The sequence below is a fragment of the Magnolia sinica genome, chromosome 15 (genome assembly GCF_029962835.1).
Source record: "Magnolia sinica isolate HGM2019 chromosome 15, MsV1, whole genome shotgun sequence".
NCBI classification, from domain to species: Eukaryota; Viridiplantae; Streptophyta; class Magnoliopsida; order Magnoliales; family Magnoliaceae; genus Magnolia; species Magnolia sinica.
This window is the reverse complement of record NC_080587.1, coordinates 77,189,431-77,253,747: the sequence shown is the minus strand read 5'-3', so window position 1 is coordinate 77,253,747 and position 64,317 is coordinate 77,189,431. Positions and strand designations below refer to the sequence as shown.

The window sequence follows — 64,317 nt, the reverse complement described above, 5'->3', positions numbered from 1 at the left end:
TATGAATCACTATATTTTCAATCTTATTTATCTAGTATTAATTCATTAAGAAACCTAATTTGCTATCATTGCTGAAAGAAGTTTTTTTAGCATAGGATGTAATGTTTCTAATTTTCGTTATTTTTTATTTTCAAAAACTCTTGAAATTGTTTTATATAACTAGCTTACGTTGTCACTTACTGATCCTTAACGCTTAAGGTGAGTATATACACGGGTGATACAAGTAAAGAACTACACAAATCTAATTAATTAACCATAGGAAGCTAACGAATCTACCCAATCACTTAAATCTTGAATCAAACATCATGATTTATTCGTCTAAGAACCAAATCTATCCGACTTATCATTAACTAATCAAGACAACTGCAACTAAATAAAGACATATACCAAAAGCCAATACAAATAAAGGTCGAATTTTAATTAACAAACCAAACTGACCCAATTACTTATTTAACTTAAGAATCAACAATTTAAGATAAATAAGCTATTTGTCTAAATTGAAGAACAACACTTCCAATCATCAATTTCCTCACCATTAGTTGAAAGGCTAAGATTACTCACTAGCACAACTTTTTCAACATATGCCCTGTCCATAATTGACCCCAAGATTATATAGTCCGGATGGCAATACATGAGTGGCCTATGTGTGAAGATAAGTCACAACCATTTTCAGGATGGTGGTAAATAGTAAATTGACTAAAATGACCCTACTCACTTGGGGTCAAAAGAAAAATCACGTGGATAGGCTAATTTGATGGGTGTCGTGGAATGAAAGCTGTTTCCCACTCGGAAGACTCAGAAGCGACCAACTCAAAGAAAGAGAAACGCATTTACCTAACTAGCCATTAAAATTAATAAAGAAAAGATGGTCACATATGGGACAAAATGGAAATTCACATTCTGAAATTATTGAATGAACGTGGATGGCCCCAAAAACAACAGACCAAAACATGATAGGAATACTAGGCCAAAAAAAAAAAAAAAAGAGAGAGAGAGAAAGAAAAGAAAAGAAAAAAAGAGGTAAGGAGTGTTGGAAGAGATGATGAACTACTAATAAGGAAAATCAAAGGGCAGTAGTCAGCAATCATGCATGTGCTTGTGTGTGCAAGCGAGAGACCATTCACACTCTTGGAATCTTTAATGATTTGGGATGGAAAGTTCTCATGGGGCCACATGCAGAGATGGTGGGTGATCAGAGCCGTCCATCTTCTCATGGATGAGCCATATTTCTATGCTCGACTGAATTGGATGATTTCCACCACCAATTTGACATTAGAATATGAGCCTTGGAAAGGAAATTTTCAGCAATTCAGGGCTGACTCCACAGTGTCGATGATCATCCTTTCAGCATCATTCATGAAGTTTGGGCCCATCTTGCCCAAAGATAGGTGGCTTCCATGGTTGGATTATCTATGTGCGTGGCCCCATCAAAACAAACTCACTTATAACTAATTAAATTTAATGTACTGATTTGATTTAGTAAGTATATTACATTAGAATTGAGAAATTCTATAGCTCGAATCTTTTGCATTCTCTTATTTATCATCCATATTTATTATTTCGGCCCTCACGTCTTCACTACCACTGCCAATTTCCTGTTCTTAGAAAAACAAGAACTTAGTAACAAGTTACATGAGAGGTACTAATTCCATGTGAGGTCCACAAAGGCTTAAGAAACTTTTAATGAGAATTCATACCAAACAAGCAAGCTATTGCAACTTAAGGGGCTGTCAACATCAGCACCATTGAAACCTTGGGGCCCATATCATGAAGATCACCTGAGACAAAAAATAAAACCATTTTCACAGCTGTAATCAGTGGACAGCCCATAGTATGACTGGACTATATATATATATATATATATATATATATATATATATATATAAGAGCATGCCCAACCTAGTGATAGGCCCAGCCTAATTTTCTGTAAGGGGCCTAATTTTCAGTAAGGGTGATTTTCATTGTCGGGCCTACCATTTTCTTGGTTTTGAACCATTACTTTGATTCTCCTTAGAACCATCATAATATGGGGTATTGATTGGTGGGTTTTATCAATTAATCACAAGGATTTTGAGGCATACCAGATTGATGCATGGCTAGGAAGATCAAATCAATGGTCTGGGATTTGGGTCATTACATGGCCCCACATAATCGAAAATTGGGAGGTCAGTAGACGGATGCAAGGGCATATTTAATATTACATGCTCCCCACAAAGATTATCAGATTTAAATATTTGAACTGAAGGATCAAAGTCAAGTTAAAAGCATGGCGGAGTATATTTTACATTAGAAAAAGCTTAGATACTCTTGCCAGGGTGATGGATGATACACAGGCACTTAGAAATTTCATTCGTCACGTACAAGTAATCCAAATTATAGACCCTAGTTTGGATGTATCATGAGCCACAAAAATTATGATTTTTATTTTATTTTATCTGATTATCAGATCGGTGGATGTTTATTGAACGGTTGAAATTAAGAAAACTCCAACAGTCCTATTTCTAACGAGCAAGTACTCACATATCAGAGGTTAAGATTGATCAATCAATCCAATTTTTGGGATTGTCGAATCAACGATGTGAGATGTGATTCGAGAGATGGTGTAAGCCACATGTACAAGTCTTGAAGGCCTGCGTATCAAGCTTAATACACTGCCAGAGTATCAAAAGCTCCCTATTTTTAGTGGGGCAGGTAAGGTCTTGCCTTGGATATTACTCTCGGAAGTCAAAACCATTTAGAATACATCGCTCACCGACAACCGTCGAAGACTACTGGTCAAAGATAGAGTGAGTAAATTGACATGGACGAAAATGTCCTTAGATCTTTCTCAAACGAAGGGTATTTATGTCAAACTAAAATTCTTTTGAGAAGGAACGCGTTTACGGGATCCGGATCTGCGTTCGTAACCAAATCCGCGAACGGCGATGAGTTTTTTCGTTTCTATGGAAGACTACTTCCTCCACATCATTTACCGTACATGTGTCTATGTGGACCATATCAAAACACTATACTCAGCAGGTGGGCCAGAAAAAAAAATAAAAATCCTTACCGTTCATTCTATTTAAATTGTTATCTATGCTACGATGGAACATAAATCAAAATATTGTACTGATTTGATCATTTAAAAAACAGTCGAGGATGGCCGGACATTTAAGGATGTTTCAATAATAATAATAATAATAATAATCTTATAGTATGAATTAACCAAACATCTGACTTGGTAAGGATTGCTCAGATAATATGATTTTATAGTGATGATCCATTTGCCCATCTTTTTTCATTTTGGATGGTTAAACTAGCTAGTATGAGTTTTATTAGGTGAACCATTGCGATCAATGGTTACTTTGGATGATCTGATTATTCGATATTTAGATTGTGCAGACCAGTGGTCTATTATAGTTGTTATTGATTCATTTATGTAGCCCCGCTAATATTTCTTCGACTGTGCTATGTATCTGCAGTATTTTAGATGGTTAAATAGGTACTACATATCATATATACAAGTTTTAAATATATGATTATTAAGTTTTATATGCTACCAAAGTATTAAATCATTCCCTTTTATAATAGTAAGGTTCTCAGCTGCGCCCTCCTATGTCTTATGACCATCTATTATTGCAAATACATTAAACGTACATGACCCAAGGTGAGAACAGTTGGTCCCACCATGCAGATGCTTTTGTCCATAGTTGGATAAGGTCATTGGTTTCTTTTGATACACATGTAATCCACCCAACTCACCAGAACAGCCTTAGTTTTGGAGCATCAGGGATGCTAGCTCCTTGGTTATCTCCTTGGATGGCACAGGTATCAGCTATGCATGTGGGATGTATATGGTTTGCGCGCAAGATTGGTAGGTGCAAGTCCTATGAGATTTAGTGTACTGATTTGTGCACCTTGTTTGTCAATCACAAGAATCGTTATGTTAAGGAGTCGGTTAAACTATTGGAAGATGAAGACCAAAGATACAAATGAACATGAGTATCAATGAGCAAATTAAGAACAAGTATATGATGTACCTTGGTGACTCTAACCCTTGACCCAAGACAACATAGCCTTTAGATATCCATGACTTAATATGTAAACTTTATTTGATCATCCATTAGCCTTATGAGCCTAATTGAAACATAATGAGATAGGCTACAAGAGTTCCGAACCTACTGAAAAATAGACTGCTCAAACTATCAGACTCAAGGGTGTGCTCGAGTGAAGCTCGATCGATCGAGTTGATTGAATGAACAAGGCAAAAAAGCCCATCAAGCATATAACTTAAAATCGATTTAGTTCAAGTACTCGAGGCACAAGTTCGATTGATCGAATGATCTTCGATTCCTTTCGAGCAATCGAGCTCAATCAATCGAACATAATCAAAATAGTCTGGCGGGGACTATTTTCGGCTTAGCAGCTTGATTGATCAAGAGTCATGTTCGATCGCTCGAGCTTAGCCGTTTGAGATCCATTTGAACCTTTTGTTATGAATATTATATTCGGATCTTTGAGCATTTTATTTTATTAATTTTTTTTTTTTTGCAATAGAAGCTTGAAAAATTTCCCACTCATATCACACATTCTAAGCCTCTATAACCAAGATATTTAAATCATTTTTCTTATAATTCATCACTTGAAAGAGGATTTCAACTTCGATGAATAAGATGAACTTAGTCTCCACTTTATTATAGAGATTAAACTTGGACCAATAGTCAAATCCTTATGTAAACCCTTTAGAACACCCATATATGTGAATCCCCTAGGAAATTACAACATTTTTATTAATATAGGAGATTCACAATGGAGTATTGGATACAATGTGTTTGATCTTAGATTTAAAGCCTTGGCAAAGCATCAGCATCAATGATCAGAGAAGCAAAATGAGAGTTGATTAAAGCACAGGAGAACATCAATCAAGCAAATCGAGACAACACATTAAAGTGACTCAATTCGATAAGTAAGTATCGTGTATGAGTTTATGCTCTTTTTTCATGTGTAGGATTGAGGGTAAGAGTCAAGCTCTTGTGTATGACTGAATTTATGAGATACGAGTGTATATGTGTTAGTTTCCATTAGAGCCTCCGGCGAGAGTAAACGTAGGTCCTTGGACTAGGACCGATGTTGTTGGTCAGCCGATTGAAAACCAATGAAAGCCTTTTATGGGAGCATCTAGTGGGAGTGTATGTTATGAAGGTGCTTGTGTAGGGCTGTAAATTAAAGTTAGAGGTGAATCTGATTTAAAATCTTCCATAATGAAATCCGGTACGCCACGGGTTGAGTGCGTCCCTCAGGAGTGGAGTAGAGAAATTGAACCACTATATATGCTTGTGTTTGAAATTATCATTTAAGAACTTATTTAATTATGCTTATATGATTGATTAGTGAATTAATATGATTAGATGAATGCTAGAAGTTAATAGTTAACACATCTCACCCACATATGTACACTATATTTTATAAACTAGTTACTTAGCATGTTGCATCTATTGTAATCTATGTAATTGGATCCATTATTGGCTTGGAAGTGTTAGAAAATTACTTTACTATTGATAAAAATACTAGGTTCAATAGAAATCAAGTTAAAAAGTTCAATTTAAAGTCTAAGTGTGCACTTTAGCATTCAATGATGATAACTTTGTGATTGATTATCTATTTAACGTGTATACTGTATATGTCGTTGGGACTATCGATGAACTCCATATCTTAGCTAATGCTAAAGGTCATTAATCTCAAACAAGTTCACAATTTCAAATTTTTATGAGTTGAACATGAGTTGCAAGTCAGAGTTTACAATTGTTTTTATAAGTAAGGTACAAAATTTGTCATTTCTTCGGTGTCTTAGGGTTGAAGAAGCTTAGCAACGCTTAAGATTCCTGTTGGAATCATATAAAAGAATTTGAGTAAGTTTAAAAGTCTTTTGCTATTTTATTAAAAGTTAATGATTATAAAAGTAATATCAATTGTTTTGTAAAAAGACTTCATTTACTTCATACATTCGGAGTTCCTCGTAAACTAGAGGTGTATCTTAGAGGAGGAAGGCCGTGATTTCTCCAGACACCTTCAATCCTCCATGCCATGAGCCCACTACCTTGTATATATGCTATCCAACCCATCCACCAGGGTGGGCCACATGGTCCGCACCCAAGCAAAAACATCCAAATTTACATAGTAGGCCCTGATGGTTGGATCGATCATTCTAATTTCAACCAACAACCCTCCCAATCTGATTTTTTATTTGCCACTTAGAAACGGTGTTCCACAATTGGTCGGCTTAATGTTGTTAATGTCACATCTGCATATTTTCTTAGTGCCCGTGTATCAAGCGGCAGAAGCTGCCCGAGTAGCCTCTGGTTCCTTCCCAGCAACTTCCCGATCCGGTGGCCTTAAACAGCGGCATTTCCGTCCTTGCAAGAAATCTGACACCACGTCATCACGCGCTTTCCCGCCCCTATGTATACTTCCCTTCCCCAACTCTCTCACTCACAGCTTAAGAGTATTAGTATTAGATCGTCTCACACACAACCAAACAGACCCCAAAACGCAATGCCTTTATCCATCCCTTTCCTTCTCTTTCTCTCCCTCCTCTCCCTCTTAACGCCTCCGTCAGTCTCCGTCATCTCTCCGTCTCCGTCACCTCCCGTCTCCCCCTCCATCGCATGCAAGTCCACTCTCTACCCTAAGCTCTGCCGTTCAATTCTCTCCGCCATTCGCTCTCCACCGTCCGATCCTTACACGTATGGCCGGTTCTCCGTCAAGCAATCCCTCAAGCAAGCGCGCAAATCGACGAGCCTCCTCGAGCATTTCCTCGCACACGGCCCAACGCGCCACATGGAGGCAGGTGCGCTCTCCGATTGCCGCCAGCTGTCCGACCTCAACCTCGACTTCCTAGCCACAATCTCAGCCGAGCTCAGCTCGACCGGGCCGCTGACTGACGAGGTCGTGGACCGGGTTCGGACGCTGCTGAGCGCGATCGTTACCAACCAGCAAACATGCTTCGATGGGCTGGAAGCTTCTAGAAGCAGCCTACTGAAGGGCGTGCTGCAAGCACCCTTCTCTAATGCGACCGAGCTCTACAGCGTCTCGCTTGGGCTGGTGAACCACGAGCTGGGGTCGAGGAAGCGCAAAGGGCGGTCCTTGGAGGAGAACCGGTCGGGCGGTTTTTCTCCCTTTGCTGACTCCGGTCGAGGTAAATGTCCTTCACTATTAGAAACTCCTCCCGCAACCTAAATGGACACTGAATCTAACCGTTGAAATAGTGGACCCCACGTAACAAGGTAGATTCTATGGTTTTACTCCAATTAGTAAAAGGGTCGCTATTTTTCATTTTTCACCACCCAATCGATGGCCACCAGATGGACGGTTGAGATCACCAGATGGCCACCAGATCGCCCACGTAACGGCATGCTTACGTTGCACAGTATATAATGAATGGTCCTGATCTCTTGACACGTGTGCCGTCCTACTTGTAACGAGGCCCCGCACGAGAGCTGCCATGCTGGCCCCACCGCAGCCTATCACTAAAAAGCCATTACCTCACGAGATTTTGAAGATATTATCGTGAAAATTTCATTAAACACTAAAGTTGCAAAGTTATCGGGAGTTTTAAAGTTTTCGAGATTTTTTATTACGAAATTATTGCAATTTAATGGAAAAACTATTTGCAAGTTAAAATAAATCAGTTTATACTCTTATTTAGATTGAGATTTCCCAATAATATCGCGAAAAAAAAACGTAAAAATATCTCCCGAGAAATTACGAGAAAGAGAGTCGTTACTATGCTCCGTACTGTAGAAAGTGCATGCTGAGTCGTTGCATGACGGATTGGATGTCCGGACACGAGAAAAAGACATGACGACTCGCATGGTTCTCAGAGGGCTAGTTTCGTCCTTTTATCCCCCCTTTCCAGCTGGGAACGGGCAGCAGCTTTGAGCGGCAACCTTTATGTATGGGTCTTATCCACACGGTCCATCCATTTTTTTGTATAATTTTAAAAAAAAGAGGCAGATCCAAGGCTCAAGTGGACCACACCACAGGAAGCAGCGGTAATAATGATTCTTACCGTTGAAAATTTTCTAGCGCCCACCATGATTTTTATTTGCCATCCAACCTATTCATAAAGTTATATAGACCTGGATGAAGAGAAAAGATAAATATCAGCTCCTTCCAAAACTTCTGCGGCCCCCAAAAGTTTTCAACGGTAAGAGTTTAATCGCCATTGTGTAGTCCACTTGAGACCTGGATCTACCTCATTTTTGTTTTTATGCCGTAAAATGATAGGAGAAAATGGATGGACGGTGTGGATAAGAACTATACATCATGGTTGCCACTCAAAGCAGCTGCCCGTTCCCAGCTGGAGACGGGCGGGGGTAGGACGCGATCCTCGTCCTATCCTGATTGCCTGTCCGTTGCTGGCGTTTTGCTATTTCGTGCACGTCAGGGCTATTTATTATTATTATTATTATTATTATTATTATTATTTACTTTTACTGTGGGGCCTATCATGTTGTGCAAGTGAAATCCACTCCGTTCATCAGGTCAGGTGACAACCCCTGTGCTCCGTTGGCATTCAAAAAGATCAGCTCGATTAAAAAAGAAAAAACTCAATTGGGCCACACTGATGAGAACAATACAAATTTGCACGTAAAAACCTCAGTTTATGCAGTGTGGTCCGCTCGAATGGGCTACACCCATGAGTCACACCTGATGAACGGTTTTGATAAAAGATTAACGAGATGTTGGTCGTCCCACAAACAAACCTATGGTTGGCGTCAGTTCTCCATCATTCCCTTTTGGTGTCGTCCAGATGCGCCAATTTAGCTGATTTCGGTCGATAATCAAGCATACTACCAGATGGACGGAGTGGATGTCACGTAGACAACTTGGTGGGCCCTCGGGGCTGGGGTTTTTCATTGTACTCGCTGAGTCAATTTGCTTAGGACAGTACGTAGGCAAGGCACGCCGAAAGCGAACTTGTCTGACCGCTGCATGGGACAAAAATGTATTAGATTACCCGGTGCGCCGTCACGTTTTCACTGTATGATTCACGTGGTGTGGTCACATGAGTTCTAGAATTTATTGATTTTTGGAAAATCTATTTATCCTGATGCGTTACGTCATATGAGTGGATTAGATTGTAATACACGCACAACAGTCGACCCCACATGAAATTTGGACGATTTTAACGGCGGAAGTTCCATCTCAACTTTTTCAAGCCCACCAACGTATTGTATAAACACGTGGCGATGCACCTGATGGACGGTGTGGATCTCATGGACACAAACTCGTTCTATCCGCATCAGCGAAAGTCAAGCCCTCGTACAAAACTCATGCAACGCTTTCCATTTAATTATGGTTAACGTATACGACGTGACCATCGGTAAGTGCCCGACCACAATCGTCTACGACCGTAGGTCCATCATTTGTACATGTAAAATCTAATCCGTCCATCAGGTGAGAGACCGAGCACCATTAAAAGATCAGCCCATTGGAGAACTCAGGTGGACCACCAGGTTGGTTTTGGACTTGTTGCCATCCCTATCATCTATCTGGACCACCCATTAGCTCCATCCATTCTTCTTCTACTATATATGTGCAAAAATCATTACGAACGGATGATGCAGACCATCCATTTTGTGCATGCGTGGCCCACTTAGACCAACAGATGGATGAAGAATATTCACTGAGGGGACCAGCGGCTTCGACTACAACTGTCCATGCTGAGCAGCATGGGCCTTATTGTATCCGCTGAAATGGGCCTACTGGGCCAGACCCAAACCCGGCCCACTTACACAACAAAGACAAATTCACCCAATGCATTCATATGGGTCAATTTCATGAAAATATATATAGCATGGCAAAGGGTTGGTTTGGTTGCACCAAATATCATGAAATTTCATTATATTGGGTGCAACCAAACGCATTAAAAACGACCATTAACCTTATTTGTTTTCCTTGTTACAGAGCGACGGAATCTTATCGAAGGGGTCGGCAATAAGATTTTGGTGAGAGATTCTGTGATGGTCGCCAAGGATGGGAGTGGGAACTTCACATCAATCGGAGATGCAGTCGCCTTTGCGCCAAACAACACAATAGCCGAACAGGGATATTTCGTCATTTTTGTTGGGGAAGGAGTTTATGAAGAGTATGTTTTGGTGGCGAAGAACAAGAAGAATTTGATGTTAATAGGAGATGGAATCAACAAAACGGTGATTACCGGGAATCGAAGTGTGAACGACAATTGGACAACCTATAACTCGGCAACATTTGGTGAGATTCTAGTTTCTTTATAACATTTAACAATTTCCATTATGTTGGCATAATTTCATAAGAAAGGCTCACCGCCGACTGTCGGGTCCACCTCTTGCTATGGTAGTGACCATACCTTAGACTGATCTAAATAATAAGTTTTGGCTGGCGTATAACTTTTGATCCTTTGGGTTGTAGGAAAGGGCTTAGAAAAGTTAAGAGTGGTTAGGCTAAATTGGACACTTACCATTTTTGGCAGAAAACCATCGAGTCTAGTAGGAATGGTAACTTTATAGTAAGTCACGTTTTTAATGAATTTGAGTCTAAAACTTCTTCTTAGGTTTGAGCTTATTATTTAAAGGATTGTAATATCATTTTTATTAATCAATTAATTTATTTTGAATTTATTAGAAATCATTTTAATTTTATACCCCGTAAAAAATTTGAGGAAGCTCTCTGAGGAGTTTAGAGAGCTCTATAAAGTCGGAGTAGTTATCCCCTAAGGAAGGTGGTGATGGACCTCATCAGGTTATTCCTGTGGAAAATTCAGTGAGTCAGGCTTATGGTATTTCTTAGCTATTTCAGGAACTAATGTCTATGTACATGTTTTCCTTAATGTAGCTGTTGTGGGGGAGAGATTCGTAGCCATAAACATAACCTTCAAGAACACTGCTGGCCCAGAGAAACACCAGGCGGTGGCTGTAAGGAACAACGCCGATCTCTCCACCTTCTACCATTGTAGCTTCGAAGGTTATCAAGATACTCTATATGTTCACTCCCTTAGACAGTTTTACAGAGAATGTGACATTTACGGAACCGTCGATTTCATCTTTGGAAACGCCGCTTCCATCTTCCAAAACTGTAATCTCTTTGCCAGAAAGCCCATGCCTGGCCAGAAGATTGCCATCACTGCCCAAGGCCGCACAGACCCAAATCAGAACACGGGCATCTCCATCCATAACTGCACGGTGCGAGCCACGCCGGACTTGGCAGAGGACCTGAGCTTCAGTAGAAGTTATTTGGGTCGACCATGGAAGGAGTATTCTCGGACTGTATACATGCAATCGTTCATTGATAACTTGATTGATCCAGTTGGATGGTTGGAATGGAATGGGACCGTTGGATTGAGTACCCTTTACTATGGAGAGTTTGAAAATTACGGACCTGGTGCGAACACCAGTGGGAGAGTGCAATGGCCTGGTTATAGCTTGATGAATTCTTCACAGGCCATGAACTTCACTGTTTATAATTTTACAATGGGTGATACATGGTTGCCTTCTACTATCATACCCTTTTCTAGTGGATTATTGTAACCTGTTAGTTGATTTTTTCTAAAGAAATTGTAAGTTAGAAAATTCTTTTCTATTGAGAAATTAATGCAAATGTATTATCATTTGCCATACATGTATATAGGGTGAGGAGTACATGTACCCGCATACATAGATACAAATATTCAAATATGATTTGCACCCACGTACAAGCCCGTGTGGGGAATGTTCACATGTGTGAACGGATGGCATGTATGAGTTGAGCTGGGTATCAAGTCAAGTCGGACTGAGTTAGCGCTAACCCGACTTGATCTGATTTTGAAATAGACCTGACCCGAACTCGACCTGACATGGTACTGAGTCCAGCATGCTTGACCCGATCCAAGTCTATGTCTGGCCTGGACTAATCTGGACCAACTCCAACCTAGTTACAAGTACCGAGTTGGGTCGAGTTGGCACCAAGTTGGGTCGGGTGCAATGGGTATCCACGGGCTGAAATCACAACCCAAAACCTAGATGCAACTGCTGGAATTGTAGTCTCTCCATAAGCTACACGGCATCTTATATTTGAAACATCAAATCTGGGTTTTTTTTTTTTTTTTCTTATGTATGAGTCAGGCTTCGGATCGAGTCAAGTCAGTGCCGAGTTGGATGGGTCGAGTCGAGTTGAATTACTGCGTGACTCGAACTCAACTCGGTTTGAGTTCAGATTGGACAAAGTCTACTCCGTTCGGATCAACTCACTCACCCGATTCAAATTGAGTTGGGTCTGAACGAGTCGGATGAGTTGAAATGTCCTGTGCCCGGCTCTGTGTATGAGTTGATCAGCGCGGATTTTGGAATATAGGCCTAACATTGGGGGTACATCTAAAGGATGGGCTGGACTCACATACAACAGTGGCCCCACATAGCTCGTATGGTAATTAGCATGCCCTGGAACGTCTGTGATAATTTTCCCTGCATGTATCTTGTGCATGTGAGAAATGGCACTAAGAGCCATGAACCTAATGCTAGTTGGGGGTTGCAACCATTAGCTTAGGGTGCAACCCTGGTGCCACCTGCATGACAAGCACTCTTGAATTCTAATCCTTGGCTAACTAATTATTTATAAGAGAAATGGTTGCATTCCATTCCATGTTGTATGGTACAACTGGGGATTTCCCTCCTGAATTCAGACAAGATTTTGAAAGATTATTTTTGAATTAATTCAGAGTATTTTCCGTGAATTTCAAATGCATACACAACAATATGGTATGTGATCCAAGTTTTTACGACTCAGTGATTCAGACTGACTCTTTTGATCCTGAGTCGAGTCATGACTCAGTCCAGTCAGGGGCTATCTCAGCCGACTATCTTTTCAGTTAACCGTTCCTTGACTTGGAACATCCCTGAATGATCATCTACAACCGTTTGTGGGTTAGCTTAATCTGCAACCCATCACAAATGCCAACATGTCAAGCGTGCAAGGCATCCAAGCCATATATGATTTGACCTTCTTTTCAGAGCCATCCATTTTCTAATCCATGATGGGATGGTCACAGTGCCCTAACAAAAGTGATTCTTTAGAATCACAAGCAATCCATGACAGGTCCTAACAAATAGATACATCAACCTATTTTATTGTAAATTATTTTTACCGTTTATATTAAAGACCATTTCATATTTTTTCAGATCAGTATGATATTTAAATGATAGCTCATGAAATGTGTGATGAACCTAATGAGATCAATGGATTGGATTGTCCAAGTGTCCCAATGCTAAAATAGGAACTATAACTTATAATGCTGTGATTGCACTGGAACTTAATGGCCCTTAAAAGGTCCAAACTCCAAATAGGATTTGTTAGAGATAAACAAGGTTAATTAAGACATGATCTCCATTAGTTTTACGCTAATTCCAACCCCAGCTCCCCCTCAAAGTAGGGAGAGCCACACAGGTGGAATGGGTTGTTTGAACGGAAAATTACCATTTTGCCCCTAGACATTGTGGGGAATACCACTTCGACCCCATGTAGTTAGATTTAGTTATAATGACTGTAAAGCCCTTGGAATTTTCACAAATGATGGTGTGGAACATGGTAGATCAAACACCTGCACATATCCAACGTACATGTCGGATGAATGCAGGACAGATCCTAATGTCCAAATTGTGCTGCCCTACATGGATTGGACACAACCCAAAATACTTTTGATAAGATGATCTTAGCCCTGACTGTTAAAAGACAAAATTGTGAGCGGTCTAAATTCAATGAACAAAAGATCAACTGATCCGATGGATGTGATCGTCCACTCTTTAAACTGTATGTTGCTTGTGCAACCACGCATCCCAACCTGCCACACGTGTAGGACATCCAAGTAGCGGGTATCAGGTGGACCCACAATAGATCTAATATGGTTAAAAATTCAGGCTATTCAACTACCAGCTAGGTCAAACCTCTAAGAAAAATAACCAACGGCCTAAACAAATTGCAATTTTATAGATAGTTCACTATTCTATACGTGTGTGGCCCACCTGACCGTAGGGCTAAATTATCTACGTGATTAATCCCATCTGATATACAGCTCGGATGTACCACGTACATGCTAGGTTGGCACCCAAATGAATGAAAAATGGAAGCAATTGATGTCCAATCTAGATTTTTTTTTTTTTTTTTGTGTGGATATTATCCATCCATGGTGGTTCCCATTGAATCAATGGTCTGGATCATCAAAATGTGGGTCCTACCTGTACAAACACATATTATTCACAATTGCGATGCATTAGGACCATACAAGTCAGGTGATGCTATTACGAAGAAATGGATTTTGTAAAGAGAATAAGGGGTAATATAGTAATTTTAAACATAACGAGAACGGGAAAGTTTTCGCGGGAAATGAGGAAGCGACGGTTGCAATATCAATCACCCGTTTCCCGCAAAAACCTTAACGAACTTTCAAATACAAGACCACAAGGAGCCCTTCAGAAACATCCATTCCAGAAAAGAGAGAAAAGGGAGAAGAACACAGCCTCTTTCTCTCTCTCTCTCTCTTCTCTGTCTGCCTTGGCTGGATTACAAGGCAGGGATTCAGAGAGACCTCAATCTAAGCCATCCAAACATGTCGGCCTTCGATTTCGGCCACCTATCGGAGCGCCGAAGAGCCGAAAGGGAGGCAAAGAAGAGAAAGAGGATCGCCATTGGCCTTGGTATAACGTTAACCATCCTCATTCTACTTGCCTCCGGCGCTTTTGCTGTTGCCCAGCATTCAAAACATGCCACCCAACCGCGTAAAACCACCACATCCAAGGCCAATGGAGCTAATGCAGGGACTAAAGAAATTGCCACATCATCAAAGGTAATCAAGCTGTTGTGTAATTCGACAGATTATAAGACAGATTGCGAATCTACGTTGAAAAATGCTACTGGGTCTGACCCCAAAGATCTTATCAAGGCCTCAATCAAGGCGGTTGCCGGCGAAGTGAAGAAGGGCTTTGCTAAAGCATCTCAGCTCAAAACAGATGATCCTAAGGTGAAAGGAGCTATTGCAGACTGCAATGAGCTCCTTGATCATGCTAAGGATGAGCTGGAAAGCACAATTGCCAACATCGACGGTGAAAAGATGTCGTCGAAGTCTAATGATCTCAAGAACTGGATGAGTGCCGTGATGTCGTATCAGCAGACGTGTATTGATGGGTTCCCAGAAGGGGATCTCAAGTCCAAGATGGAGGATGGAATGAAGAGCGCCAAGAAGATGACGAGCAATGCGCTGGCGATCATCAATGAGGCGGCGTCGATTCTATCAACACTTGAGATACCGGGATTCACCCACCCCCGCCTACTGCAGGAGGAATCGAGCAATGGTGGCCTGCCTGATTGGATGTCCACCGAGGATCGTAGGTTATTGAAGGAGAAAGCTAAGCCCCCGCCGAATGTCGTGGTGGCGAAAGATGGAAAATTCACCACCATTAACGCTGCACTGAAAGCCATGCCCAAGAAATACACAGGAAGGTATGTACTTATGCAGTTACACAAATCTAATCCTTCTGATGGAAATGGGCTAGTTTTGGATGGGCTTGGCCCATAGGGCACTTAGGATGATGGTTGGCCCAAAGTCTATTTTCTTGTTTTTTAATGGTAGGCCCACTTGATCGACGGATGGATTAGGAACATTCAAGTCAAAGACAGGTACTTGGTTGAAATTTTTGGTTAGTTTGGGTCGTGCCCAGATCCATTAAATTTTTTATATACTGGGCTTGGATCTGCTTTTAGGCCCATATTTGGTGAAATCAAATCTAGGCCCTTTAATGGCTGTAAAATGTCCAAACTTGGGTGGGCCGTGCATCAACTGACTCTAAAACTGGCTGACAAACAATCGTAAATGGAGCTACTTATCTTTTAAAATAAGTTAAGAGTCTAAATTATCTCAATTAAACAACTTGCTACATCTTATTACGTGGATGTAATGGCAATTTTTCTGACTTTGTTTTTTGTTTTTTTTTATAAATTTTTTTTTTTTTTAAAGGTACGTGATTTACGTGAAAGAGGGCATTTACGAGGAGCAAGTGATTATTACGAAGGACATGGTGAACGTGACCATATACGGCGACGGATCAAGGAAGACCATTGTCACCAGCAGCAAGAATTTCGTTGATGGTACCAGGACTTTCCAAACTGCTACTTTCGGTGAGTTAGAGGAGCATGCAGAACCTCGTTTTATTTTTCAATTTCCTTTAAATACAATTTTATAGTATATTTATATTTTATTTTATATAAACCAGCACAACCTGTGGCTGTAGTTTAGTGGTAAGAATTCTACGTTGTGGCCGTAGAGACCTGGGCTCGAATCCCAGCAGCCACATTCTTTTTTTCTTTTTATTTATTTATTTATTTTTCTACATGTGTGGTCCACCAAGTGAGTGTATGATCTTGATTTGTGATCTTGGGTTATAATGAATGAACTTGAACAGCATCCTGATTACATACTCCATACTTGTGAGGTCCATCATATCTACGGTCTGGATCACCAAATGTAGAAATGGTACATATCTTATATAAATTTTTTTGTTTTTTTGTTTTTTTTTTAAATTTTCAGCGGCTATAGGAGATGGATTCATGGCCCAAGATATTGGATTCAGAAACAGTGCTGGTGCAATCAAACATCAGGCCGTGGCCCTCAGAGTCCAATCCGACCGTTCAGTCTTCTTGAACTGCCGGATGGAGGGCTACCAAGATACATTGTATGTACAAACACATCGACAGTTCTACCGTAGCTGTGTTATCGCTGGTACCATTGATTTCATCTTCGGCGATGCGGCTGCTGTTTTCCAAAACTGCCAGATGGTCGTAAGGAAGCCGTTGGATAATCAACAGAACATCGTGACCGCACAAGGCAGGGTAGATAGGCACCAGTCTACTGGAATCGTAATCCAGAAATGCAAGATCCAACCAGATAAGAAACTAATCCCAGTCATGAAAAAGATCAAGAGCTACCTTGGACGACCTTGGAAGGAGTATTCAAGGACCATTGTCATGGAAACGACGATCGGTGATCTGATCCATCCCGACGGTTGGTTACCATGGGAAGGGGATTTTGCCTTGAAGACACTAGAGTATGGAGAATATAACAACGATGGGCCCGGCGCAGCTGTCAGTGCTAGAGTAAAGTGGCCTGGCTATAAGGTGATTAACAAGCAACAGGCCTTGACATTTACAGTGGAGAAATTCATTCAAGGTAGAGAATGGATTAAGGCCATAAATAGTGGAACTCCTGTTCGTTTGACGTTGTTTAATTGAGGTGGGCCTTATGCATGGGGTGGGACTAAAAAAAAAAAACACAAGGGTTGGGATTGGAAGATAGAGGGTAATGGGACATGGGTTTCTCTCAAATCGTTAGGTTTTGATTGGATTTGCATGTTTGAGTGAATCATGTAGGCTCATGTGCTCTTCTTTGTTCCCTTAAAAGAAAGAGAGTAAAAAAAGAAAAAAAGAAAAAAAAACACCACGTGAATATTTTTGGTCATAGATCTGTAGATCTATGTTAATGGTATTGTCCTTGTAATTGTAGCAAATCTCGAAATGTCAATTTTTTCTGTAAAAGCTGCCTAAGACTAATTATATCTTTTTATATAAATTCTATTTAAATAATGCAATAATGCAATTACGAATTAAACAATTATTTGCAATTTATCATAGATGTGGCACACTTGATGATCGGATTGGACGGCCAACATTAGAGAAATATGTTTACGATTGAAATCTTCGGATGCATATGGTCATGAATTAATTTTCTAATCAGTGATATAACTAGTGACCTATCACAAGCTTATGATCAATTCTCTTTTAGAGAATGATATTTTCGGCAGGCAGACAAGGGCCCCACAACTTGTGATATCATACCATCTTTTCCACATGTTACTTATGTAGGACACATCACCATAAAGAAGGGTTGGTGAGAAAGTCACAAATGGTACATTCCCCCGGGCGTTGTATATTCAATGGACCAGACCACAAAGTGCCAAGCCTCAACTATACATGTGAGAATCCCATTTGTTTTTTTTTTTTTTTTTTTAATTATAATTTTTTTGTTAGCTTGTTAGTACACTCCACTGCCGGTTGACACTTCACTGTTAGCCAACTCCACTACGGATCGATACCAAGACTTCAATGTTGAAAATCTATCTGTTTGATAAGAGGAAAAGAAGGGAAAAAGATTTCATAATTATAGTTAGCAGCGTTGCTATATATAAGAGTGGATTCTGAAAAATGGGTTGGGCTTGATTTATAAGGAAAATGTTTACACAGTCTCGAAATCAAATAGGTCTTAAGGAGTTATTTGGATTTGGACAAAGTTGCATCGCAACAAGCAATTGCCATGTATGTTCAATGGTTACTCAACTTTTTAGTGCAGTAGAATCATAACCCTTTTTGGCAAGTAGTCATAAATAGTTAATTGTGGGATTATGAATTGGGTATACTTGTCAATGATGTTTTATGATTTTGAATAAATAATGATCACACTTAGTGGTGCATATGCATGACATATATTCCAATGTGTTAGCATGACCCTTGAAGTTCAGGTAACATGTGCAATTGTGCTGCCATTAATATTCAAGTACTGAAAAATGTAATAGGTGTTAGTGTGAAATATGTGTAAATGTCGTAGTTTAACAAATTAAAATTTTAAGTTCCTCACATGTATCATAATCTATCATATCCTTATTCCAAGGTGTTAACAAACAAGAGACATGATAATTAATCAATAACAGTATGTCCATGCCCAACAAATCCTGACAACATGTCATGGATTACTAATTGCAACACAACTTTACCTACATCCAAATAAGCGCTATGTATTACAAGAGGTAATATTAGGTTCAAAAGTTCAGCTCTTGATAAAAGGCCCATCTAAGCGTAATCTTTTGAAGAAAGAAGAAAAACTCATTTAGTAAAAATAGAGTTTTTGATATTTTTCATCTCATTTTAGCAGTTTATTTCTAGGCAAACCTATATAAATGAATTTTTTTTTTGAAAAAAGAAAAACCCATCTTCTAAAAGTGAATTTTTTAAATATCTCTTCTTTTTTTTTTTCCTATTTATTTATTGGCAAAAGATCAATCTGTGTAAAATATCTTGAAGAAAAAAGAAAAACTCCCATTTTAAAAGTGAAAATTTTATAATATTTTTACCTTTCATTTTCATCCCAAACAAGTCAATTTTATTATAACAAGTAAAAAGAAAAAATGAATTTCTAACAGAAATAATCATAAAAAAACACAAAAGACCGTTTGAGTGTAATAGTAAAAGAAGAGTAAGTTGAAGAATAGCGATAAAAAAAAGGTATGGAAAAGAAGGCCGAAGAGCATTTTCGTCCAATAAAAAATCAAATTAAAGATTTGAATTCTAAAAAAATAAATATTTAAGAGAGTCTATTTTGTGGGGCAAGCAGAAACCCTAAAATAATCATAGGATTTGCTTCCACGGATGTTAGGACATTTTTCCATTGAATATGGACCTTTTCCTTATTTCTCAAAGGTTAGGATTCTCCCACTGAGGAGATCTTTGGCTTGTTTTCCCTCCACGGTGAGGAGAAATATACCAATGGTTTGGACTGCAGACCCAAGGGCCCCACCTATATAGGAGTGAAAATTTTAGGATAAAGTAGAGTCTTGGGTCGAGGATGATAGATGATCCTAGAGGTAGATACACATAGCATGGGGGTGCGTTTAGTTCATCTTAGTAGCGTTTAAGGCTTGGTCATCTAGACCATTGATCAATTGGACCCTATTAATTTTAAAACATTTTTATGATGAAATATCCTGACCTTTTTGTGTGGCCTGCGAATGAACGGGAAATAAAAATACTGCAATGACCCATACAACATAAAACGATGATGATCTAATCTCCTAATCAAGTAAACGTTTTTCCATTGGACGCGGATTATGTATTGAGTAACTCAGTAGGCTACTAAGAAAACTTTGTGGAGCTCTCATCCACACCATCTATCCAATTTTCCAGCTCATTTTAGGTCATGAGGCCAATATTAAAACATATCCAAATATCACATGGACCACATCATTGGACTCAGTAGGAATTGAATGCATGCCATTGAAAACCTCCCGAGGAATATAGAAGTTTTGGATCAAGATGATATTTTTGTTTTCCCTAGTATAAACTAAGAAAAAGTAAATTGATAGATTTAATTTAGTTTAATTGGTGTGAGGTGATGTTTTGCTCTCTTAATTTCTTCTGCAATTATTCATCCGTTTCTATTTTATTGTTCAATGGCATTTGAAGAGTCACTGTCTAGATCCTTTCCTCGTGAATTTTCGATTGTTCTTCTTTCCTTTGGAACAGTAAAAATTAAGCTACAACCAGTAGGCCAGACCTCCTTACAGTGTTCACATGAAAAGGATATATAGGCCATGCATCAAGACCCTCTAGCTAGTGGTTTCTAGCTTATATGGTTGACGTGTTCACAAATCACAGTAACAGGGCAATCCTAGCCATCCGTCAATCGACATTTAGGACCATCTATTTAAAGCGAATTTTTAGCCTGTACCATTGATGATAGGGAGCGCATCGTGTAGAGTCCCGATCCCAACTGTTACTAGAGGTACGTCGGTGAAAAAAGGTCAACATGTTGTTGATGACATCTGTCCCGTCCATATGTGGACGTTAATGGGACAAAGTGCCGGATGCTTTTAATGCACGCTTTATACGCCCTTTTATGCACGGCCTTGAGACGTGTCCCCAGGTTGACTTGGAGGCCGATTGCTTGCCACGACAAGTTAGCTAGGTGGGGCTACCATGATATTTTTCAGAAATTTATCCTGTCGACCCTCCGTTTTGCAAGATCATTTTTGGTCATATAGGCCAAAATCTAAAAAATCAGGGATTGCATATGCTTTCATCGTACAACTATTGGGCGCACCATTAATGTATGTAGTTTATTTATGCCATCCAACCATTTTTCCGGCTCATTTAGTGGTTGAACCCAAATTTATGCTTACCAAAAGCTCAAGTGGACCACACCATAGGAATCAGTAGGAATAATTATTTTCACTATTAAAACCTTGTTAGCATCAAAAGTTATCACTACGCTAAAACTGTGAAAAAAAGACGGTCCAAAACCGTCTCAAACGACCAAAAAGGACGGTCATGGACCATCGCAAGGGCCGTCAAATTTTGATGTGTCGTATTACTTAAAGGACGGTCGAAAACTGTCATTTTTATTGACGAAAAAAAGACGGTCATGGACCATCCTAAAAAAGGACGGTCGTGAACCGTCTTAAAAAGGACGGTCTCGGACAGTCTCTTATGAGCCTTTAAAGGACGGCCATCGACCGTCCTTTAAAATGACGGTCATGGACTGTCCTTAAAAAAGACTGTCGTAGACCGTCTCTGATGAGCCTTTAAAGGACAGCCATAGACCGTCCTTTTTAAGGACGGTCCATGACCATCCTTAAAAAGGACTGTCATGGTCCGTCTCTTATGGGCCTTCAAAGGACGGCCACAGACTGTCCTTTAAAAGGACGGTCATGAACCGTCCTAAAAAAGGACTATCATGAACCGTCCCTTATAAGAGGGTCATTCTACACCTGCTACATCATCATATTCTTCCTGATATACACCTGTTATATAATATATTTCATCATATTCACATTCACATCCATCTAAACCTAAACTACGTAAATCCAACATAAACTACATTCATCCAAACATAAACTACATCCATCTAAACCCAAACTACGTAAATCCAACATAAACTACATTCATCCAAACATAAACTACATCCATCCAAACACAAGCAATCTTATCCACATTACATTCATCCACACATAAATATATATAAGTTTAACATCATAAATAAAAAAAGAAAAAAAATCAGCAACAATTTTCTTTTTGTGTCTTTCACCTGAAAAAAAAAATATTAAACCAACAAAACATTATAATTCAGAATCATGAAGAATTGCATATACTTCTTCTAAAAAAGTGAGCACTTTTTAAAAATAAAACCGATCATTAAAATAGGTTTAGGTTTAGGTTTTAGGTTTTAGGTGTTAGGTTTTAGGTTTAGGTTTAGGATTAGGTTTTAGGTTATAAGTTATAAGTTTAGGTTATAGGTATAGGTTATAGGTTAAGGTTTAGGTTATAGGTTTTGGTTTTGGTTTAGGTTAAGGTTTAGGCTTAGGTTATAGGTTTAGGTTAAGGTTTAGGTTTTAGTTATAGGTTATAGTATATAGGTTATAGCTTTAGGGAATTGAGAATAGGTTAAGGTTAAGGTTTAGGTTTAGGAAATCGGATCCGAGTTCGGGATCGGATTTAGGTTTGGGTTAGCAAGTTTAAGTTAGGGAGTTGAGATTAGGATTAGGTGTAGGTTTAGGTTCAAGGATTTGAAAATACATTTCGATTTTAGGTTTAAGTTTAGGTTTTAGGCTTATGTTTAGGTTATAGGTTTAGGTTATAAGTGCAGGTAATAGGTTTAGGTTTATGTTAGGTTATAGGTTAACGTTTAGGTTTAGGAAATCGGGTTCGGGTTCGGGATCTGGTTATAGGTTTGGAATAGGGAGTTGAGATTAGGATTAGGTGTAGGTTTAGGTTTAGGGATTTGAGAATACATTTAGGTTTAGGTTAAGGTCTAGGTTTAGGTTTAGGTTTAGGTTTAGCTTATAAGCAATAGGTTTTAGGTTTAGGTTTAAGTTATAGGTTACAGGTTTAGGTATAGCTTTAGGCTTAGGTTTAGGTTACAAGATAAAGGTTTAGGGAATTGAGAATAGGTTAAGGTTTAGGTTTAGGAAATCGGGTTCGGGTTCGAGATCGGGTTTAGGTTTGGGTTTTCAAGTTTAGGTTTAGGTTTAGGTTAGGGAGTAGAGATTAGGATTAGGTGTAGGTTTAGGTTTAGGGATTCGAGATTACATTTAGGTTTTAGGTTTAGGTTAAGGTTTAGGTTTAGGAAATCGGGTTCGGGTTCAGGATCGGGTTTAGGTTTTGGTTTTAAGTTTAGGTTTAGGTTTAGGTTAGGGAGTTGAGATTAGGATTAGGTGTAGGCTTAGGTTTAGGGATTTGAGAATACATTAAGGTTTAGGTTTAGGAAATCGGGTTCAGGTTCGGGATTGAGTTTAGGTTTGAGTTTTCAAGTTTAGGTTTAGGTTTAGGTTAGGGAGTTGAGATTAGGATTAGGTGTAAGTTTAGGTTTAGGGATTTGAGAATACATTTAGGTTATAGGTTTATGTTTAGGTTATAGGTTATAGGTTTAGGTTAAGGTATAGGTTTAGGTTTCGGTTTAGGTTATAAGCAATGGGTTTAGGGAATTGAGAATAGGTTAAGGTTTAGGTTGAGGAAATCGGGTTCGGGTTCGGGATCGGGTTTAGGTTTGAGTTTTCAAGTTTAGGTTTGGTTTAGGTTAGGGAGTTGAGATTAGGATTAGGTGTAGGTTTAGGTTTAGAGATTTGAGAATACATTTAGGTTTTAGGTTTATTTTTAGGTTATAGGTTATAAGTTTAGGTTAAGGTATAGGTTTAAGTTATAAGCAATAGGTTTAGGGAATTGAGAATAGGTTAAGGTTTAGGTTTAGGAAATCGGGTTCGGGTTCGGGTTGGGGATCGGGTTTAGGTTTTGGTTTTCAAGTTTAGGTTTAGATTTAAGTTAGCGAGTTGAGATTAGGATTAGGTGTAGGTTTAGGTTTAGGTTTAGGGATTTGAGAATACATTTAGGTTTTAAGTTTATGTTTAGGTTATAGGTTATAGGTTATAGGTTTAGGTTTAGGTATAGGTTTAGGTTTCAGTTTAGGTTATAAGCTATAGGTTTAGGGAATTGAGAATAGGCTAAGGTTTAGGTTTAGGAAATCGGGTTCGGGTTCGGGATCGGGTTTAGATTTGAGTTTTCAAGTTTAGGTTTAGGTTTAGGTTAGGGAGTTGAGATTAGGATTAGGTATAGGTTTAGGTTTAGGTTTAGGGATTTGATAATACATTTAGGTTTTAGGTTTAGGTTAAGGTTATAGGCTATAGGTTATAAGTTTAGGTTTAGGTTAAGGTATAGGTTTAGGTTTCGATTTAGGTTATAAGCAATAAGTTTAGGGAATTGAGAATAGGTTAAGGTTTAGGTTTAGGAAATCGGGTTCGGGTTCAGGATCGGGTTTAGGTTTGGGTTATCAAGTTTAGGTTTAGGTTTAGGTTAGAAAGTTTAGATTAGGATTAGGTGTAGGTTTAGGTTTAGGGATTTGAGAATACATTTAGGTTATAGGTTTATGTTTAGGTTATAGGTTATAGGTTTAGGTTTAGGTTTAAGTTTAGGTATAGGTTTAGGTTTCGGTTTAGGTTATAAGCAATAGGTTTAGGGAATTGAGAATAGGTTAAGGTTTAGGTTTAGGAAATCAAGTTCGGGTTCGGGATCGGGTTTAGGTTTAGATTTTCAAGTTTAGGTTTAGGTTTAGGTTAGAGAGTTGATATTAGGATTAGGTATAGGTTTATGTTTAGGAATTTGAGAATACATTTAGGTTTTAGGCTTAGGTTTAGGTTATAGGTTATATGTTTAGGTTAAGGCTATAGGTTATAGGTTTAGGTTAAGGTTTAGGTTTAGGTTTAAGGATTTGAGAATACATTTAGGTTTTAGGTTTAGGTTTAGGTTTAGGTTTAGGTTTATGCTATAGGCTATAGGTTTAGGTTAAGGTTTAGGTTAAGGTTTAAGTTTAGGTTATAAGCTATAGGTTTTGGGAATTGAGAATAGGTTAAGGTTTAGGTTTAGGAAATCGGGTTCGGGTTCGGAATCGGGTTCAGGTTTTAGTTTTCAAGTTTAGGTTTAGGTTTAGGTTAGGGAGTTGAGATTAAGATTAGGTGTAGGTTTAGGTTTAGGGATTTGAGAATACATTTAGGTTTTAAGTTTATATTTAGGTTATCGGTTACAGGTTTAGGTTATAGGTTTAGGTTAAGGTTTAGATTTAGGTTTAAGGATTTGAGAATATATTTAGGTTTTGGGTTTAGGTTTAGGTTATAGGTTACGGGTTTAGGTTTAGGTTTAGGTTTATGCTATAGGTTATAGGTTTAGGTTAAGGTTTAAGTTTAAGTTTAGGTTATAAGCTATAGGTTTAGGGAATTGAGAATAGGTTAAGGTTTAGGTTTAGGAAATCGGGTTCGGGTTTGAGTTTAGGTTTAGGTTAGGGAGTTGAGATTAGGATTAGGTGTAGGTTTAAGTTTCGGGATTTGAGAATACATTTATGTTATAGGTTTATGTTTAGGTTATAGGTTATAGGTTTAGGTTAAGGTATAGGTTTAGGTTTCGATTTAGGTTATAAGCAATGGGTTTAGGGAATTGAGAATAGGTTAAGGTTTAGGTTGAGGAAATCGGGTTCGGGTTCTGGATCGGGTTTAGGTTTGAATTTTCAAGTTTAGGTTTAGGTTTAGGTTAGGGAGTTGAGATTAGGATTAGGTGTAGGTTTAGGTTTAGGGATTTGAGAATACATTTAGGTTTTAGGTTTATGTTTAGGTTTTAGGTTAGAGGTTTAGGTTAAGGTATAGGTTTAGGTTATAAGCAATAGATTTAGGGAATTGAGAATAGGTTAAGGTTTAGGTTTAGGAAATCGGGTTCGGGTTCGGGTTCGGGTTCAGGATCGGGTTTAGGTTTTGGTTTTCAAGTTTAGGTTAGGAAGTTGAGACTAGGATTAAGTGTAGGTTTAGGTTTAGGTTTAGGGATTTGAGAATACATTTAGGTTATAGGTTTAGGTTTAGGTTAAGGTTATAGGTTATAGGTTTAGGTTTAAGTTAAGGTATATGTTTAGGTTTCGGTTTAGGTTATAAGCAATAGGTTTAGGGAATTGAGAATAGGTTTAGGTTTAGGAAATCGGGTTCGGATTCAAGATCGGGTTTAGGTTTGGGTTATCAAGTTTAGGTTTAGGTTTATGTTAGAAAGTTTAGATTAGGATTAGGTGTAGGTTTAGGTTTACGGATTTGAGAATACATTTAGGTTTTAGGTTTATGTTTAGGTTATAGGTTTAGGTTTAGGTATAGGTTTAGGTTTCAGTTTAGGTTATAAGCAATAGGTTTAGGGAATTGAGAATAGGTTAAGGTTTATGTTTAGGAAATCGGGTTCGGGTTCGGGATCGGGTTTAGGTTTGGATTTTCAAGTTTAGGTTTAGGTTTAGGTTAGGGAGTTGATATTAGGATTAGGTATAGGTTTAGGTTTAGGGATTTGAGAATACATTTAGGTTTTAGGCTTAGGTTTAGGTTATAGATTACATGTTTAGGTTAAGGGTATAGGTTATAGGTTTAGGTTAAGGTTTAGGTTTAGGTTTAAGGATTTGAGAATATATTTAGGTTTTAGGTTTAGGTTTAGATTTAGGTTATAGGTTACAGGTTTAGGTTTAGGTTTAGGTTTATGTTATAGGCTATAGGTTTAGGTTAAGGTTTAGGTTTAGGTTTAAGTTTAGGTTATAAGCTATAGGTTTAGGGAATTGAGAATAGGTTAAGGTTTAGGTTTAGGAAATTGGGTTCGGGTTCGGGATCGGGTTTAGGTTTAAGTTTTCAGTTTAGGTTTAGGTTTAGGTTAAGGAGTTGAGATTAGGATTAGGTGTAGGTTTAGGTTTAGGTTTAGGGATTTGAGAATACATTTAGATTTTAGGTTTATGTTTAGGTTATAGGTTATAGGTTTAGGTTAAGGCTATAGGCTATAGGTTTAGGTTAAGGTTTAGGTTTAGGTTTAAATTTAGGTTTAAGGATTTGAGAATACATTTAGGTTTTAGGTTTAGGTCTAGGTTATAGGTTACAAGTTTAGGTTTATGCTATAGGTTATAGGTTTAGGTTAAGGTTTAGGTTTAGGTTTAAGTTTAGGTTATAAGCTATATGTTTAGGGAATTAAGAATAGGTTAAGGTTTAGGTTTAAGAAATCGAGTTCGGGTTCGGGATCAGGTTTAGGTTTTGGTTTTCAAGTTTAGGTTTAGGTTTAGGTGAGGGAGTTGAGATTAGGATTAGGTGTAGGTTTAGGTTTAGGGATTTGAGAATATATTTAGGTTTTAGGTTTAGGTTTAGGTTATAGGTGATATGTTTAGGTTAAGGCTATAGGTTATAGGTTTAGGTTAAGGTTATAGGTTTGGATTTTCAAGTTTAGGTTTAGGTTAAGGTTTAGGGAAAGGTAATAGGTTTTGATTTAGGTTATAGGTTATAGGTTTAGGTTTTAGGTTTAGGTTTATGTTTTGATTTTTGTTATAGGTTATAGGTTTAGGTTAAGGTTTATGTTTAGGTTATAGGTTTTGGAATTTGAGAATGGGTTCGGGTTTAGGTTATAAGTTTTGGTTTTGGTTTAGGTTTAGGTTATAGGTTTTTGGATTTGAGAATGGGTTATGGTTTAGGTTTAGGAAATCGGGTTCAGGTTCGGGATTGGGTTTAAGTTTGAGTTTTCAAGTTTATGTTTAGGTTTAGGTTAGGGAGTTGAGATTAGGATTAGGTATAGGTTTAGCTTTAGGGAATTGAGTTTAGCTTATAGGTTTAGGGAAAACTTAGGTTTAGGTTATAGGTGTTGGGATTTGGGAATAGTTTTAGGTTATAAGTATAGGTTTAGGTTAGCTTATAGGTTAAGGTTTAAGAATATGAGTTTAGGCTATAGGTATAGGTTTAGGTCTAGGTTTAGGTTTAGGGAATTGAGTTTAGGTTATAGGTTTAGGGAAATGTTAGGTTTAGGTTATAGGTTTTGGGATTTGAGAATAGTTTTAGGTTATAAGTATAGGTTTAGGTTAGGTTATAAGTTAAGGTTTAGGGATTTGAGTTTATGTTATAGGATTAGGTATAGGTTTAGGTTTAGGGATTTGAGTTTAGGTTATAGGTTTAGGTTTAGATTTTAGGTTTAGGTTTGGTTTGGTTTAGGTTATAGCTTTTGATTTAGGTTATAAGTTAACGGTTTAGGTTATAGGTTTTTGGATTTGAGAATGGGTTCAGGTTTAAGCTATAGGTTTTGGCTTTGGTTTAGGTTATAGGTTTTGGTTTAGGTTATAGGTTATAGGTTTAGGTTTAGGTTTAGGTTTAGATTATGGATTATAGGATTTGAGAATGCGTTCGGGTTTAGGATATAGGTTTTGGTTTTAGTTATATGTTTTGATTTAGGTTTAGGTTTTAGGTTAAGGTTAAGGTTTAGGTTTAGGTTAAGGTTATAGGTATAGGTTAAGGTTTAGGTTTAGGTTATAAGATATAGGTTTAGGGAATTGAGAATAGGTTAAGGTTAAGGTTTAGGTTCGGGTTCGGGATTGGGTTTATGTTTGGGTTTTCAAGTTTAGGCATAGGTTTAGGTTAGGGATTTAAGATTAGGATTAAGTGTAGGTTTAGGTTTAAGAATTTGAGAATACATTTAAGTTTTAGGTTTAGGTTTAGGTTTAGGTTAAGGTTGAGGTTTAGGTTATAGGTTAAGGTTTTAGGTCATAGGTTTTGGTTTAGGTTAAGGGTATGGTCCCTGCAAATACAGATATAAACACGGTCATCCGACACAAATGCCAAGCCCTTCCAATGCTGTCCATAATGGTCATAATAGCGGTTCTCTCTTTCCAGGGAACCCCGCTCTTCCGAATAGCTCCGACGCACATCCGGGTCTGCTCCATTATTTTTGATCAAATACATAAACACGGCATGTCCAAATGGCCAGGCCCCTCCAATGCTGTCCAATGAAGAACTTCATCATGGTCATAACGGTTCCCACCTTCCAGGGACCACCGCTTAACATCCGGATAGCTCCGACGCACATCCGGGTCTGCTCCATCAATTTCGAGTTAATATATAAACATGGCCTGTCCAAATGGTCAGGCCACTCCAATGCTGTCCATAGAAAATGGACAGCTTCATCATGGTCATAACAGCGGTTCTCACCTTCCAGGGACCCCCGCTCAACATCCGGATAGCTTCGACGCACATCCGGGTCTGCTCCATCAATTTCGATCTAATACATTTAAAAACAACATAATTATATCTAAAAGCATTTGGATACCTGGGGAAGGCCTCTCATATTCGTATTATTGGTTACTCATCCCTTTGTCCATAAGCGACAATCGACCAACACTTTCTATTGCTACCTGTACTCTGAAACCAACACAAATAGAACTGAAAAACAATATAAGGAATAAGAAAAAATGAATTTACCTATACACATCATTAAATGTTTCCCTATAAGGAGGTGATATTATATCTTTGATAGCCACAACCTGTATGACATGAAAAAATTCAACCGATACAGTCTATTACAATTCAAAGGAGAAAAAAGATTTGTGGCTGTACCGATATTCTAGTACATTACGAACGGCTGCCTATGTATCCAAAAAGTCAAATTGGGATCAAGCTAATACGTAGTTCTTTTTAATTAACCAAGTTACTATAGGTCATAAATTTCATATTTAGCAAAGTATCACTGAATGTCGTCTCAAATCGTTTCTGGTTGGGATTTGAGAATAGGTTTAGGTTAAGGTTACAAGTTTAGGTAAAGGTTATAAGTTTAGGTTATAGGTTAAGGTTTAGGTTTAGGTTATAGGTTATAGGTTAAGGTTTAGGTTAGGTTTTAAGTTTAGGTTAAGATTATAGGTTTAGGTTATAAGTGTAGGTTATAGGTTTAGGTTTAGGTTAGGTTATAGGTTAAGGCTTAGGGAATTGAGAATAGGTGTAGGTTTAGGTTTAGGAAATCGGGTTCGGGTTCGGGTTAAGGTTTAGGTTATAGGTTTTGGGATTTGAGAATAGGTTTAGGTTATAAGAATAGGTTTAGGTTATAAGAATAGGTTTAGGTTTAGGTTTTATGTTTAGGTTAAGGTTATAAGTTTAAGTTATAAGTTTAGGTTTAGGTTATATGAATAGGTTATAGGTTTAGGTCTAGGTTTTATGTTTAGGTTAAAGTTATAGGTTTAAGTTATATGTTTAGGTTTAAGTTATAAGTGTAGGTTATAGGTTTAGGTTTATGTTAGGTTATAGGTTAAGGTTTAGGGAATTGAGTTTAGGTTTTAGGTTAGGGAGTTGAGATTAGGATTAGGTGTAGGTTTAAGTTTAGGGATTTGAGAATACGTCAAGTTTTAAGTTTAGGAAATCGGGTTCGGGTTCAAGATTGGGTTTACATTTGGGTTTCAGGTTTAGGTTTAGGTTATAGGTTATAGCATTAGGTTATAGGTTTAGGTTTAGGTTTAGGTTAAGGTTTAGGTTATAGGTTTTGGGATTTGAGAATAGGTTATATGTTATAAATTCTTTATTTTCATTTACATTCACAAATACATTCATCATCCATCCAAGAAAATTGAGACAGGTCAAAGATACACATAAAAGAGCGGACATGAAAAAAAAAAAAAAGATTGGTAAGAAAAGCAGTAGAATCTCACTCTACCATGTATGAGATTGGTTCATAAGAGTAAGGTGGATTGACCATTTTAGGCTGACCATTGTAATTTTATCAGGAACCCAAATGAGGTTTAAAAAAAAAAGAAAAGAGAGAGAGAGAGAGAGATCTTTACTTAAGGTATTTGGAACCCGCAGTATGACATTAGCTTACCCATTGCAATACCAACTGAAAAATCAAGATGTATCTAAGCGATTTGACGCATGTAAGGCATGTTGGAGACTTGGTTCATGAAACAAAGGTGACTGATAATTGTACTGTGGCCTTGGCAATTTTAACTAGAACCTAAATGCATACAACTCTTTTGAGTTCCAAAACTATCAACTCATAAGCAGGAGGGTTATCACCATGTCTCTTTGTTTTAAGCTAACCCAACTGATATGCAACATGTGGAACTACCAATAAAAGAACTTGAAACTTTCCCATCCTTAAATGTACTGAAACTCAAACAAAATCTCCAACATAATCTATCATCATAATCATCTTCATAATCAATGAACGGGTGCAAATCCACCAAATGTTTTGTTCCCCAATTATCTCTTAAATTTCAATGATAGAAAATAAGAGGTTCCATGATCATGATTGAATGAAATTAGTAAAGAAACTGAAAATATAAAATAAATTACACCATTTATCTTCATTAGCCATAAAAGTAAGCGTCTAGCCATACCATGATTTTATTGTACCAGATGAGGATGAATGGTATGGCAAATTAACAACCAATGACAAATCGGAAGATGCATCAGCAGTATTTATGTTACTCACCCCATAGGAAGCCCCTGGTGATGGGAAATTTGCAACTTCTCCAAGATGTTCAAGTAGATTATCTATACATAAGTGCTCATCTTCCATGTACTGTATGGGTCCTTTATCTGCATATCAACCATCACACTCTGCCAGAGTATCAAAGTTTTTACTAAAAAAAAAAGCTACATTTTCTAGCTTTGTCATTAACAAAGCTCATAAAAAAAATAAATCTCTCATTACTTTCTATATAAACACCCAAACCAATTGTCATAACCAGGTACAATAGCAAATAAATCATCATAATCATCATCATTACAATGAAAATTTCCCATATTTTGCAGCATTTTGCATAAATGAGCTAGTCAGTACCAGGACATTCCATTGCTGGACACGAAGCCCTTCGAAAAGGTTTATACACAAACATTATTCAAAAGCAAAGAGCTAGAACATGGTAAGCTGTTGCTCATTCAACATAACATGGCATGCATGGAAGCAGTTCAAAAATCACACTGATCTGATGATCTTAACCACCTGATTTCACATGATGAATTTGGACTGCTAAATGTGTTCTTTCAACAGCCCATTCAATGGCATTTGACAGTTAGGATTATCTGGTAAGTGTGATTTACGAATATGCTCCATCCATGGTCTAATTCCCAAATCAAAATACAACTTTACCATGAGAATCAAAGGAAAAATCATTAGAGACCAAAATCATTGAAAATCACCAAAACCCATTGCAAAATCAGCAGCAAAACACTCAAACAGATCGACGGCCTCTCACAAATCACATAGGCAACACCATCCCCAATTCAAAACTATGCATGTTACCAGGAAAACATGAAACCCAATTAAAGTTTCATAATAATCACCAACTGAGTTTTGCCCTGATTAGATCCAAGCTTTCCATCAGGCCAACAACTCTGGTTCTCAAATCCCTAAATCTGTAAGCCCTAAAATCCCCAAATCTGTAAGCCCTAAAATCCCTAAAATCTGTAAGCCCTAAAATCCCCAAATATGTAAGCCCTAAAATCCCCAAATCTGTAAGACCTAAAATCCCCAAATCGAAAGGGGAAGTGAGATAGACAGAGATGAAGGAAGAGAGATCGAGAGAGAGTACCTTCGATTTGACGGTAGCTGTTGTTGATAGAGGTTGGGCGGCCATGCATTGGGACCTGATCCGCTGCTACCGCCGATGGGGAAGACTATGGACATCGTCGGTGGATGATGGGTTAGGGTTTGGAGTAGAAAGAGGAGGGCGAGAGAGAGAGAGAGGAGAGGGGGACGCGGATAAGCTACTGACAGGTTGAGAGAGGGAACGCCGATTAGCCATTGACAGGTTGAGAGAGAGAGAGAGAGTGAGAGAGGGAGGGAGGGAGGAAGGGAGAAGAGGAGGGCGAGAGAGAGAGGAGAGGGGGATGAGGATTAGCTACTGACGAGAGAGAGAGAGAGAGAGAGAGAGAGAGAGCGCGGACGGATTGCAGAGAGGGAGAGACAGGGAGGGAGGGAGGGAGAAATTTTAGGGATTGGGGTCGTGGGCGCGCGCGGATTGGCTCTAAAACCGGATTGTGTACTGAGTAAACTCAGTTGGGCCCACCGCGAATGCATGTGGTTTATCCACGCCGTCCATTCATTTTTCTAGATCATTTTATGGGTTCAACCCAAATTTGATGCATATACAAAGATCTAGTGGGCCATACCACTGGAAAAGGTGGAACTATTGATTTCAACCGTTGAAATTTTTCTAAGGCCCCCAGTGATGTTTATTTGTCATCCAACCTATTCATAAGATCAGAAGGACATGGATGAAGGGAAAACACAAACATCAGCTTGATCTAAAACCTCTGTTGTCCCCAATAATTTTTCAATGGTAGATGTTCAATTCACACAGTTTCTGGTGGTGTGGTCCATTTGAGGTTTGGATATACTCCATTTTTAAGATAAAGCCCTAAAATTATGTCTTAAAAGAGATGGATGGAGTGGATATAATGCATGAATGACACAGGGGCCCACAGAGTTTACTCAGTACGCTTATCGTACTGAGTTACTCAGTATGCAATCCGCTTCCCTGAAACCAGCCCCGTGGCCGGTGTTCGGTGGTCTGTGGGCCCCACCATGATGTGTGTTTCATCCCATCCGTTCATCCATTTTTAAAGATCATTTTAGGCTCTTATCTTAAAAATAAGAGGATATAAATCTTAGGTGGACCACACTACAGGAAAACAATAGTGATTGGATATCCATCATTTAAATCCTCCTAAGGTCCACTGTACTGTTTATCTGACATCCAATCTGTTGATTTGGTCATAAAGGCCCAGAGGAAGGGAAAAAATAAAGATCAGCTTGATCCAATACTATTATGGCTCCCGAAAAGTTTTTAATGGGCGACATTCATTCAACACCTTTTCTTATAATGTGGTCCACTCGAGATTGAGATATAACTCATTTTTTTTTGTAATATTATAAAATGATCTATAAAAATAGATGGACGGCATGGGATGAAACACATACATCATGGTGGGGCCCACAGACCACCAAACACAAAAGTTGAGAGGGGTTACCCTCCATTAAAACATTCATAATTATTTTTTGGCTCACATAGATGTGGTTCACAAATCTAGCCCATCCATTATGTGTGTGCCACTTGGATGAGGGGTCATACCAAGTTTCAGATGCATCCAAATTTCAGGTGGGGCCCCACCAAGTGCTTTTATATATTTTAGGCATGTCTTCACATGATTTTAGATGGTATGGCCCACCAGAGTTCTATATACGACTGATTTTTAGGATATCGCATAATTTAAAGGGGACCCATCAAATGCACGGTGTTGATTTACGACACACGTCATGGTGGGGCCCACACAACTCAACCTCATGGGGAGTTCCCAAGAGCTCGACGCATAGAATATTATATATATATATATATATATATATATATATATATATATATATATATATATATCTATGTATGTATGTAACACCGTCCGTCCATTTTGAGATATCATTTTAAGTCACGAGCTAAAGAATGAGACAGATAAAAATCTGTAGTGGACCCCACCACAGAAAACAATGGGAGGGTGATTCCCACCGTTGAAACTATCCTAAGGCCCATCGTAATGTTTATTTGAAATCCAACTGGTTCAAAGTAATAAAAAAAATGATCGTGGGGCCCACACAGCACCAACCACCAGCCAATGGATGGTGTAGGGGGAGTAGCCAATCTGTTTCCCTTATTTGTGGTGTGGTCCATTTAATCTTTGAATATGATTCAATTTTTAGATAATTCTGTAAAATGATCTCGAAAAATGGATGAACGGTGTGTGTTGATCCCAAATTTTCGGTAAATCCAAAACTCAAGTGGACCATGCCACACAAAATAGTGTGGAATAACGATTTCCAACGTTGATACCTTCCTTAGTACCACAATAATGTTTATTTGCCATCCAACATGTTCATAATATAAAAAAGATATGAATGAAGGGAAAACACAAACATCAGCTTGATCCAAAACTTCTATCAAATGCACGGTGTTAATGTTCGATACACATCATGATGGGCCCCACAAAACTTACTAACATTAGTTCTTAAAATCTCAGGGCATCAATAAGTTGGGTCACAATTTTGACTAGAATATTTAACCCATTTTACATGTCTGGTCCACTCACTCTATTTTACTGATCATTACTCTCAATTTGACTAGTTACTCGCCCCGATCATGCTACATATAAGAAAGATATTGGGCAAACAAGATTAATCAACAATTTGAGTGAATTTTGATTTAAACATCTGAAGTTATTACTCTTCAATTTGAACTGATCAGATTGTCCAAAAACGGTTAAAGGTTGTTCATAATATCAAAAATATATGAATGAATAAAAAACACAAATATTAGCTTGATCCAAAACTTCTATGGCCTCCAAGAAATTTTAAATAGTAGAGGTTCAATCACACTATTTCCTGTGGTGTGGTCCACTTGAGCTTTGGATATGCTTCCTTTTTGTTCTTTAGACCTCAAATTATTTGTTAACATGGATAAATGGAGTGCATAAAATAAATAATTAACAATGGACCCCATAGAGTTTACTCTGATAAGAGTAATGAGTAACTCACCTAAATATAGTAGAGAAGGGTTTCCTTAAAACATTCATAATCATATATTGGGCCTGCCTAAATGTGATTCAAACATCTAACCCACTCATTATATGTGTCCCACTTAGATGAGGAATCAGACCAAGTTTCAATTGTATCCATGTCTGTATTAACTTATAAACAGATTGGATCTCAAATAAACATCGCGACGAGCCCTAAGAAGGTTTCAATAGTGGGTGTCACTATCCCCCTCTTTTCTATGGTGGGTCCACTTGAACTTTGGATCTGCCCCGTCAATCAGATGCACCATGCCATGGTGGGCCACGAGCTTAAAAATAAAGTCAATCCATGACTTGGGTGGGCCACACCACATACTATAGTTGAGAGGGTTACCCTCCCATTAAAACATTCATAATCATTTATTGGGCCCACCTAGAGTCAGACCAAGTTTCATACACATCCAAAACTCATGTGAGCCCCACCAAATGCTTTTATATGTTTAAGGGATGTCTTCGCACAGTTTTAGACGTTATAGCCCACCTGAGTTTCGTATACGACTGATTTTTGGACTTAAAGGGGACACATCAAATGCATGGTGTTGATGTTCTATACACACCATGGTGGGGCGCACACAGATTAACCTCATGGGAAGTTCCCATGAGGTGACCTTATAGTACCATTTCACTATTTAGGTAACTCTTTCATGGGTATTACTCTAATCGTGTAGGGCCCACCTTGATATATTTTTTGTATATCGACACCGTCCATATATTTTTCCATCATATTTTAGGATGTGATTTCAAATCACAAGAACTCAATAATCTCAGGTAGGCCATACCAATCAAAACAATGATGAATAACTATTAAAAACCTTTTAAAGGCCACAAAAGTTTTGGATCAATTTGATCTTTGTAGTTTACCTTCATCTAGATCTTCCTTGCATTATCAACAAGTTGGATTGCAAATAAACATTAATAAAACCTTACGATGGGCTCTTTATAATTTTTAATGGCGAGGTACTATATAATCATTCTTTCTAGTAGTGTGGTCCACTTAGGATTTAAATCTACATAATTTTTTATACCCGGCCCAAAAATGGGTTGAAAAAACATAGGGGCCATAAGGATATACAACACATCATCAAAATCATCAAAATCTCACTTTTGTTATCTAACTCTTCAATTTTTCTCGTCAAAATAAAAAATCTAGTTTTCTTTTTTAAAAAATATATATTTTTTACAATTTGTCAATTTTTTCATAATTTTGTTTAATTTCTTAAATTTTCTTTTTCAAAATATCATTTTTTTATCTCACTTTTATTATATAACTTTTCAATTTTTCTTGTCAAAATGCAAAATCTAGTTTTCTTTTTTAAAAAATATATATTTTTTTTCAATTTGTCAATTTTTTCACAATTTTATTTAATTTTTTAAATTTTCTTTTTCAAAATATCATTTTTTATCGAAATTTTTTTCAAAATTATCAACATTATTCAATGTTCTTAATTTTATTTTTTTTCAAAATCTAAATTTTTATAAAATTACAGTTTTTTTTTCAAAATTTAAAATTTTCTTAAACATTGTTAATTATTTTTCAAATTTTAAAATTTTCTTAAATATTGTTAATTATTTTTCTAAGCTTCTCAACTATTTTTTTTTTTTCGAAATTCATAATGTATTTGAGGTAGGGGCTGGATCGGAGCATTAGAGACGGTCTTTGACAGTCTCTAATAGAGACGGTTTAAGACCGTCTTTAATAGAGATGGTCTTTGACGAGGCTATAAGACGGTTGAGAACCGTATCAAATAGAGACGGTCTTTGACAGTCTCAGATTACAAGTAAAAGACGGCCAATGACCGTCTCTAATGCAGACGGCCAATGACCGTCTCAGATGACTGCATATAAGACGGTCAAGGACCGTCTCTAATGCGGACGGCCAATGACCGTCTCAAATGACCGCATATATGATGGTCCACGACCGTCTTAAATGATTTCTGGACGTTTAAATTTAGAGACGGTTTACGGCCGTCTCTAAAGTGTCTTTAAACCAAGCAATTTTAGAGACGGTCCAGAACCGTCTCAAAATCCGTCCTTTCTTTCCATTTTTCACGTAGTGTATGTTTATTTGTCATCCAACCTGTTTCGTAATATTAGAATGACATGGATGAAAACATAAATATCAGCTTGATTTAGAACTTATATGGCCATGGGAATTTTTCACATAGACGTTTAATTCATCAATCATGGTACACCCGTACAAGTTTACTCGGTACAAAATCGGCTTTTAAAAAAACATGAGGCAAATCCAAAACTCAATTATGCCCCACCATAGGTTAAAAAGTGGGCAAACAAATGCCCACCGTTGAAACATTCCTGGTGTCCATCGTGATGTTTATTTCCCCATCCAGACAGTTCATAAAGTCATTCCTATAAAGGTGAGCAAAAAACACAAAAACATTAATAGCCTGATCCAAAACTTCTAGAGCCCATGAATGTTTCAATGGTGGAGGTTTAATCTAACCTCATTGTTTCCAGTCATGCAACCAACTTTAGTTTTTGGATTTGCCTCATTTTTTGTATTATATTCTAATTGATCCAGCTGAGAAATAAGATGAATGGGGTAGATTTCTCACAAACATCATTATAAGCCCCGCTTAACTACCTGTTACAAGAAGTTCTTGCAAAAGGCTTTGGCAAGCAATCCACGGTGGGTTGACTCGGAAGTCCTCCAATCGATACAAACACTAATGTTAAATTTCATTTGAACTGGATTTGAGAGCTAAATTAGATCTTTCCTATGTATGGATGGGAGTAGGCCGATGTATTTTGGGTGTAAAAAATTTAAAATATTTCAAAGGCATGATAAGATCATTTAGATGAAGTGGGAGTAATATTTTAGGAATTAAAAGGGTGTGTTAGTTGTCTAAGATACAATCCATATTTCACCGGTAAAAAAGCTTTTTAAATACCTTAGATTTTATCAGCAGTGTGTTTGGTTAATTTTACCTTGTACAATAATAACCTTATCTCAAAGGGGCTTTTTAAATAGCTTAGATTTTATTAGCAGTGTGTTTGGTTAATTTCACCTTTTTCAATAATAACATTATCTCAAAGGCTATTTATTTAGGACACTATTGAGTTTCTCATTTATAAGATTGACAATAATATATTAAAGAGGTGGGAGATCAGTAGAAATCTTAACAACACTTGTATTCCAAAGGCAATGTAGGTTATAGTGTTCGTACTTGCTTTGGGTTATTTAGACATTCAATTCACTGTTTTGAATTGTCTAGTAAGTCCAAAGTACATTTTATGAGCTACCATGCAAAGATGATAATGACTAGATGGCCCCATCCATTCCTAGTTTGTCTTTATTTTTGGAGCCATCCTTTTTGTGAGCCATGGATTACCCCAAAAAAGTGACTCATTGGAATCATAAGCATGCATGGGTGGAACATGTGATGTTGCCTACACCGCTAATAGTGGTGGTGTGGTGGTGTTGGGCCTTGTGGGGCCCATTGTGATGTATGTATTTTATATGCACACTGTCTATACATTTTATCAGCTCATGAACCCATAAATTAAAACAGATCCAAAGCTCAAGGGGACCAAACCACAGGAACAATGGTGATTGAATGCCCACCAGTAGAAACTTCTTGGGGATAATAAAAGTTCTAGATCAAGCTTATATTTGTGTCTTTCCTTCACTGAAGTATGTATGACCTCATCAACAAGTTAGATGGGAAATAAACATTAAGTTGGGCCCTAAGAAGGTTTTAATTGTTTGTGTTATTATCCCTTTTGTTCTTTTTGTGTGGTCAACTAGAGCTTCGGATTTATTTTATTTTTGAGTTCATGCCCTAACTTCCAACACATCATCAAAGGTGGTGTGGGCAACACATATGTTCTATTTCCATCATAAACAATCTATAGTGGGCTCCAACAAATAAATTGATTAAATAGTTGAATTAATAAACCTATTTGGTGTAAATGATCTAAACCATCTGATCATATAGTTAGATTGTCAAAGTGATATAATATTTGCATGGTGGCCCACAAAATTATGTTGGACCTATATATATATATATATATATATATATATATATATATATATATATATATATATATATATATATATATATATATATATATATATATATATATATATATATATCCTATGTTAGTGCACTAGTTCTGACGGAAATGGCCCCAAAACTGAGGTTGTCCAACGACAAAAACAGCATTGATGGGGAAGACACATGCCTACTGTGTTCTGGAAGAATAAATCAACAGATTTGGCATGATGACCTCCCGATAGTACTAAGTTTGTGATGGTGCATTGGAGATTTAAAGTTGGGGTGATGATGCAGATGGGGTTGCAGACATATTGATGGCTAGAAAGCGAGATGCTAACATTAGAGACAGTGAAAATGAAAGATTAGATGAATGGCCCGATTAAGAGATGGGCTTTGAAATATGTTATTTCAAAAACCATATTTACAATAATTTAACTATATTTTTCATTAATGAGAATAACAAGAATATATAGAAGAAGTGGGAGATCTGTAAAACAACTTAATAAATATACATATATCCATTTATATAATTATCTATGGTATATATGGGAAGTGATACGTGTATAATTGTACATACGTGTCATATACTCTTACAAATAGTATAGCAAGATGTGAGCTTTGATTTTATCCATAGCCTTTGTGTCCTCTTAATTTCTTCATACGAATAACTAGTAAGGTTGTTAATGGACTGAGCTTGGACCTAGCAGAATCAAAATTTGAGTGGGGCTGGGTGTAATAATTCCAAAATCTATGCTAATGCTAAAGCTAACCGCAATCTTGGCCTATTGATAGCGGTAGCTAGTAACTGGCATCCACTCTCCTCCTCTTTGCCCTCTTTGCATGCAATATGCATGAAGCATATTACTAGGAACCTGTTCAACATATGCCCTATAGGGCCCACCATCATCCACTTGTACATCCATTGTATTCTGTCCTGTTAGTAGGTCAGCTTGAAATCAAGGCAAATAGGAGAATCAAGCAGGCTTACAGTACATGAAGGAGCGAGGATGGATAGCTCATTGTTGTAACTATCATGTTTCCTCTCTCTCTCTCTCTCTCTCTCTCTCTCTCTCTCATACATACACATATGCATGACCTTCCTAGCTTTGTGTCCTTTTCTCTCCTCTCTTTTCTTTGTGTGCATTGGATGGGAAGTAGATTGTCTTACCCCTGCCTGTCTCTAACCACGAATGGATAGATTGGTGTGGGAGCCCACTGCGTTGTGTTTATTTATCCCTTTTCTCATGTCATTTTAAGGCGTGACCCAAAATTGAAGTAAATCCAATGCCAAGTAGACCACACCACAGATGACTCTTACATTTAATGCAATTCAAGCTTAATATTTTTAGAATGTTGGATCTACCTTATTTTTTAGTCTCATACCTTAAAATGATATGAGAAAAGGGTTACAGATACATCACGGTGGCCTCCATACAAATATGCTGGTTCGTGGCTAGAGAACTGTGTCCTACCCGTCTCTAGCCACGGACAAGAAGATCTATGGAGAGACCCACCTTGATATATCTGTTCATATATCCACCTAGTTCTTGATTTTAATGCACCTGTCACCATCATTTGGGCGGCTACCTGATTTTAGAATTTACCCATCTACTAATATTTACGGTGGTAAATGGTTAACCAAATAAGCCCTAAGATTAGTTGGACTATTTTTGTCTATTCTTTTTCTATCCATCCATTTAAAAGCTACTAATTGACAGCAAGGAACACCCCGTGGATGAATCACCTTGGATTCTCTCAATCCACAGATGGAGATTGGTTCATCACATCAACTATCTGAAATACACGATGATGGCCCCACGTAGGCGAACTGAAAACACATGGATGCTATGCATGCCCTCATATGAGGTATCATGTGTATGCACCCCCAATAAAGGACACATTGAATTACAAAATCTTCACCGTACATGTATAGTTGAGGGCCATGATCAAGAGGAAAGAGATATGAGTAGCCCTTTTAGACCCACCACCATACATACATTCAAGAGTAGATAACATTGATCTGTGACATATCATCTGAAATATATCATTGTTAGACTTTTCAACGAACAAAATGCCATGGCAGAAGCTTCTCCAACGGTCCATTTGCCATGCAACGGTTCCCATCACTCCCTCGAGTAATTTCTTACCTTGCACATACACTTCTCGTTCGCTGACCTTGTACAGAGCTATGTATATATATATATATGGGGGAGTGGATTAGGTGCGGCCCCGGCCTCACCAAGACAGTGTGGCTCTTACCGTGGGGCCCACCTTGATGTATGTATTTCATATCCACACCGTCCATCCATTTTTCCAGATCATTTTATGGCATAATCTCAAAAATGAAAAACATTAAATTTTCATGTGGACCACACCATAGGAAACAGTCGTGATTGATCATTAATGGACAACATAAGTTTTGGATCAAGATGATACTTGTTTTTTACCCTCATCCAGATTTATGTTACCTTATCAACGGGTTGGATGGTGAATAAAAATTACACTGGGCCGTAGGAATTTTTAATGGTAGGGCGTTTAATCACCACTATTTCCTATGGTATGGTCCAACTGATATTTCAATCTTATTCATTTTTTTGGGTATGCCCTAAATGATCCGCAAAAACAGATGGACGGCGTTGATATAGAATACATGCATCAAGGTGGGCTTGTTGGTAAGGGCCGCAGTGTCTTGTGTGAGGACGGGGCCGCACCTAATCCGCTACCGTATATATGTGTGCACGGTAAAGTTTGAATGATTTCTTTTTGTATTTTTAAGCCCACATTAGCGTATCATGCAGCCAATCTACATTCTGCCTTTTGTGCCAACGTGGGCGTGATCCAAGACGTGGGTTCCACCATGCAGATGGCCTTGCCAGAAAATCATGTCGGTCCACTAATCGGGTAGGTTTTAATGAAACAAATGGACTCTCACCCGGGTGGTAGACTCCCTAGAGTTTCAACACCGGGTCAAGGGTTCGAGTACCCACGGTGGTGAAATCCCACGGCGTGCGTGTGTGGGGGTGTGTGTGCGTATGTATAAAAAAAAACGAAGAAGAAGAAATTGGCCATGTTTTGAAGCTTTCGATTTGTTTCTAGGACTGTGGCACACATGATGAGTCGACCAGAGTTTTTTTTTTTTTTTTTCTTTCGGTCCATGGGATCCACCATGATGTGTGTGTTTTATCCATACCATCTATCCATTTTGCCAACTCATTTTATGGTGTTAGGCTGAAAACGAGGCAGATCCAAAGCTGAAGTGGACCATACCACATGAAACAGTGGGGATTGAATGCTCACCGTTGAAAACTTCTTTGGAACCACGGAAGTTTTGGATCAAGCTGATTTTTGTGTTTTCCCTTCATCAGATCTGTATGACCTCATGAACAGGTTATATGACAAATAAACATCACGGTGGAGCCTAGGAAAGTTTCAACGGTGGACATCATTATCCCCACTGTTTTCTGTGGTGTGGTCCATTTGAGCTTTGGATATGCTTCAATTTTGGGCTCATCCCCTAAAATTAGCTGGAAAAATAGATGGACAGTGTGGATAAAACACATCCATCATGGTGAAGCCCACAGAGCTTTGAGATCAGCTTGCTGGCTGATGTTATGGTCACCAGCCAAACCGCATCCATTTGGTAGCTGTTTAGTTTCAATCATCCATTTGTTAGCTCCATCCACAGCGTTCTGACAACTTGGACGGTCTGGATATACGTAAACAAGTGCCATACATGTAGATGATAGATCATCACCATTTCTATCTTTGAAATGGTACTAAACTATCAAAAGAATCTAGACTATCATGCATATAATCTACATTTTCCAGCGCAAGCTAGCATAAAATTCCATGGACATCCGTACCCAATTCATATGTCATGGGCCATGATAATAGACCACTGACCTAACATGAAACACCTTTCCATGCACTAACGCCAAAAGTTCACTCCTTATAAATTCCATCCTGGCCAAGCCACAAATGTACACTTGTGGGGTTCTATACAAGCAATTGAACGAGCTTTCTCTTTATTGGGAATGGAAAAAATCCCAATCTCCATAATTTTCCCAAGTGGTGTAGCCATGTGGTCTGTTTTTCTCTTGTTTTCTGCCTCAGTAGTAGGAATTTCCTCTAGTCCTGACACCCACATAGAGAATTCTAAAGAGAATGTGCATAGGGAGTGTGGTTACACTAGATATCCTGACCTCTGCATGGACACCTTGTTAGGGTTAGGGCACCAACATGGTGATATTTTGCCTGCCCTAGTTGAAAAGATTAGAGATGAGACCAAGATGCCCACGTCAAATCCAAGCCACAAGCAAGTGGGCCTACTAACGCAACGTGCCCATGTTTCCACCATAGGTAGGAATATCTCTTTTAATCCTTGCTTTTTCTTAAAATGGTTGTGTTTTATTCATGATTTTAATGGTTGGATGTGTATGTATTTACATGTATTAATGTATGTTTTCATGTATATATATGTATGCATGTATTTTTAATATATAGACATGTAGATAAAGGTATCTAGCGGTTTGTAAGGCAGTTCGTGTACACGCCGCCACATATGCCGGAGTGCCACATAGGCATGAGATCCAATCCTTCCATCACGTGGGTCTGGCCGTATAGATCCTCTCGCCAAAAAATCAAATTGAGTGACAGTGTTAGTAATGAGTTGCCATGGTTCTTTTCATCCACCACTTTTTTGTGAGCTGTGGCCCACCGGCTGAGCGGATCGACCTGATTATTTTTTCAAGACAATGAGAATGATCAACCCATCTTATGGACGGATTAGATCTCACGTCCGTGTGCAACTCTGGCACATATGAGATACTGGGTATGCGTACATGTACTTTATATGTGCGTGCATCTCTTTTTCTTACGCTCATATATGAAATTAAGAGGTACAGAATCATGAAAGATCTTTGCCCGTTGATGATCATTTTCCCACTCCTAAGAACATGATATGGTACAACTGATGTGCACCTTATTATATATGGTTCCATCACATGTGTTGGACATGATATGGACATTCCAATCATCAATCAAGGCCGTCCATCCATTTCAGCAAACGGTTGATAGCCCATTCGACGCAATAGGAACAAGAGATCGAATTGGTTTACATTTCATTTTAATAAACATATCATCTAATGGGCCAACCTTTTGCATTTGTACGTAGGAGACTGTGAGGAGCTTATGGAAATGTCTGTCAAACGACTCAACCAATCTCTCTATGCTCTCAAAGACTCTCCTTCAAAAAACAAACTAAACATCCAAACATGGCTCAGTGCTGTGTTGACGTTTCAACAGTCTTGCAAAGACTCAGTCAAAGACTTCTCCGACGACCTTGTTTTGCAAATTTCCGGCGAGATGGACCATCTATCCAAGCTGGCTAGTAATGCTCTAGCCCTAGTCAACCGTATTTCCGGCCACCGGAAAAATACTACCAGACCCGACGGCAATTTTCCGACGTGGGTGTACCGTAGAGATCGAAAACTGCTACAGGCAACTGTAATACATGCGGATGCAGTGGTGGCGCAAGATGGGACAGGTAATTACCGGACAATCTCCGAAGCGATCAATGCAGCTTCTGGCGGACGGTATGTAATTCACGTGAAATCGGGTGTTTATAAGGAGAAGATCCACATAAACAAGGATGGAATTACATTGATCGGTGATGGGAGGTTTTCAACACTAATCACCAGTGATGATAGTGCCGCTGGTGGCAATAAAATGGCTGGATCGGCAACACTCGGTATGAGTTCCTTTGACTAGCTAGAAATTTTATTTTTTATTTTGTTAATTTCATGGTTTTTTCTAAAACCACTAATCAATGGTTTGGCCCACCAGATAGACGACCTGAATTCATCTATGGTAGAACCATAAGTGGTCAATTGCAATACTCTAGCTAATGAACCTAAACGGCTTCATTGTGGCAAATTTGAGAAATTAATTAAGCTACCGCACAGAAAAAAAAAAAAAAAAAACATCAATGACCATAATCTCCTTCAATCCAGACCTTACAAAACAGTGGGGCCCACCGTGGATAGAGCAGAATAAAAAACTCACACTGATCAAACAATCTTAACCGTCTAATTTCCTCATTGAATTTGGATTCCAGATCATTTTCTTTCTTATTTCGATTTGACGGCCACCAATTGGAAATCAAGGGTAACTGATCAGTATGATTTACCAGCTATGGTCCATCTACAATACGTAGGCAAAAGCCATCATGGAGAAACATTGGTTTTGTCTCCTGAAGAAAAATACTACCAAAAAAAAAAAAAAGAATTTTCATTAGAGTTCTTCTTGTGTTCTTCATCTTCTCATCTCCCACTTCTCAAACATACAGCTGTTTCTGGTGACGGATTCATCGCACAAGATATCGGATTCCAAAACTCTGCTGGACCCGAAGGCGGCCAGGCCGTTGCTCTTAAAATCACATCCGACCGTTCAGTTCTCTACAGATGCAGCATCCGAGGCTACCAAGACACCTTATATGCACTCGCACTCCGTCAGTTCTACAGAGACTGTGACATTCATGGAACCGTTGATTTTGTCTTCGGAAACGCAGCTGCCGTCTTCCAAAACTGCTACCTCATTCTCCGTCGACCTCAACACAAAGCATACAATGTCATCTTCGCAAACGGAAGATCAGACCCTGGCCAAAACACAGGCTTCTCCATCCAAAATTGCAAGATCATGGCTAGCTCTGATCTTTCACCATTCAAGCATTCAATCCCATCCTACTTAGGAAGACCATGGAAGATGTATTCAAGGACGGTGATCATGCAATCAAGCATCGATGATGCCATTGCACCCAGAGGCTGGATTGAGTGGGAGGGAAGTTTCGCCCTTAAGACACTGTATTTTGCTGAGTATCTGAATGTTGGACCTGGGGCTGGTACCTCTAAAAGGGTACAGTGGCCTAGCTATCATGTCATTGGGTCTGAAGAGGCTGGTAAATTTACAGTGGGTCGGTTCATCGGTGGAACTTCATGGCTTCCTTCCACAGGAGTAACATTCTCTCCGGGGCTTTGATTTGGATTGAAATGTTTTTACGATGTGGGTCCCTATCGGATTTGATGATGGATGAAGTTGGGATTTACGCTTTCAAATGAAAATAAAATAAACATGGCTAATAGATAGATGTGTGAGATTTCTGTGATGAAAGGAATGTATAAAAATGGTATATAGCTTCTTGTTGTTGTTGTTCTTCACAAAAATATACACATTGTTTTCAGCATTATTAAATATTTTAAAGTATATATATATATATAAAATGTGAGCTGTGAAAGTTAAAAAAGAAGTTTGAGTTGTGCCAATTCGAGTTAGGTTTTGTTGATTTTTTTTCCCTTGTTATGTCTAGTTTTTCTGAGTTTTTCAAGTCGAGTTGGGGTTTTCTCAAGTTCTGACTGAGTCGTGATTGGATCGAGTTTTTTGAGTCTTTGTGAAATCTAATTAAGTCCAGTGGAGCTGGGGTTTTCCTAGTTTTTAAACTATGCTTTGATTCTCCGGCGGAATGTGATTGATGATTATACACATTTGATATTTTTCATTTCTAATCGATCATCCAATGAGCATTCAGTGATGTAGAGCGGGTCGTGGACACTTTCATGACCAAGATGGATCAGAAAAGGTCCAGTTGACGACAAAAGTGATCCAAACCGTTAAAACTTAAAATGGACATATCTTGCAAATCAGAATGAGCTATTGGACGTACCATATATGATTTTGGGTAGGACAAACCCAACCTGGCATAGCCGGGTTGCCCAAGCCGAATTTGCGAAATACCATCAAATCAATCGTCGAATCCCTGTTTTAATTTCGCTTTACTATTTATAATAACTTTTAGTTTGATTATAACTCTTCATCAATTTGGCTTTAAGAGTTGCATCCAACATGAAAAATGCTTAGAATAATTAGGAGAACAACATGGTGAAGCCAAATAGGATACTTACTTTTTTTAGCTAAAAACCATGCGCACTAGTAGGAATCACGACCGTCTATAAATAGTAAGTTTACTATGTATAGTAAGTCGTGCTTTCTAAGAGTTTTAGTTGTAGTTTAATTCTGAAACTTCTCCCTAGGATTTGTAACCTTATTTAAAGAGCTATAAACTCATTTTTCATCATCAATAAAATTATTTCGAATATTTTAGAATTATTTTTATTTTCTTTTCCTCATGGATTCGAAATTTCTCTATGAGGAGTCCAGAGAAGTTCCGTACATTTGGAACGGTTATCCCCCTAGAGGAAGACGGTGCTCGACCTCACGTCCTTCCTTGTGTCATCCAGTGATCTAATATCTTAACAATCAAATATAATAGCTTTTAGTTCATAAGGCGTTTGCCTAGCTTAATGAATTTCACATAAAGTAACGAGAAGTTGCCACATGTCGACACATTCGTAAGAGACATCAATACTTATCTCTCGATCATGCCTACACTTGAAAAGGCAGTCAACTCTAGCAAGGCATGTGACTGACACATGCAAGACACTTGTGACCCCTCGGCATGTTATAAGAATTTCTAAACAATCTACTAATGCTGGATTTTTCGCAGTCCAATATACACATGGCATGGCTATTGCAGATTAACTTTGAAAGGAAAAATTTTCATTCGAGAAAGGAAAAATTTTCATCCGAGACTCTCCTATAAGCCATTATGAATTAGGAATACGGAATGAAAAGTCATTAAAAAATAGAAGCAAATCATATATGATAGCAATTACAAGTAAGAATTTCAAATCCTAATAGGATAAGGCCATTGCGTAATCGGAACATAAGGCACGAAGACTTACACACAGCTATCGCCTCTCCAAATGTATAAAAGCAGCACTTGCGGACCTTGCCAATAACAATCAACCTAGGACTTTATATATTTTTCTACATTGTCTTTATCTATTGTTTACATTTATTAATTTAGCTTCTTAACTTAGTCACTCCATTTCAATTAATTTGAGTTAATATTCAGCACACATTCCATTTCTAAGTGGCCGCATATCAAGCGCCACATACAACCCAAGTATCGTATAAGTCCCTTCCATAGAAAATCGTTCCTTAAAAATGGTTGGTTATGCTTTTCAAAAGATTAGATCTCAATTACAAAGATAATGTATAGAATTCTTAACCATACATTTAATTTAGAACTTATATAAATGAATTTGGGTCCCACCGTGTACGGACCAGATTGGAAGATAAAAAGTGGTCGGTGCCATTTCTAGCTGTAAGTAGCTTTTGATGCATCAGAACGGAAAAAGTGTCCTGATTCACACATTCCTTGAAAGTGAAGGCCATTCTTGGCTGATTCATGCCTTAGGTCTTATGGGGCCCACACCAGTGGTGGACAATCCAAAATCCTTCAAGATTGGAAGATCCTAGACATAAAATATTTTGACCTTTCTAATAGAAAGGTGGTGGACAATCCAAAATTCTTCAAGATCGGAAGATCCTAGACATAAAATCTTTTGACCTTTCTAATGGACGGTTGATTTTTTTTTCCCTTAACTGTCTATTTGATGGACACTGTTCGAAGGGTTATAGGAACTTGTAATCTAGAAGATTTTCTGCGAATTTCCTGTCCACTTTACGACCCATAAGACCAACGGTCTGGATCAACAAACCAAGCATCCTTCGACAGATTGAAAGGCTAGGTTTGTGTGACCAATCAGACTTTTGGGGCATGGTCCATCCATAGCAGTTCCTTCAACAGATTTAGATCACTGAATCGTAGGCCCACTTGCACAAACCGAAAATCTATAAATCAAACTTAAAGCCTCTAGGTTCACGACTGTTGAGTTTTGATTAGAGTGTTTGCTCATCATGGTGAGGTGCACCTGATGTTTGGCCCCAGATACAAACCTACGGTTGTCAGTCCTTCCTCATAGTTCCTAGTGCTGTAGCCCACCTAATTTATGGCCCCAGAGAATATCGACTAGGGGTTCACCAGATGGACGGAGTGGATGTCATAAACAAGATGGTGGGTCCCACCGGAGCTCAGGTGTTATACGCACTGCGTACAACAGGTGTGTTGTAGAGGATTCGGGTCCACCAAGTAGCATTTGAGAAAACAATATTCTGACGTGGAACTTTTGTGGGTCACATCTTTTAAAGGTAGAGTAAATCCTAAACGGTTGTGATTGTGTCTAAGCATGATTGTAAAAGGCCACTGTGAGCCCTTACTCTTGCTACAGTAGTAGACTCTAAGGAGTTTCAACACTTGGTCAAGGGTTCGAGTACCCCTCGGGGTGGTAAAATCCCACCATGGTGTGGGTGTGTGGTGGTGTGCGTGCGTGTGGAAAAAAAAAAAAAGTAAAAAAGTAAAAAAGTAAAAAAGGTAAAAGACCACTGTAAAGGAAAGCGAAGGACTACGAAATGACTGAAAGAAAAATCATTTAGTCTATTCGTGCTAGATGATTCATGATTGGTCCATATAAAGAAGAATCAACGGCTATAAGTCTAAAAGAGGAAAAGATTAATAGATGGCCCTTTTTGCTGCGCCCAAACAGAAAACCTCAGCTAGTAATAATCTTAGGAGGAACTATAGCCTATAGGGTCCTTATCATCATCAGCAGATGTATGGGTTGCTGACTTGCAAGATCATGTGCGTGTGGAGCGCATGGTTTGATGATCTAGACCGTTGAACAGGTGGGGCCCTCAGTGGATGTGGAGCAGGATTAAAATCTTTCTGATAGAAAGATTCTAGCCTTTCAATCTTTGGCTTTTTCAGCGTTGAATGAAGACCGTTGCTGCGCTCTAATTCAAAACCTCCTATTTGGAGACAATAATATCGAAAGGGAAAGGATCTTCCAATCTGGAAGATTTCCAGGACATCATCCCATGCAAGCTGGGGCCCAATGGATCTAACAAATACTAGACATTTTTTCAATGGAATTAAACATGGACAGTCAAGATCATATATACAAAAATAGGTCCAAACAGAAATTTGATCCATCTAATTGTATAAATGATCATGGATTGCTTATTATTATGAAGAACCACATTTGTTTGGCAACCATGGCCATCCCATCCATGCTTGGATGGAAGCAGAAAATAATTTCAAATTAGTGATGGATTAGATCATCTGATCCGTGTGATTTTTTAATGGTCACCCATGAAATGCGTTATCAACTTAATCGATAGTTTGGATCAATCGATTGAACCGTCCAAGTGAACTGATGCAACTAGGAGCACTATAAGTTATAGAGCTATGAGAGCACCGATTTAAGAATATATACATTTAATCAAGATCTGAAAAATGGTTATTAATGAAAATATCTTCCAACGGAGAATGAAACCAACTAATGTTAATAAAATGAGGGTGTCCATCTTCATGTTTCAACACAATTATGGAATGGGCCACACATAGGCGTCTATTTGAATGAGGGTGACATGTGATGTTAAGCAATGCACCATGCATGTGATTTATGAGACTGACAACCTTGATTAGTACCCAAAAGTCTTTCAATAAAGGTGGTGAGGATTAGCCATAGAATATAGTATTTGAGGGATGTGAAATTGATGTAGTGTATTATTAGCACGAATAGGCCAAAAGTAACTTGACGGAAAGCGGAAGTAGTATGTGATATCCAAGCCTAGTTATATATATAGGGCATGATGTTCGGTTTGAAGAAATTCATTCCAGATAGGAAAAAATTTGTTAGAGTTAACTGGCTCTTATCTCACACCACTATTATGCAATTTCGAGCCATAATAAACCTAGATCAGTCCCGTACTTTATAGAAGCACATTCAACAAAGATATAACAATCAAGATAACTAGAATAACCAAACAAGCAAACAAACACAGAACACAAATTTTATGTAGAAAACCTTTTGTGAAAAAAACTATAGCATAAAGCAACAAATCTCTACTACAAAACCATCTGATCTTTGCAATGCACATATAGAAAAACCCTAAGCCCTTGAGAAAATTCATTCCCAAGCCCTTACAAGTGTAAAGAACTCTCTCACTTCGCAAAATCCTTATCTTCAGAGATAAAACACTCATAATAACAAGCCTTAATGACAATTAAGCTTAAATACCTTGATTTTCGCAAAACAGTGTAATTAAATTGGAGCCCATCTATCGGACTGACCACATCGTCGGTTGGATCAACTCAGACCTACAAACATGCTCTGCATATGAGAAAACCCACACTCTGTGGGTCAGACCGACAATCTATCGGTTCGACTAATAAAGTCATGTTCTAACTTTTAAATTAGCAGAATCCAAGGCCTCTCACACAACAAAATTGTTGTTCGAAGTTTGAACCGCACATCAATTTCACAAGAAAACACATCATTTTAATTTAAAATTATGATTTTATGAAAAGTTTACTATTTTTAATAATTTCTACTTTTGTCGTATATCCTTATTTTAAGAGTTTCAGGATTTTCAGTTTTTAAAATTTTGTTTATAATCACACTAGGAATCCTTTGATAAGGTTTATCTGGACTTCTTAGTTTTAGCAAATTAAGCTTTAGAAAAGTTTTACTATTTTGCAAAATTTTTAAATTTGGGTTAAAATTTTACTATTTTGGATAACTTTTCAATTGAGTTTTGAGTCATATATACAAGTGATGTAATTGAAAAGTTTTATATTATTATTTAATAAAATATCTAAATTATTTTTCTTATTTTCTTATGAATTCAAGAACTCTCCTTATAAGTTTAAGGTTTTAATCATTTCAGAAAGACAGTGATATTTTTCTTATTATTTCAAGCTCTTTCGTAGTTTAGAAAATGAGGTGAAATGGTTGAAAGGCATTTGAAATTAGGCCACTTCATGAAAAGTTAGCCCACCAATTATTGAGAAGAAAAGGTAGTAGACCAAGACTCTAAAGGTATATGACATCCTATCTATCCACCATAGTGGTCCCTACTGCCATATATCACATACAACTTTCCATGTAGATCTTTGGATGGCTGTTACTTCACACCTTTTTTATGGTCTACTTAATTAATTTCTTTGCTTTTGTTTCTCCATTCCCTTGAGAGAGATGTTACAACTTGCAAGTAGACTTCAATAATTAACATAAAGGACTAAGCTCCTATGTTAGTTTTGCACCGTTTAAAAATGGTGGCAACTCTTCCATCGCACTTAAGCCATAGTTGTATGGTGCAAACCTATGAAAACTTGTGCTAAGAAGATAATATTTGCCGTCTGATTTTTTTTTCCATTTAAATTTGGACCACTCACTATATTACATTTAACCCTCCATTTGATAGTCAGATTTGATTGCATGCTCCATGTGATTTTAGAGATATGGTCCATCAACAGTTGAAATGGTGCCGTACATCAGGGTCTTTTTTCCATTCGGATGGTCTGGATTGTGCCGTACATCAGGGTCACATGTGCGGAGGATGAGTGACCACCATTTTCGAAATGGTGCTTAGTAAAGATTGGTGTCTAACCCTAGCATAATCGGATATATGACGGGCACTCAACTCACCTAAATTTATTGTCGGTGCATGTGTGGGTGAACACACGTATGTGGATTGCATCATAATCATAATTTCTATACATAACTAGAGGAAGAGTGGGAGCGGATTGGATACGGAACGCTTCGGTAGCCAAAACGCTACTGAAGTGGTGTGGCAAAACGCCATTCGTGGATGCGAAGCGGCTGTTTTCTTTCAATAAATACTCTTCCAACGGAGATCCGTTAGCGGATGGCAAAACGCCATTGCTTATATACCAACGGCACGTTCCCTTGGTATAAATGTTACTCCGTTAGATCCGTTAACGGATCTTTCTCCCTTTCCGCCGTACACCACTCGGCCATGAAATCCGATTTTCATGCTGAGAAAATTCAGTTCGGCGCACTGCGAATTTATGTAATTTATCCACACCTTTCATCTATTTTTCCATCTAATTTTAGGCGTTGAGATCAAAATTGAAGCCTGTAAAAATCTCAAGTGTACCATACCACACGGAACAGTGGAAATAATGATTTCCACCATTGAAACCTTTCCAGGCCCCACAGTGATGTTTATTTTTCATCTAAACTGTTCAAAGGATCAAAAAACATGGATGAAGGTAAAAAAATAAATAATATAATCTTGATCCAAAACTGCTGTGGCCCCCAAGAATTTTTCAACGTTATAAATTCAATTCACACAATTTCCTTTGGTGTGGTCCATTTTAGCCTTTTATATGCTTAGGTTTTGAGCTAAGGCCCTAAAATTATCTTATAAAATGGATGGACAGACCGGATAAAATACATAAATCACAGTGGACCCCACAAAGTTTATTTACGCAATCCGCTTCCCCTGGCCTCGGACCCTAACTCCACATGCATTTTTTTCTGGACGCGGATTTCTTCCTGCGCTGGGAACCAGGCCCACTGCGATGTTTGTGAGAAATTTTTCCCTTCCATCCGTTTTTTGAGTTCATTTTAGTACATGATGTCAAAACTGAACTGTATCCAAGGCTTAAATGGGCCGTACTCAAGGAAAATGTGGTTAGAGAAATTTCTACTGTTAAAATCTACCTGGGTTTGACAGTGATGTTTACAAGCCATCCATACCGTTAATAACTTCATTCCTACTGGGATGTTTACAAGCCATCAAAACTTCTGTGGCCCACGAATATTTCAACTGTGGACATTCAATTATTACTTTTTTAGCCCAATTGAGCTCTAGAAACGGTTCATTTTTTACATCAAGTCTTAATTGAACTCAAAAAACCGATGGACGGGTAGGATTTCTCACAAACATCACAGTGGGCCCCACTTGGTTAAGATAAGAAATTAACTGTGCGTGGCTGAGTGCGTCACGGCCTAAACAGAAAAGCATCCGCTGACGGATCTCCGTTGGAGGAGTATTTATTGAAAGAAAACAGCCGCTTTGGCGTCCACCAACGGCGTTTTGCCAATCCACTTCAGTAGCATTTTGGCTACTGAAGCGTTCAGTATCCAATCCGCTCCCCCTTGGAGGGCGTATTGCATGTCCCAATATCTCTGTGCCCGGGTCTGTGTGGGGCTTATAGAGGTGTCTGTAAAAAATCCACTCCGTCCATCTGTTTTGAAAAACCACAATAAGACAGGATTATAAACAATTAGGCATATCTAAAACTAATGTAGGCTATACCACATGAAACAGTGGGGATTGAACGGCTGACAGTGATAGAAGTTTTATATCAGGATGATATTTATTCCTACAGTTTATCTGAGTGGTAATAATTGTATGAACGGTTTTGATGGCATATAAACATCATGGTCAGCTCTAGGAAGGTTTCAACAGTGGACATTGTTGTTCCCACTATTTTGTTGGTATGGCTCACCTGAGTTTTAGATCTGCCTGATTTTTAGAATCCTCTCCTATTGTGATATTTCAAAATAGATGGATACGGTGGATTTGTCACGGACATCTCTATGGACCCAACACAGGGATGGACAGCCTGCAGTGCAAAAGTTTCACGCTAGGATATTGTTTTTTAAAGGCGTTTGGATAGTGAGTTGCTTATGCCTTAAGTAGCTTATTTTAATTTTTTATTTATTAAACTAAAATGATTAAGTAACTTTAAATTTAAAAAAAATAATTGGCTTATTAGGTGGTATCCAAACAGGCCCACTTTTAAATTCTAGTTTGCAGGTCATGGTACTGGGACCCATCTTATCAGCCCACGGATTAAATGGTATAACTGCAGTATGAACGGCTCTGATCAAGATTGTGGGTCTCATGCTTAGTAGTCCATTGAACCATCACACAAGTTGATGAACACATTGATTATTAATTAGAATCTTACAACTGGTGAGTAAAAGCCACAGCGGATTGAGTAAAAGCACAGGAATTTTGTATCCTAACCCTTGTCTGGGAATGTGTGGCTCATGATTTTCATGACATGGGCACGTAGATAGAATTCAGTAGAGGGTTGGGAGTTCTCAACCCAAGTCCAACCCAAGCGGCTTGGTCGGGTTGGACCGGTAGATATATGCTAATACTTTCATTATTATATTAGTATAATATATTTCAATACACGTCACTACTTCTTTAAAAGTCTGTTATGTAAGCCCAACCCAACGTTGAGTCAGTCAGGGGGCGGTCGGGCTGAACCCGCCCAACTTTCAACCCTACATACAATCACTATCCAAGACTACATACCCGGCCCATTGGTAGTCACACCCTACTTGGGAATTGATGCTAAGTCCTGATTGTTGAAACAAAGTTATTTTCACTCATTATACCACCTGAGCTATGGATTAGGGTGTGGAGATAAAAGACTACACTTGTAACACATGCACAAGTACACATGTGTGATGCATGTGCACCGAAAGTCACTGCTCTTTCATATTCTATGAAAGAAAATGTGTTCTTATTGCACAAGTTATATTAACCGTTAGTTTTTTTTTGGATAATCTTATTTTTCATTTTATTAAAATTAATACTGCAGTCTCAATAATGAGAGTGGAATAGATGTTACCTTAGTGAGCGTTGCCTTGTTGTGGGGCCCGCCTTAATGATGTGTTATATATCCAAGAGGTCCATCTGTTTTTCTGGCTCATTTTAGGACATGGTCCCAAAAATTAAGCAGATCTAAATCTCAAGTGGATCACACCACAGGAAACAGTGGTGATTGAATGCCCACCATTAAAAACTTCCTAAATGCCATCACAATGCACACTGCAATGTTTCCTTTCCATCTAACCCGTTGATAAGGCCAACCAGACGCCAAAAAAAAAAAAAAAAAACAAAGGTGAACCAGACCTGGATGAAGGGAAGTAATAAAGATAAGCTTGATCCAAAACTTTTGGAGGCCCACAAAAGCCTTTTAATGGGGACGCGGATTAGATACTGACAGGTTGAGTAGCGAGTCCGCCACTGAAGTGACGTCACCTGGTTTTGTGGGCCCCCCTATGATGATGTATTTGTTGTATCCCCGTTGTCCATCCATCATTTTAGGGTATGAACCAAAGAATGAGGTAGATAAAAATCTGTAGTGGACCCCACCGCAGAAAACAATGGGGAGAGTGATTTCCAACGTTGAAACTATCCGAAGGCCCACCATAATATTCATTTGAAATCCAGCCTGTTCAAAAGTTAAAAAAGACATGAAAGAAGAGAACACACAAATATCAGCTTGATCTAAAACATTTGTGGCCTTTAGAAGTTTTGAACGGTGGGCCTCACTGTTCCCACCGTTTTCTGTGCTGGGGTCCGTTGGAGCTTTGGATTTAACTCATTCTTTGGATATTACCCTAAAATGATCTCTCCAAATGGATGGAAGGCGTGGATACAAAACATGTATCATGATAGGGCCCACAGAACTTGGTGACGTCACTTCAGTAGCCGGTCTGGCTACTCAACCTGTAAGTATCTAATCCGCGCCTTTTAATGGTCATTCACTACCGTTTCCAATGATGTAGTCCATCCGAGATTTGGATCTGCTTACTTTTTGGGATCATGTCCTAAAATGAGCTGAAAAAACAAATAAATACAAAACATTAATCAAGGTAGGCCCACACAATAAGGGTAACACCCACTAAATTGTTACCAGGTAATTGCTAATCCACTCCCCCTCAAAAATAGTTGTTGACAAGACATGATCATGTACCCTTTTTGCAAGAGGCTGTCTGGTGTAGCTTTTTCAATTTACAAACAGCCCTAAAAGATCAAGATAATTAATGGATTAATACCTGGAGAGGCAAATATGAAATCTCAACTAACCTATATTGAACGAGATCATGTACCCTTTTTGCAAAAGGCCATCTGGCGTAGCTTTTTCAACAAACAGCCCTAAAAGATCAAGATAATGGATTAATACCTGGAAAGACAAATATGAAATCTCAACTAACCTATATTAATCAATCATTTCATCTACTGTGTTCTCGTCTTAAATCTTGATGTCTATCGTTTAAATTCCAGCCACATATTGGTAGTAAAAGGATAAGATGAAGGGTCGTAATGAAGAGAAACGTGAACCACGTGGGATCCACCATGATGTGTTGGGTCAGCTCATGTTAGGATGTGGTCCAAAAATCAAGTCAATCTATGATGTAGAGTGGGTCATAGACAGCTTCATGGCCAAGATGGATCAGAAAAGGTCTGGTCGATGACAGAAGTGATCCAGACCGTTAGATCTTAAATCAGTCATATCTTGCAATTCGGAATGAGTAGACGTAAAATATATGATTTTGGGACAAGACAAGCTACTTTAGCCACCCAACTTGCTACGCCCGGTTTCGCAAGCCGGATTTGTGAAATATCACCAAGCGGATTGTCATTTCCCTATTTTAATTCAATTTTTATTATAAATAATAAGTTTTAGTTTGATTATAACTATTCATCTTAGAATAATTAGGAGAAAAGCTTAGTGAAGTCAAATAGGACACTTGCTATTTTTGGCCGAAAACCTTGCGCACTATTAGACATCACAACTATCTATAAATAGTAAGTTTATTATTTATAATAAGTTGCAAGTTTCTATGAGTTTTAGTTATAGTATGATTCTGAAATTTCTTTCATTGTGGTATCCCTATTTAAAAGGTTGTCAAATCGTTTATTTCATTCATCAATCAATTTTGAATTTTATAGAATTTATTTTCTATTTTTTTGTTCTTTTCCTCGTTGATTTGAGGAGTCTCTACGAGAAGTCCATAACAGTTATTCCCCTAAGGAAGATAGTGTTCAACCTCACATCCTTCCCTACATCAATCTACAACCCATTTGGGCCACATCACAAGGAACAAGGGGAACAGGAAAACCCACCATTGAAACATTCTTGGGCCCACATATGATCTTTATATTACATCCAACCCATTAATAAGAGTCCCAAATATCACCCTGATCCAAAACTTCAGTGGGCCCCAATAAAGTTTCAATGATTGTCATGCATATCCTTGCTTTTCTTTGTAAATTGGCCCACTTGAGTTATGGATTTACCTGATTTTTGGGTTTCCGCCCTAAATTGAGCTGTGGCAAATGATGGACGGCGTGGATGTCACACAGACCCTTCCACTCTCCATGCTACCAGTGTACAAAACAAGAGAATTGCAAGAAATAAATGGTCCACATTCAGTTGAAAAGGCCCAATAAAATTAATGGCTAGGATATTCCAATACAAGAACTTCTTGGTGGCTGCTCCCTCCATGTTGCATTGCATTGGAGCAAGATCTAAGGTCTAGATTTCTGAAAAATGGGTCCCACTTGTACAAATTGAGAGGTTTAACACAATGCACCGATGGTTTGAGCCTAGCTTACATGTCAAGAAATTAGGTATTATCTGCTTCTTATTGTCATTCTAACTCATTTATTTGTTGTTGGCCCAGCGAATGAAAGGATGGGATTTTTCCACCTGGGATCATTTTCATGCATTGTCCATACAAAATCGTATGGAGTGCCATTTTTCAGTTTTGACAAGCAAAGGGAATGGTACATAGAGGTGGACATGAGACGACTTAATCCAGCTAACTCGACTCGTCCGACTTGTTCAGATCCAACTCAACCCGAATTGAATGGGTGAGTTAGTCCAAACTGAGTAGGCTTCACCCAATCCAAACTCAAACCGAGTCGAGTTCGAGTTACCTAGTAACTCAACCCAAAACTCGATCCAAAATCTGATTCTCTAACCCTACTTGCCGGACCCTATCCCAACCCGATCCCAAAATTTCTCTCTCCCTCCCTCATCCTCCTCATCTTCCAAGCCCGACAACCACCCACCACCATCACTCTCCTCCTCCTCTCTCTCCTCTCCACTCTCTTGGTCTTTCCCTCCCTCATCTCTCAATCCGACTCAGTGCCAACGCGACTCGACTTGGTACTTCTAACCACGGATCTAACTCGGTCTAGAACAGCCCAGGCCAGACCGGGCTCGGATCGAGTCAAGCATGCTGGACACAGTATCAAGTCAAATCGAGTTCACGTCAGGCCTATTTCAAAACCAGATCGAGTCAAGTCCGCCCTAACTCGGTTCAAGCCTAGCTCTAATGGCACAAAACATATATTCTCTTGTAGTGCACCATATGTGGACCATCTTTCAAAATTTTGATCAAAGATCCTAGCCACTAATCTTGCGACCTTCTTTAGTTGAATAGCCACCATTATTGTGTTTCTCATCTTAACCGTCTATTTTGGGCAACAAATCAAAAGGTTAAAATTGTCCCATCGAGATTAACCCATGCACGGTGGAAACATCAGAAGAATGGTATTAGATTACCAAACGATGGGCCCCACTTATCGAACTCCGTTGTACTCCGCAAAGCCTCCGGTGTTTTTACCAGGCCTTGAAATTGAGGGTAAGTTTGAGATGCCCATAAGATAATGGACAAACCATATAGATGCTCAGGCCCAAAAATCAGGCCGGTCCACTCATTTGGTGGGCTACAGAGTAGAAGCGAGACTTCATTTAGGGAGACAGCATCTACACAGCGAGATTCACCACATCTAATGAACTGATCAGATGTTTCACATGCTTCCTACGTTGGCATGTATGTAGGGGAGCTAATCTAGACCACTAAAATTAGAAATGTAATAATGCAAGGTTTGAAATGGAATGTTATATGGTTTTTGATAAATGCTCCCTTTGTCTCATACAATGCTCCTAGTTGCAGTGGCGTACCCAAATGGTCCGGTTCATCATCAATCCTGACCATCAATCAGGTTCAGCATACAATATTTCACAGACTACAGTGTAAAAATAACATTGATTGGATGACCTGATACATCCATAAATGGCCTTCCCTTTATAGCCATCCATTTTCTGATAAATCCATAAATTTAAAAAAAAAAAAAAAAAGTAATTATATAGAATGGGTTGGACCACTGATGGGCTGGGCCAAGCTGGACTTAGAAAACTCCAATGGAAGTGATCTAAGTATTACTTAATGAATTTATAAGTATATTAATTTTTTTCGCATTGCATCATGAAATTTATAAAAATCTCATAAAGTAATCCAATGGAAGTAAAACATCCAACATTTTGTTTCTAATTTTTATTGAAGGAGTTACACGTTGTTCTTCGACATAAGTGGGCTCTTACTTTGACATGTAAGGCCCATGATTCAGTAATCTAGACTATTGATCCATTGAGTCCTGCAAGAGGTGGAACACGCCCCCAAAATTATCCGTGACAGAATAATACTAAACTTGTGATTCATGGCCTTTGAACAGAAGGTTGAAAGAGAAATACAGCAGCAGCGGGCCCATTTCAATTGAAACAGGCCCAATCCAGCAGAGAATGACTTGATTACGGAGCCATGTGGGAGGTTGCCATTTTTCTCAGACCCAACTTATAACCACCCTCAGTCTGTGGTTTTACTTTAGTCAAGATTATTCACACAGTGACCCACCAAACCCCAATTTGCAAGTTTTGCAACTTTTTAATTATAGAACTTGTTTTAACCGCACCCAAATTCCTTACCCTTCGAGGCCTAAAGAATCCAAAATCTTGTGGGGTGGCAGGTCTACGTTCTAAATTAGGGTTTTTTTTTTTTTTTTTTTTTTTTTTTTGAATTTTTCGTTCATCATGATAAGTCACCGTTAATGAACGAGTTTGATGAAATATACACACCAAGGCAAACGCCCCACATAACCATGGTTGGCTTCTTATAGGCAATAAAGTGAACTGAGACTTATGGATCCTACATAAGGTAATCTTCAGAGTTTGAGGGTGATAGACCCAACTTTTTCTAATCAAGGTAGTATATAGTTAATTAAAAGCTTATCGAATTACCATTTCAAGAAGCTCAATATTACTTAGATTTGAAGTGTAACGAGAGAGATTGGATCTGTTTATCAAAGCCAGGTGATGCTGATTGTGCAAGTAACATAAGTCAAACTATCAAGAAATTTGGGCCCACTTTTGAAAGATCAAACAATGTCATAACTATTTGATCGCTATATTCTTGCAATCGTAAAAGATTGAAGAGCAAAGTTATGATCCCATATGAAAGCTCATTGAAGTATCTTTTCAATGAACCTAAGATCGAAACGAGAGTGAACATGAACAATTCGTGAACGTCATTATTAACTTTGGGCCTACTTTTGAAAGGTTAAATGATATCCAATAATATTATTTCAGTCTCATTTGAAAGCTCGTTAAATTATCTTTCCAATGAGGTAAGATTGCTCGAATTCTACCTATAATAAGGAAGTTATGACCACTTCATGGGATCAAGCAATGGTTGAAACAAAAGCAAATGCAATCGTGGAACAAAAGAGACCACGACAGTGTAATTACAGTTCACTTTTGTGTTTCCAACTTCACATGATCTCATAAAAATGGTCATAACTCCCTCTTTACATGTCAGATTAAAGCAATCTTATGCTCATAAGAAAGATAATTTGATGAGCTTTAGAATAGAATTGAAATTATCTCATTTTGACACCATTTAACCTTTCAAAAGTAGGTTCAATATCCATGATAATATTTATAAATTATTCATGTATGCATTTTCAACATCAGGCAATCTTACAAAAATGATCATACCTTCATCGTTATAACTTGGATTGCGATGATCTTAGGTTCATTAGAAAGATAATTCAACGAGCTTTTCAAATATAACTGTAATCATCTTATTTGAACATCATTTAACAATTTAAAGTGGGCCCAAAATCATTGGTGATGTTCAAAAACCATTCATGTTCAGATTTCCAATTTTACGTGATCCCATGAAAATGTTAAAACTCCGTCAATATATGTCAAAACGAGGTGCTCTTACATTTATTAGAAATTTAATTTGATAAGCTTTCAAATTAGATTAGAATTATCTCATTTAAATATTATTTGACCTTTTAAAAGTAAGCACAACATTCCTAATCTTTCAAAAGTGGGCCCTAAATAGAATATTTTATATATAAAAAAAAAAAATTTAAAATCCACATTCTAAAAGCCGGGTTTTTACAATTTTTTTCTTTCATTAGTTTCTTGGCGAAAGACAAACATAGGAAAAAATAATTTAAAGAAAGAAAAGGAACCTATTTTCTAAAATGAGGTTTTGATATATTTTTTCTTTCATCCTATTCATTTTTAAGGAAATACTCATCTAAACAAAATCTTTAAAAAGAAGAAGAAGATGAAGAAAAAGATCTCATGTTCAAAAGTGAAATTTTTATAATATTTTTTCATTTTATTTTATTTCATTTTCTTTCCTAATAAGCTTAGAATTCATTTTTTAATGTAAGAGTTTCTATATGAAAGAGTGATTAGAAAGTAAGAAAGGTCATTACAGTACAGAGGTAAAAGAATAATTAGTTGAAAAGTAATAATTATAAATTAATTAATTAATTAATTTTTTTTTTTAAAAATGTCAATGAGTTCTTGTATATAAGGTTGGACATAGGACAATTTCATTACAAAAAAAAAGTGAAATAACATGCTGGGAACTAAGCAAAGTAAAGATTTAAAAGGCTGATTATTTAAGGGCTCTCACGATGCTGTAATGGTGTATTAGAGAATAAAAAAATCTATGAAAAAAAGAAGAGTAAAAAATGTAAACCATTTATCTTGTCTAATTTGTTTGTTAGATTTGAGTTGTATAGTTGCAGTAAGATGAACTGATGCCCCATTTAGTATCACCCATCACATCAAACTGGATAAGATAGCGATCCTAAAATGATGAGGTGATACCAGTCGGTGTTGTCCGATGCTGTATGGCTCACCATGATGTTGTATGTCACCCATTCCATTCATCCATTTATCCATGAGCCCTAAAATGAGGGAAATCTAAATCCAAGTGGACCACACCATAAGAAATATGGGTGGTGGAACACCCACCATTTAAAAACTTCAAAAATGCTACAAAAGTTTTGGATCAAGCTGATTTTGCATTTTTCTCTTATAAAGCTTGTGTGACGTAATAAGAGATGTTTAAGACAAATAAACATTACCACTACTATGGGCCTACTAAGTTTTTAATGATGGGTATCTAATCATCACTATTTCATGTGGTGTGGTCCGCCTAAGATTTAAATCTTCATCAATTTTTGGAGCATTCCCTAAAATGATATGAAAAAATAGATTAACCGCATGATGAAGCACATGAATCATGGGGCCCATGGAGCACGGACCTGTGGTACTGGAGGGGTCACTACCGAATCCGAGTCCCATCACTTCAGCATTTGATGCGACTGGCAAAGGTCTCGGTAGTGACCCCTCCAATGCGGACATCTCGATACTCATCGATGCTGTGAGCCAGACCATGATGTATGTGTTTCATCCACTTCTTCCATACGTTTTACTGATTCGTGCACTTTGGCAATTAACGTGGACTGTCCTTTTTTGCTGCATCACTCCAAATCAAATGGCTCTCCACCCCTACCACCATCTATATATACAGGAGGTCACCTCTAGGTTGTGCCGTAGCCCAAAAAATCATGCATGCTGAAAGCACACGACCATCCATTCCATCACAATTTTTTGGTTGGTAAAGAAAAGGTTTGAATCATCCAGTCTCCACAAATCTTCACCAGTAGACCATCCATCAGATTGCCTATCGGTTGGTCGGACCAGATTCAACTGAGATCTCTCCAACATTACGAGATACATTAGGTGGGTACCATCTAAAATGATACCCGACGGACGCTAGATCTGCGGCCGAAGACTTTGATTTTCTTTCCTTGCGAGAAAGGCTATGCCATTCGCGCGAGGCAACTGAGAAGACACTCTTCGCGGCACACGTGCCAAATTCACATTATTGTGGAGATCTGGACCATTCAGCATACACGTGCGGCCCACTTTTAGAGTTCCGTTAGCCAAAAAATTTGGTCTGGACAGTTAATCAAGGGGGCCACAAGCAGACGGAGGAAACAAAACAGAAAAGAAAGAACCACAATCTACATTCAACACGTGCGGTCCACTTGAACGTGTGGAGCAGCTGATTTTCCATAGGGCATGTTCGTGGTGGGCCTCACCTGGATCAATGGCACGGATCTTGCATTCAAATCACGTCAGTACGTGTGCTGCTAATATATTATTTCATTTATTTCTAGTAGCCTACTTTTCTATAGACAAATGGCCCACCTAACGAGCAATCCAGCTTATCTTTCCACCCACCTCTGTATCATACGTCGAGGGTGTGACTTTGACTGACTCCGCTGCCGCCTACCGGTCAAAAGTCAATGTTAGTGGCCTAACACGCTTGAAATGAACAGTG

At 38.2% G+C, this 64,317-nt stretch overlaps 3 protein-coding genes and 1 non-coding gene across 4 annotated transcripts; all 4 read left to right on the top strand.

Moving 5' to 3' along the window:
- Positions 1-6,480: 6,480 nt before the first annotated feature.
- LOC131227885 (probable pectinesterase/pectinesterase inhibitor 47) lies at positions 6,481-11,633 on the top strand. Its single transcript, XM_058223714.1, has 3 exons — positions 6,481-7,174; positions 9,949-10,254; positions 10,855-11,633. Exons 1-3 carry the CDS (start codon positions 6,532-6,534, stop codon positions 11,544-11,546), a joined length of 1,641 nt encoding a protein of 546 aa, XP_058079697.1. The 5' UTR covers positions 6,481-6,531; the 3' UTR covers positions 11,547-11,633.
- Positions 11,634-14,049: 2,416 nt separating this feature from the next.
- Positions 14,050-17,468, top strand: LOC131227245 (pectinesterase-like). The gene is made up of 3 exons (XM_058222996.1): positions 14,050-15,486; positions 16,001-16,161; positions 16,571-17,468. Exons 1-3 carry the CDS (start codon positions 14,597-14,599, stop codon positions 17,269-17,271), a joined length of 1,752 nt encoding a protein of 583 aa, XP_058078979.1. The 5' UTR covers positions 14,050-14,596; the 3' UTR covers positions 17,272-17,468.
- On the top strand, positions 16,265-16,336 carry TRNAH-GUG (transfer RNA histidin (anticodon GUG)). Its single transcript has one exon. It is a non-coding gene; the product is annotated as a tRNA-His (tRNA).
- A 25,754-nt stretch (positions 17,469-43,222) lies between the features above and the next one.
- On the top strand, positions 43,223-46,380 carry LOC131227746 (pectinesterase-like). The gene is made up of 3 exons (XM_058223548.1): positions 43,223-43,588; positions 44,403-44,978; positions 45,576-46,380. Exons 1-3 carry the CDS (start codon positions 43,264-43,266, stop codon positions 46,262-46,264), a joined length of 1,590 nt encoding a protein of 529 aa, XP_058079531.1. The 5' UTR covers positions 43,223-43,263; the 3' UTR covers positions 46,265-46,380.
- The last annotated feature ends 17,937 nt before the right edge of the window (positions 46,381-64,317 follow it).

What these genes read in the sequence shown, in the direction of transcription:
- LOC131227885 (XM_058223714.1), top strand. Translation starts at nt 6,532, where the DNA reads ATGCCTTTATCCATCCCTTTCCTTCTCTTTCTCTCCCTCCTCTCCCTC. An exon ending in CTTTGCTGACTCCGGTCGAG is followed by an intron (nt 7,175 to 9,948) that starts GTAAATGTCCTT and finishes TCCTTGTTACAG; the next exon opens with AGCGACGGAATCTTATCGAA. An exon ending in CTATAACTCGGCAACATTTG is followed by an intron (nt 10,255 to 10,854) that starts GTGAGATTCTAG and finishes TCCTTAATGTAG; the next exon opens with CTGTTGTGGGGGAGAGATTC.
- LOC131227245 (XM_058222996.1), top strand. Translation starts at nt 14,597, where the DNA reads ATGTCGGCCTTCGATTTCGGCCACCTATCGGAGCGCCGAAGAGCCGAA. An exon ending in CCCAAGAAATACACAGGAAG is followed by an intron (nt 15,487 to 16,000) that starts GTATGTACTTAT and finishes TTTTTTTTAAAG; the next exon opens with GTACGTGATTTACGTGAAAG. An exon ending in TTTCCAAACTGCTACTTTCG is followed by an intron (nt 16,162 to 16,570) that starts GTGAGTTAGAGG and finishes TTAAATTTTCAG; the next exon opens with CGGCTATAGGAGATGGATTC.
- LOC131227746 (XM_058223548.1), top strand. Translation starts at nt 43,264, where the DNA reads ATGGAAAAAATCCCAATCTCCATAATTTTCCCAAGTGGTGTAGCCATG. An exon ending in TGCCCATGTTTCCACCATAG is followed by an intron (nt 43,589 to 44,402) that starts GTAGGAATATCT and finishes ATTTGTACGTAG; the next exon opens with GAGACTGTGAGGAGCTTATG. An exon ending in GGCTGGATCGGCAACACTCG is followed by an intron (nt 44,979 to 45,575) that starts GTATGAGTTCCT and finishes TCAAACATACAG; the next exon opens with CTGTTTCTGGTGACGGATTC.